Here is a 71,941-nt window from a genome sequence, read left to right as displayed (position 1 = left end):
TAGATTAGTTGAGGTGATGTATTTACTGCACTATTTCTGTGTCAATGGAGAAAACCAAGCTGTTGAAAAGAAGCTTATAAAACAAGATACCATCATTTATGGTGGTATTTATCTTATCCTAATCTTAGTCACATAACAGCTAAGCATCATGTCTAAGTTGTATAGGTTCCTTGTATAGTCAATGCAGAGAGACAAACACTTCCAGTAGGTAATGTATCCCATTTTGTTAAAGGCTCCTGAGATGTAACAAGAATCTCTTTCTGGATATGTCAACCTCTTTACATTCATTGCAGATAAAGTTTAAACAGTTACGTCTTTTTTTTTTTTTTTTTAATTATTTTATTTTATTTTTATAAACAGTTAAAGTTAAGCAAATTGTCTCTTACTCTTAAAGAGTATGCTATTTGGACTATAACAGTACTTGGTGTGTGTATGTGTGTTTGTGTGTGTGTCAAACAGAAAAAAAACATGTATATGAAGGCTGTAAAATATCAAAATATCTTCAGTGAGTGCAAAGTAGAGCAGTCAGCAGGATTTTGTCCAGCAGTCTTTCTTCTGGGTATCTTCCAATGAAGTGGACTATAAGAAGAAATAATGGCCCATGTTTGGTCCCAATCCTTACTCCTGATGAGACACTGAGGAAGGAACTTGCAAGCCAGTAAAGAAGAGGCATCATTACCTTCATTCAAATGAACTCAGAACTGATGCAGAGCTTTGCAGGTGAGAAAATCTTTAGGTGAGCTGGGGATGTCACCATTCTTTAGTCACAGAAGACAGCACTGAAAGGTAGGATTAACTCACTCTCATTTAGGGCAAATATCCTAAGGGGAAGATGAATGAGTTTTATTCTAAGTGGAATATCGGTAGGGAAAAGGCTTGCAGTCACCTGGCACACTTTGCCGTGGCACTTACACTAGCACCAGTGGTTATGAGTGCTTCCAAGGAAAAGAAGACCACACTTTAGTTGAAGTTATTCTTCATATATTTTATTGGGTAAACCTGTAGCAGTGAATATATTTAGACTGTTTACCAGTCTCACCAATCTCTGTTGCTATAGTCTGCAGTTACAGCTTTGAACAGATATTCTATTTCCTTTTGTCACACGCTTTTAATATTTGGCAAGGAGGATCTCTCTAGCTTCAGTGTCCTCCAGCAAAAGCCCATGACAGGGCTAAAAAAAAAAGGGGGATATTTAAATTGCTACTTCACTTCTCTTGGGTGTGGCTGCCAGGAAAGATTATCAGCCAAAGCCCATGGCCACATGGGTGGACTCCACCACTAATGCAGCAATACAAGTTGTGCTAAGAGTACCAGGAATCCCAGGGGAAGTTGCATCGTATGTGTGGTGGAGCAAACAGTAGGTGCTGTGCCTTCATATCATGGCTCCTCCATAAATCCTCCTTTGGAAAACATCATTCTTATGTTATCTATTTCTCCTGTTCTACCATCTGCAAAAGTCTTTTCATCTTACCTGCTGATCCTAGTTCAACAGAAGAATTAACCTGTACTGCAGATCCTGACAATTCAGGCTTTAAGTTGCTCTGATAATCTCTGCTGATGAAGTATTGGCATAATAAAATAATCACTTTTTTTTTTTTTTTTTTAAGGAGCTATCTACTGAATTGATCACACAGTAACACACAAATACAGAAATTAAAATTAAGTGAAAATAAACTTATAATGAATAATGCTCCCAATCTAAGCCAAACACTTCAATTCTAAAATTCTAAAAATATATATATACCAGATTCATAGCTATGGTGGGATATATGCCATACGTAGTTCGTCTTTTCCTGATGAAACTGTCATTTTTCCATGAGGATGGCTAGGTAAACAGCTGTCTGGGTGTTTGCAAAAAATAGTGTAAATGACATGTTTCCAGAGTTCTAATTGCTAATTTTAAAAGAAAGTGTAGTTCCAGCAAAGTAAAAATAACGATATGGGATCAAGCCTACATACAAGGCCTGCTTGCAGGACCAATGTTAATATACATACATACATACATACATATATATATACACATATAACAACAAACAAACAGGAAAAGAGGAAATTTTGAATTAAGCTTCCTACTAACTTCAGGGTGAGTTTAAAGGCAATATAATATATATCTACATTGTCCAGAGAGAGTTACTCAAATGCAGAGCTAAATCTGCTTATAAACTCAAGGAAATCTTTTGGCTGTTTGCTTGTATATCACTAGGGAAAAAGCAAACTGCAGAAAAAGTATCAGAATTACATTCTGAATTGGCTTTATTTCAATCTTTCATTAATTATGCATCCATTTATAAGACAAATTAACTGAATCCTCACTTATATTTTTAGTATGGCATTTTAATTAGATGAAAATGAGAATAAGTGGGAATAACTAATTAGAAAAAATCAGCATAATGGCAAAGATTCATTAAAAGAAAAGCACAAACATCCAAAGCAGTAAATCTTTAGCTAAATGTTAGCACCCAGACTATCTGATGTGAAGTATGCAAAATGACAGAATCAATTAGAAACTTGGACCAAAGCCGGTTTTTATCTTTTTGCCAGTTGGAAGGAGTAAACAATTAATTCAGAAATTTAAATCAGGAGATATTTTCACCTCTTGAAACTCAGAGACTGCAGAGAAAATTTACAGAGGACTGTGATTCATCTTCTTCCAGCTGCAGCCATTTTCCTTAGGAAAAAAAAAAAATGGAGGGGGAGGGGAGAAGCTTTCTTGCAAGAAAGGAAAGTAGAGCTAGCAAAAACATTTCTCAAAGAAATAATTTAGGTTTTACTGTGTAAGCAGGAAAAATAAATTTTGGTACAAGACAATTCTAAAGAAATGCAGTAAAATAACAGACATGATGTATAAATCATCCTTACTTTATTGCCTAATTCTACTTGTCTCATGTGAAAGAATAACGCTTTTGTTGTTTCTAATTGATATTCTGTGTTGGTATAGAACACAGTAATTTGGCTCTGCTGTTTCATTTGCAATGACAGAGGAAATAAGGCTGATTTTCAAGAAAAATAGATTTTAGACTTGTTCAGAGAAGCGTGAATAACTCACTAGAAACAAATTTGAAATCTGTTTAAATTAAAATGTGTATTTAATATATACTTCCTACATCAAATCAGTAATTTCTGAAACATTCTCATGTTATTATAATACCTAGAAAAGATGTGTAAGGAGCAAACATATACATGGACAGATGTTAAAAGTGAGAAATTATAGGGTATGGAAAGATATTTGTACAACAGTACTAGTATTATCCTGAGATGAGACAAAATGATAGTATATGGAGTGATGTCACATCACCTAGTTGAAAGATGAGAGAACACACAATTTTAGAACCAGATGTTTTTCTGGAAAATATTATAATTATTTCTTTTCTCCATTCTTTTCATGCTTTTCTTTTTTTTTAACTTAAGTTCACTTTCATTTCTTTTTAGATCACTTCCCAAACTCCAATACCTGGATGCTCCCAAGAACTCTGCTTCTGAGATTCTTCATATGCCATGATTTCATATACACTGATAACAATTCCATAAAGCAGGTGTCTAGTGCTTAAAGATTCCTGTGAAATACAGGTAATATACTCATGTCTATGCTAGGTACCTGATACACATACCGCCCTGTGAGAACTAATGCCATGATATTTACTGTAGCTGGCTAGTATCTGCTTATATTACACGGGAAACATAAATGTAAGTGCCACAGAAGTCCCCATGCTTGGAACAATAATGAAAATGAATAAAAACACTGCGGAACACACATGGGCAACTGTCGTAGGACATGACTTTCTAATCCACTGGCCCATATTTTGCCCAAGACCCCAAAATTGGGCCTTGGATTTTCTAAGCAACACAAGAGGAACAGATGTTGTGTTTTAAATTGATTTGAAAAGAATTAATTTTAGTCCCCAGAAAGTGCTATCAAACTAGAACCTCTGCGGACTTGCTCACTTCACAGGGAAAAGTGCCGAGCTTCCAAAATATCCTTGGCATCCGCTTAGAGCCATTTCCTGAAAAAAATGTGACACATGAACTTATTCAACTGGAGTCTCATTTAATTGTCATGTTTAGTTGTCATAATCTCTGTTAAAATAAAAGATTTGTCTCTCCTTCAGCCTCGCATACAGCTCTCTGTCCTCCTGCCACTGTGACTTGTGGTCCCAGCTGAGTTTGTTCTCTCCCTGCCTGCACCATGGCCTTTGTGAGGAGCTACCTGGAGCTTACCCACAGTGAGTACCAGGCTGAGGGAAACCATCTGGCAGCATCATACAGGAAGCCATGAGCCAAATTCCTCATGCCATCCAGGTAGTGAAGGGAGCTGCTGATCTCCTCAGCGACAGAGGCTGTGGCTCCTTGGGAATGACAATACCAGGCAGAGATGGCAAGGAGTGTCATTGACATAGTCATCAGGCCCAACGTGACCTCAATAGCCTAACTATCCTGCACCCTGGTGTATGTCTCACATTGTACCAAGATTTAAATGACAGACCAGGGCACTGGTTTTTGCCTTGGTATTTACCTCACTACAGGCTAACATGGATGGACATACTAACATAGCACACAGTCAAATGCAAACAATCATGAAACCTTGAAATCTTTATCATTTGAGAAGGAGGCAGAAGACAGTTGCAGAGCAGTGAATATAAAAAGTCTGCAACTCTTTCCTGGATTTATGCGGCTTTTTCTTCTAATTAATCTAATTGCAAAATCTCAGCCCTGGAGCCAGAAAACTTGCATTCCTCTCCTGGTTCTGTACCTTTAAACAAATAATTCAGTAATATTTTATTTTATGTTGTCAAAGCCAAGTGAGTACATTAGAATGAATATAGGCCCTGATCATGGGCTTTTACCATCCTTACACTAAAACCCCACACCAAAATTCTTTGGCTTAAGCTCATTTGCCAAACAAACAAACAAAAAATACCCGCTTGCAACAAGGTGTTTGATATCCTTGTTCTACAACTGTGAATGGTAACAATGTGAGCATGACACAGCTTCTAGCCTAATACTATATTTTTTTCTTACAATCCACAGGCTGACAGCTGCAAATAATGAATTTAACTTACATTTTCCTTTGTAGTTAGTACTGATGCCAGATATTTTGAGTGAATGATAGTGGAATTGCAAGCTCCTGTACATTTACACATGTCCACTAGATGATGCTATATAACTTTTCCATCTCCATTACTTTCACAAGTAACTGAAAAAAAAAAAAAAAAAAAAAAAAAAAAAAAAAAAAAAAAAAAGACTGAAATAGAACTTGGTTTTAATACACGGGTAAACATGCACATAAGCAAAATCTTAGCATTTGAGTAAAAAATATCTTCATTCCACTCCCAGTTAGCATTTGTTAACAGATGGATGCAATGAGAGGGTGCATCTGATTTTAGGGATCCTTGTGCCAGATCAGAAATATTGTAGCAATGTGATACATAACGATTTTTAACAAACATTTGACAGCAAAAGTTCTTTCAAAAATGTTAAAAAATTAAGTTTTCTCAGCATTTTTTTTCCCCCCTCTGGATCAGGTATCAGCTCCTGCAGTCAGGAAAAAAAAATCCTTAAACTGGCATAAACATCGCGTGCTTCAACTAAGTCAGCTTGCTTTAGTCCAGATGCAACTTGTACTGCCAGGGGTAATATGGTGGTGTACACTATCGGTATTAATAAATATTCTATTATTGCCAGAAAGGGACTAATGACCAAATTCACACTGCAACTTTTCTGTACTCTTGTCCTAAAGTGTGTCCCAAAGGCTCTATGCAGCCGCTGGTCTACAGCATGATTTGCACTTCCAGTTGAGCGCAACAGTGTATATAAAATATACAAATTAAATTATAAATATAAATATATTATATTATATATATTATATACATTGTATATAATATATATTACATGCATTATATATAATATACATATAATATATATATTTATAACATATTATATATAAAATATATATTTTTATGTAATATATAGAGAGAAATGTAAATATACATTTCTTTATAAATCAAGATAGGAGGATTTTGGCTACAGGAGAAGAGGACAGAGAAACGTTGCAGGGTAGAAGGTATGTGTGGTGTCTTTCACACATTCCACATCTTTGAATCACCATTTAATCACTATCCAGCTACTGAATCTGAGTCTCAGGATGGTTATAGATAGAGATACAGACAAGTTCCTCTCCACCTGAGTCTTTCAGCATTTTCAGAAATGCTGAAAGGAACAATCCCCAGTTTTGCTGTCTGGGAACTGGACTAGCAGCTGTCCCTGCCTCAGGGAGGTATTGATCTATGCAATTTCCAGAAATCCCTGCTCAGGGGACATTGCCTGCACACTAATGTGTTCATCAGGCAGTCATAAAAATTACTCTGCCGTCATAGATGGGCTCATTTCACATCACTGGTGAAGGTCTCCATTATCTGAAAGTCCTGAATCAGAGTAACTGAAAGGTTAATTGATGAGGGCACATGGACTTGAGCTATGATTTAGACTTGCTGGAAAAATATTTTGATTATTCTCCAATGCTTTGGTAGTTATTACAAGACATAGCTTTAAAAGGTTCTTCACCAAGATTTGCAAAATGCTTCCAAAAGACTTGGTGTCTGACCACAGTATTTATTTATTTATTTGTTTGTTTGTTTATTTATTTATTTGTTTGCTTGTGTGAGCACTACAGAAAAACAGTCTCATTTGCCTTCTAGACTTTTACAAGCCACTGCTCAAAAAAACTCCTTCCACTACATGGATGTACAACAAATTCATCATTTTCAGGAATGTGACTGAGCCAAACTTTATAAAGAACTTACTGAGTATTAGAGGTCTTGGGTGACCTTATTAGAGGTGACTTGCTCCATCATGTGTAAATATTTTTAGCCAATCTGCTCGTTTGCTTAAGGTTGAAAAACACTAATGCACTTGGATTACAGTTCCTTTGCTTGCATAACTTACCCAGTGAGTGCTCTCAAATGGCACCAAAAAAACATGTCAAGGATAGCAGCATCCTTACACCCTGCTTGTCATGTGCTGTTTCCAGGATGACCTGCTCTATCTTCCTTCTCCTGCTCCTTGCAGACCACTCCTCAAAGGAGACAGGAGTGAGTCTGCTCTTGCCCAGATCCCTCTGCCTCTGTTCAGTGTTACTCCTTTGTGACAAAGATGACAATCTCCGTAATACCTCCTTTTTCCCTTGCTGTTTTTACCCCAGCAAGGAACAGAGGGAGGTTGAAGAAGAATTCAGCTTCTAAATCCCCCGGCAAGAACTGAAGAAAACACACCTGGAGCAGGCAAGAGCTGTGCTGGGCTTTGCTAGCCCTTCTGCAAGGCTTGCATTTCTTTTCCTGTGCTCAGGCAGGCTCATCACCATGGCTCCAACCTTGCTGTGTAAGGTTTGTTCACCAAGGTGTTGGAGAGCTGGGTGACAATGGTTAGCTCTTGATTGGCAGAGCAAGGATGGATGGAGCAAATAACACAAGAGCCCTCCACTTCTAAACAACAATGGCATCTGACAGATGGCTTCATTCTTCTCTTGCTGTACCAAAGAAAACAATCATGCATTAATACTAATAACTAAAATATAATATTAATAAAAGTATTTGTTAACATAACTGGTATTTTACAGTTAAATGACAGAAAGTGTTTCCAATGTTTAGTCATTAAAACAGCAATATCTATATGCATTTTTCTGTTTCTTTACACGTAAGAAAATAGTTGTGCCAGTACAAGAAATACTTTGCATATGATGAAAGTCTTATGGTATTTCATTAATTCAAGACCTAGTAATCACAGTGTTCTTTCACAGTTTTATGTCAGGTCTGATATGAGGAAATCAAAATATTCCGTATTTTTAACCAGACTCTAGCACCCTGTTCTGTCACATAAGCATCAGCCTATGGTGAATGGCTGCTGCTGTGCATTCGTTACAAGAGCCCACAGAAATTCTTTTATTGTCCTCATACAAAGAGTGTGCTTGTTCTTCCAGGATATCCAGGGAGAAAGGAGGAATTGTATGAGCTACTGATCTCTTTGGAAGTGGATTTGATATTAATTTAAGATGGTACTTGCTTGATTGTACACCAGACAGAACTTCTCATAGGCACTGCTGCTGTCAAATTTTTCACAAACATGAAAACATGTATTTTGTTCTCATCAACTTTCCAACTCTGCTGGTTCTTGCTGGCTATCTTCCCTTTCCACATCATGAATCTACAAGTGCTTGCTCTGCTATTTCCTCTTTTTGTTTGGGCTAGAGGAAGGTTTCTCTGTGAGACTCCTTGCTCAGGTTTTCCATGATCACCTGGATACCTGCTCATTTTTTTTTTTTTTTGGTGTGAACTTCTTGGCTTTTAACAACTTTTGAGAAATTTCTCTTTTGCTTACCTGAGGTCATCATGGTTGTTAACTACTTCTAATGTGTTTAGTCACAAAATATGTAATGTCTTTAATTCAGATGTGCATGTTTTTTGTATGTATAGAAGTGATAAATAAATAAATAAATAAATAAAGGAAAGTGAACAAATGAGTTGTAAGCCTTAATCCTGAACTAAAATCAAGACAGAGATGAAATAAAGTAAATATTTTTAGTGTCTAAAAACCAATACTGGGTAGAGTTCAGCAGAACATAATGGAGCAATCTTGTTTGAGGTAATCACCTCAAAAGAAAAGATGCACGTTCTGAGATTAGATACAGCAGAGCAGCTGGGAAGGATTCTGCTGTTGTTGTAAAGAGAAGAGGGATCTGTAGCAATAAGAGTACTTGAATTTTAGCATTATCACTACTAAAGCACAGGGTTTTGTAATGCTCTCCTTGAGCATGAGAGCAATACTGGTCTCTGTCAATTGAACCTGATCATAAATAAGATGATAAGAGTGTAGCAGAGGAACAGAAGCTGTTACCTGTTGTGCAGATTGGAGAAGTTCTGATGTACGATGCCCTCACTGTCAGCAACACTTTTCTACCTGTGGTGTATTAAACTCACATTCTCATCAAGACTATTTTAATATACAGATGAACTTTTGCACTTAATCCCTCTACGCACCTTCAGCTTCCCATAAGAGGAAATACAGCTTCCCTGAACTTATGGCCATCATATTCTGTTTCTTCAGTATTACTTCAATAGCAGTACACACCTGCCTTAGAGTTTTCTTTGTGTGCATTAAAGTGCTTTATGCAGAGATCAACACCCTCCTTTGTGCATGTGGGGAAACTATTATATTTTGCCAGTATGCCAAGAATGATGCTAGCAGGAACTTTCCTTACTCTGTGAAGTCATAAAATGAGGCTGCTCCATAACTCCTCAATTTCTCTTTTTTTGCCGGAGTGCAACATTGTTTTTGATATATCTCTGTTGCCTTAGACAGAGAGTACCCAATGTGCAAACAAATATAACTGCTTTATTATAGTTATGAAATTCTCACATATGCCCTAGAAAATGCAGACGAAAGGCTATAAAAATAAATGTAATCAAATTAGATTCATGCTTCAGTGATTAGACTCCCAATGGCTCACAAAACATCCTACAATGAGAGAGACCATTGCTGTAGTGGTAGCTGAAGAAGCCAATTATCCTTGCTGAAAGAGGGAGATTCTGGGTTCAAGAGAAGTTTCCACGTGTCTTTTTTTTTTTTTTTGGGGGGGGGGGGGGTGGGCGCTTTAATGATAGTGAAGCTTTCAGCACTAGAGTTTTCAGTATTTCAAGCTATTAAAAGTATGATAAACTGAAAGATAGTATTGTGCTTTGACTCAGGTGGCTTTTTTTGTTGTTGGTATTATGGATTGGTGGGAAGTACATGTAAAAGAAAAGTGCGTAAAAATACTTTTAAAAAAAAAAACAAACAAGCAAAAAAATCAATTTAGTCTGAGAGCAAGGAATTAACTTCCCTAAATTAACCTGTTTTTCATAGGTCTTTCAAGGATTAGATCTCAAGGGTAGGAAGGAAAGAGATGGTAGCAAATATTATGATGACTTTAGGAGCCTGTGACACTCAAAGTTGTGTCATACACCCAGCAGGAGAGCAGAAGGCATTTCTCTGCTCTGTGCAAAAGCCTCAGCAGTCCCAAGTGAGTATGGAGGCCTCTTGTTTCCAGTAGCTATAGTATTTCATCTCTAAAAAAAATCTTCGTAATAAAATTTGGAACATCTGCTTTACCGTGTTAAGTGAGTTTTATTTTGCTTTTTCTTTTTTGCTTTTTTTTTTTCTGTCATACAAAAAATGCAAATATAGCAAAGACAATTGCTGCTTTAATAAAGTTTGTTTCTAAACATATTTTGGGAATTTATAGTACAATTCATTACTATGATTTGTAGAGTTTCCTAGGTTATATGAAGCATTTCAAGTGAACAGAATATTGCTTTTTTTTTTAGTCATGGGAGAAATAATCAGTGACATGAAAAGATGTATTAACTTTATGGCAGCTTATTTAGTTAAAAAAATATAAATAAAATCTGTTAATATTCAAATCATTGTGAACAAACCTGTGTCAGCTAACCAGAGACCTTAAGTAAAATGGCCAACGAAACCTAAAGTCTTGGCCTGGCCTTTTTAATGACAGTGTGAGATTTGCTATTGACCTCAGTGGACCCAGAATTTAATCCCAGAGGATTTTAAGGGAACGTCGAAGATCCTTGTAATACAAGGTTTGGTTGCTTCCTACACGTGCCTCTTTTACAATTACAGGGCAGACTGGAACATGGGGCTAGAGGGTGTGTTTGGAAAGAGCGCATTATAGGATCTGAGCAAGCATGAGTTTGCAGAAGCATAGGTTTCTGTGCTTTCCTTGGACATCAGCAATGGACCTTGGAGTTATTAATGGCTAAATTAATAATAAAATAAAATAAAATAATATTAATTAATTAATAACTTGTAGTTATTACTGGCTTTGTTAAGACAGATACCAACCTAAACCCCCCAGTTCAGGCTTGGAGAGGGGGAGAGAAAGGTCCCCTCAGCATCCTTTTCAACCCATTGCCCAAGCATTGCCTTATCCTTAAGGGTATACTTTAATCATGGTCTCCAGTACCTTGGATCAATAAACGATTATCTCGGATCTGTCCCACAGTGCTGTGACTCCCTGTGGGCAGCTGTGCAGGTTTAGGCACCGCTGTGCCAATGTGACACAGAGCCTCGTGGCTAGGCGCCGATCTCACCTGCCCTTCCCCTATGCCACTGAACCGGGTTGCTAATTCTCCACTAAAAGAATTACACCAGAGTAAACGCGCTGCATTGAGTAACATCACCCTCTTGGGACTCAGAATAATAAATGTCAGGCTACCGGTGCCTTGTCTCTCTGCACTTCTGCTACAGGGGGTAAAAGTGGAGAAGAAAAGCAGACCCCTGCAGCTTGTCCCATAGTGACAATCTCTCTCTTATTCCCATTTCCAGATCATCTGAGACTATCAAAGCACCTGCAAAGGTAATGCACTGACTGTGATTTCCCTGGCTGCTCTTTGGAAAGGCTCCTTCCTCGCTTCGTCCTCCTCTCCCTACCCCCACATGGGCACGATCGCACTGAAAACATGCCAAAGGCTGTGGAAGAGGGGCTGCTGGATGGGTGACAAGCGGGTGAAGTCACCATAGAAACTGCGACTCTGGCCTCATTCACACATGAAACTGCTCTCCGGCAGCCCAGAGAGAGAGCAGAAGCCATTGTAGGCATGATCTATCCCTAGTTCAAAGCCTTGTGAAGCAATAATAGTGTACACGAGGAAGGATATTTGGGTCAAATTGTTTTCTCAATAGCCATTCTCACATGCAGTCCTTGAATCAAAAGTCATGCACCAATCTTCTTATATGTGCTTGTCGAAACACCCACAGAGCTTTTCCTATGCAGGCAGTGTTTATGTGTACCAGGTGGAGAACCTGATATCCTGATTTTACTGTTTTGATGTGTGCCAGCAGTTGTTCCATTTCTCAACAACCAACAGGGCATTATGTAAGAAGCTTGGATATGATCCAGGATGTAAATAACAACATAATACTCATGATAGAAGGTCCAATAAATTGGTAAACAAAGGAACTGATTCACTATTGACTTATTAATTTTTAGCTTGTGTAAGTACAGTGATTTTTCCCTAGCCTTTGAAAGTATAATTTAACTAATAAACTCTCCAGCTCTGTTCATCATATTCCAAAGCCGTTAAGACATAGGAATTAAAAACTTACTTTCAAAACAACTTATGCTAAGCTCTTAAAGGCATTTAGACATAAAGAACACAAAAAAATTTGCCAACATTTTTCAAAAGTTCTAGTCCAAGAGTTATCTCCAAAAATGGCATTAAGCTCAAAAATGTCTTAGATACATGCAAAAAGCTATTGATCCTGAAATACAAGTTATAGTGAATAATTACCAGAGAGAATAAAGATGAAAGAAGAGACAGATTATCAGTCAGAAGATGACAATAAGGCAGAGAGCAATTCGGGAGGCACCAAAGGTGGAAGGGAAACAATCGTCTAAGACCAGATCTTGGTAAAACTGTGTCCAGTTTTGCACCTGGAAGCTTACATGTGTAGTAATGCGATGCCACCTGGAAGTCAAAATAACAAGATACAGTTCCAGCCTGAATAATTATACACAATCATATGTAATCAAAATGAGCATTCTGAATAAACAAAATGGAGATAAAAAATATATTAACATTAAGTGATGAATAAATACAAAACAAAGCATAAACAAAATAACAAAATGCAGGCTGTTTCATCACCTGTTCCCTCACTTCAGCCTCTGTCTTCTCAAGGTCGGGGTCTAAGTCCCCTCATACTCGTAGGGAATTGGGCACCACAGCACCTTTAAGGTTGTGCAGCTTCATTTTACACCTATGTGACTGATGTAATGACTAACTACTGGAATAAAATAATGAGGAAAACTCACCCACCCATGGCACAATCCTGCTTCTTCCAAACTCTCTTTAGGCATAGAAGAAGGAGCCTGTAAATGCTCCTGGGTGCAGTAACTGTTGTGGTTACTTTAAGCTGTAGAGCGTGATGGGGTAAGAAGCTGTGCAACCTGTTGGAGCACGTTGTTATGAGGACCTTAGGCATTAGGATGAGTAACAAAACCCTAACACGGAACATAGAGCAGCTCTATACGATGCACCCATTGTGGCTGGGTGTGCACAAGCAGGCAGACAGGTCCACACTGCCTCCCTCAAGGGATGAAGTGGGCAGACCCCAGAGCACAGTCTGCTCATGAGTTACTACTCTGTAACTGTAAACAGATGAGTACTCATCTGTTTAGCTCTAGAGAACAGCTCTGAGGTTGTCTTCAGTCGTTTGCCTTTATATTTGAAAGCTCTCTCTAGAAATGGCTACTTGAGCCTACTGGTAATATGTTCAAAAAAAAAAAAAAAGTGTTTTTTTCTCTAGCAGTCACTGAGCATTTTATATATAATGCAATAAGACAAGGTGCAAGACTGATTAACTCAAAGAAATTCCATATTTTGTCTTTCTTTCCTACAGTTTTAGCTATAACATCTTCTGTACAGTTCCTCTCCTAGTAGCCTCATTAAGTAATCAATGAGTTTTAGGTAGGAATGTAATATATAGCCTATACAGATGCATGCATACATGGTAGGATTTATATAATTTTGGGATAATCCTAGCCTCTGAATATGAAAACAAAACAAAACAAAACAAAACAAACAAACAAAAACAAACACAAAAACAAACAAACAAAAAAAGACCCATAGGAAAGTAACAGGAAACAGTGATACAGAAAGACTGTTATGTGTTTTGTTGTTGTTGTTTGCTTGTTTTTTTCCAGTATAAATAATATCTTAAGTTCCAAATTCACAAATTATTTAAAAAAAAAAAATCATTCTGGTAGCAGAAAGTATAGCAAGTCCAGGAGAGGCAGAGGGAGCCTGCAAGAGGTCATTTTTTCATTAGGAATGGTTGAGATGCCCTGGCCTTTTTCAAGGCATGCTCAGTTCTGTCATTATTTCCAAACAATAGGCACAATTGATTTCTTTAAGAATAAAAGGCAGGACATAAGATTTCCTGTGGCCTTCAGAAAGCCTGAATGAAATGTTGGACAACAAAAATAGAATTGAGCCTTTATTTTATGACTACAACTATTGAGTTCTAATAAGCAACAGGCCTAATTTTACCCAGTTTTATTCCCCAGTGACAAAGCCAAAGAATCCTCTAATCTTAATTTCATTTTTTGTACCCGGTCACCCCTATGAGGCTAAGAAACTGCCCAGGTGTTGTGAAGAATCCTCTAATCTTAATTTCCTTTTCTGTACCTGGTCACCCCTGTGAGGCTGAGAAACTGCCCAGGTGTTTAAAGGCAAGGACTGAACAGACCAAGACCTCTATGACACAGCACATGACAAGCAGACTCCCTGACCTGGGAAATTAGAGATCCATTAGAATTGTGAAGGCTGAAGGCAGTGGATCAGATCCAAGAGTTTCCTTTACATAGTGGCAAAAGCAGCACAACATCCTTTTCTCATTGGGGTGAAGTGTTGGGGAGGTGCAGATGGCATCGCTGTCCCCATGTTGGGCTCTGTGGGTATGAGGATGTGGACGAACAGAAGGTGCAGCCTCAATGTGCCATGCTGTAGCAGCCTCTGGCTGAGGAGCAGTCACTACAGAGGAGGAAAAAAGAAGAGAGATGTGAAAACCAGGATCACCATTATCTTACAGAATAATATGGCCAATAGTGTATGCCAAAATAAATAACCCAGTTCGAACAAACTAGTTGGTGCTACCAGCACATTCCTATTTCATGAGTAGTATGAACTTAAATGTTATTTGTTTTTCAGTTTTACTTTTTTTTTTCCCAGTGTTATTCCTCTTTAACACAAAGCTTTTTATTATTTTTTTCTCCAGTATCATGATTTTATGCTGTGCAATTCTGCTATGCAATATATCTGGAAAGCTTTTCCATTTCCAAATAAATAGGAAAAGAGACCAGTGATAAAGTATTAATTGTTTATTCTCAAATCACTGCTTGATACAATAGACATCAGGGCCATTTAGTCAACATATTAGACATTGGTGAATTGAAGTCTCAAACCTTCAATTTTCCATGGAAAGAGAAAAAAGACTGTGGTCTGATGTATAATTAGTCATGTCCAGCACATCTCCTTGGGCAGGGAGACAAGCTGACAGCTGGGGCAGCACCATGCAGCTTGCACAGCACACTCCAGTAGCTCTTCTTTCTGCCCCCACATAGCCCAGGACCTTCCCAAGAGAGCAGATAAGGTGAGTATGTGTTGTGGCCTTAGTACAGCAGCTGAGTGCCACCCAGGGAGCCTCCTGGAAAAACATCCTCTCAAACCAGCTTCTGAAATCTGCTGGTAAAGTATTCTTTACTGAAAGATTGGAGGTCATGCTTTTAGGGTGTTATGTAAGGTGATTCTCATCTTCGCCCTAGGAAAAAAAAAAAGAAAAAAAAAAAACAAAAACACGTATATTGCTTAGACTGAAACTCTGCTTGGAAATTCTGCGTCTCCTTTCTCCCTCTTCCCTTTTCAATCCAGTGCCTTTACTTCTCTTGTACAACTACATATAACTAACTACAGTTGCAGGCTGGATTTAGAAATCTTTCTGTATGTGAACAAGCAGTAATGGATACTAGAAAATAAGGTATTCACAGTTTTAATTTGGGGTCAAAATACTTTTAGCCATTAAAGGCAAAAAAAAAAAAATAAATTATTGAAAAAGTCATACATTTGTTCTACAAGGGTGCAGCAGATTACCAAAGCTCTGCATGACAAGAAATCTGAGGCAAAACAGTGAAAAAGAAATGAAGAAAATAACAGAAGGATGAAAAGAGAGAAACAAAAGTAAAGAGTGATATATCTATACATAACAGTTTAATAATTTTCTTATGGAGTCAAACCAAAGACCTATTTAGCTCACTGGTAGGTGTCTGTCTGTGGCTGACAGTGGATGCTAGAGATGAACACAAAACAAGATAATGTTATTACTCCCAGACAGTTTCCCAAATAAAAAAAGTGGCATTGCAGAGGTTTTCTTGAACTATGTGTTTTGCCTTAGTTGCCTTCAGTTGATTTTCCTTCCTTGCCTTTGTTCGATCACTTTCCAAAGCCATGTAGACCATTAAATTCACATCACACCACGGCAGGGAGTTCCAGAGCTTAACCACAAGAACCATCTTCTTTATCATTTTGGAACTCATCATCTGCTTGTTTCTTTCATTTGGTTTTGCATCTCATCCTTTATGGGAAGAGACTGTGAATAGCACAAAAAATAACACAAAATGAAGTAATGCTTTTTAGCCTCCTTACTAAGGGTAGCAGGGACCTGAGTCATATTTCTCCTCAGTCACCCCTCTTCTAGCCTGAAGAAGCCATTGCACAGAGCCACTTCAGAACCTGGTTGCCACTCTCTGCACCTTCTACCAGGGCTGTGATGAGCTGGGGGACCAGAACGACACTTGAAAATCAGAATGTATCTGTATCCTGGAATTATGACAGAGCAATAAAGATGTCTCCTGTTTTGTTCTGTCTCTTCCTAAGCAATTCCTAATATTTGACTTTCAGTGTTTTGCCTGACACTGACATTTGTGCTAATGTATTTCACCTCATGACACTGTTTCATTCCTGAAAGGTAGTAGTCACCTGAAAGCCCCTTGTTTTCTATGTAAAATTTAGATCTTTCTTTCTGTGTATTATTTCCATCCACAAGTCTTTAGAGAACCTGAAAAAATATGTATATATAAATTTAATTTTTATTGTATTAGCATTTCTGTAATAGTTTTTTCCAAGCTAGACTTATTCTTGAAAAGGACCTGCTGGTCATGTAAAAGGCCTACAGAATCTATCAGAAAATTTCCTAATGGAAATACACCTTTTATAAGCAAAAGTGTGTATTGCATGGATTACACCTGTGCTCCCCTTTCTCTTCCTCCCCCACTCAAATAAATTATATGAACAGAATCATTTTTGTACCCATGTCAATTTTTATAACTGTGTCAGCACTGAGGTTTCAGCTAAAATAGAAATTTTGAGAAGGAAGTCAACAATCCCAAATGAAACAGGCAATTTTTTTCTACCATAAGTCATAGTACCTTATCTTTACTATCAGATGAAGATAACCTGATGACCTGCTTTTCAGTTGGACACTAACATGAGACAATAAGGATCTCTATCTTTCCAACAGCACAATGCAACTTGTAGTAGGCAGCATGGGATGTTATAACCCCCCATTTTTGTTTTAATACAGAAAGTCTATCCAGACAATACAGAGGGAACAGAAAGGATGCTAAAGGACGTTCAGTGCTTACAGGCAGGAATTGCTACGCTTTCCCTTATTGTGATGGCTTTATTGCCTTAATTCTGTATATTCGGGACACAAGGAGTCCACAACCTATCTTCTACCAGAATCTATCCACCACTTCCTTAGGAAAACTACAGCACATTGGGTGTATTTCTCAGCTCCAATTACAGAAATATTTTGTATTTTTATTCCTCATGTTTCAACCAATCATTCTGTTTAGTTGGTATGACTGCAGTCAATATTTAGGATGAGTTTCAAAACCCGTATCCTTCAGCATTAATCTTTCATTTCTCATTTTCTGATTGTACTCAACTCATCACATTTTCCTATGTCCACTTCATTCAGTTCAGGACTGGAGGACGTGTAGACAGGGGAAGTATCTTCCCGCATCCATACAAATGTACATATATATACATATATATACACACAGGCATATCTTTATATTGAGACACGTGTGCCATACATGTGCATATGCACAAACATTTATGTACATATGTATGTGCAATGTCTTTGTGTATATATACTGTGCATTACGACGTATGGATGTATGAATAAGCACACGGGTGGGGCCGTGGGGTGGAAACACGCCCTGTGCGCCCACGCTGCCCTGCTCAGAGGCAGGGGAAAGGAGGGAAAACCCCTTTGAAAGCCCCTTTTCTGTTCCTTTTTGTCATCGGGAAAGGTTTTCAGCTCGACAAGCCACCTAAGGTGCCCCAGAGCAAAGCCAAATTCAGCTGACGGTGCACCAAGCAGGTGGAGCTCCCCCAGGGTAATCAGGTGGCTGCCTCCGGGTTTTGCCCACGCCATGAATAAAGAGTCACTGGTAGGTTAGTCCAATATTCACGCGAAGAAATAACGCCCGGGGGTTATCTTCAATAGACCACCGTGCTTTGCCTTTGTTTCCACCTTTCCCGGCTCGTAGCAGGCTTTTGTCAAAGGGACGCGGTGCGGATCCGCTGCCCTGCGAGCGCAGATAAAGGCGGCGAACAAAGGAAAGCCTCTCTCTTATCGTCCTGCTGCTGATGCACAAGGCGCCCGGCATCCCGCCCGCTCCAAGCCGGCTCCCCTGGAGGAGCCGCTAAATAATTGATCAGGATCGATCGCCGGGGTGGATCGGGAAGGGAAGCCGGGCGCGTCCTTCCCCCATTTGCGCCGTAATCCGGTGGCACCATGTGCAGATAGATAAGGAAGGGGACGCAACTCAGCCTTCAGGCCTGGGCGGGGTCCTCGCCGTCTCATCTTTTCTTTTCTCTTCCCTCCGCTGCTCTCCTCCCTCTCCCCGGCCCTGGTGAGGTCAGCTCATGAATATTGCTTCATTTTCCTGAGCGGCTCCGGCAGCGCTGGGGACCTCGTGTGCGGTGCCCGGTTCCCCGTGCATGCATTTCGCCAGCCGGGCAGCAGGCAGGGCGGTGGTGAGTAACCCGTCTGCTTTACCCTCACGCCTTTCTTCCTTTTTCTTTTTCTTTTTCTTTCTTTTTATTTTATTTTATTTTTTCTTTTTTAAAGGTGGGGGTAGGGGGGATGTTACTCCAGATTCAGATTCAACAAAAGCGCCGGGCGTAGAGGGGGAGCTGCGAGAAGCCTCCCACGCCTCTAAAACCCGGACAAAAGGCAGGCGTGCCCCGCCACCTGCCACCCGCAGGAGGGACAGGGGCCGGGGGACAAGGGCCAGGGGCTGGGGACATCCCCACGCTGCCGGGTGGAGCCGCTGGACTCTCCCCCTTTGTTGCCGGCGGGTGTTTCTGCGCTTTTTCCACCTGCAGAGACGCAGCGTCCTGGCGCCACGTGGGCTTGCCACTGGAGGGGAGATGGGGTCGCGGAGTTTTGTGAGGGTTTTCGGAGGTTTCGGACCCGGGCTCAAAGGAGGCTTGCGTTGTGGGGAAAAAAAATAAATCAGAAAAACAGTAGGGAAGAGTCAGAGTTAAGAGGAGGATGCAGGATCTAGGCTGAGCCCTGACTTCCTGCAATTTTTTTTAGGTTTCGGTTTAAAGAGTGGCATTTTGGACCTGTCCAGCTCTGAAAAGCAGCAGTTTGGGAATTGTATTTATGATTGCTAGAGAAGCAAAGCAAATCAGTGTTGTGGTGCAAGTATAAGTTTTGGTAGGTTTACACTCCCTTACATGCTCCCTTTTTGCTTATTAATGCCTGGAAAAATCCTGCCAAATTATGTTCTTTTGAGCATTAATTTTCAATGGGTTGGTTAAAATCAGGGTGATAATGACAGTGCATTTGAGAGGAAACCTTGTACTCCTGCCAGTGAGTGCAGAGTAAACACAGTGTCATTGTCTGGTGTGTTGCAGGGAATAAACCAATTGTCAGGGCAGGGCATAATGTCTACATTGACTTTGACCAGTTGGCTTTCTTTACTCTGTACTTTGCGATGGGACAGTTGGGAATCACAAGGCCACGTTAGGAATGCTGTCATTTCAGTTTTGGCCCACATTTTCCCTTTAAGGATGGCTGAATAAAGGCTATGCGAAAACAGTTTATGGATCATAGCTATTATTTTTAGAATGCCTTACGGCACATCTTTGCAGCACGGTATGGCACCTAGCAGCCTATTTCAGTCATCTGCTGTGACCATGAAAACTCTACTAGGGTCAGGCCCTAGGGGGAAAATTGCCACCTGAGCACCCGCAGGTGAATACAGTGCCACATCTAGTGCTGGGCCAGGGTGCACTCCTTCCTTAATCCCTATGTTTTGGAAATGCGCTGGAGGGATTTTGCCCCGGTGCTGCTTCAGTGTAACGGGTAACAAGCCCGAATCGCTCCTTAGGTCTTGACAATGCTTCTGGGAGACAAACTGATGCAAAGATGGGTGTAGAAGTTGTTTCAGTGTCCCTTTTGCTCTCGATTTGTGCCTTGGAGGCCTCCCTTGAAGGGGCCCTGTCAAGGCTGAAGGGGGAGGCCCCGGGGGAGGCAGGTGCAGCAGCAGCGGGCACACGGCGGGGCAGGGCCGGGGCCCCCTCCCGGTCTCCCCCTGCCCCCCCCGACCGTCCTCCCCGCTTCTCCTCCCGCAGCCGGCCGGCCGGAGGAGGCGGAGGACGCCGCCGGCGATGGACTCTCCCCGCAGATAGCCGCCGCCATGAGCCAGCCGCCCGCAGGGGGCGCCGCCGCCGAGCCTCGCCTGCACCCGGAGGGCAGCAGCGGCAGGAAGCAGCCGCGAGCCTCCTCCCCGGCCAGGGCCCGCGACGCCCCCCCACGACCCCCGCCCGCCGCCGCCCGCGCCCCGCCAGCCGCCGCCGCCGCCGCCGCGGCCGCCGCCTCCTCCTCCAAGGCCGGCTCCGGGGCTCCGCGGCCGCCGCCGGGACAGGCGGCGAGGGGCGGCCGGGGCCGCGCCGCCGAGCGGCCGGGGCGAGGCGCGGCGCCGCCGGGCGCTGTCCAGCCCGGAGCCGGTGCTGAAGCCTCGCCCGCCGCCGAGCCCGCCGAGGAGGCGCCCCCTGCGGGCGGCGGCGCGGGGGAGCGGGAGCGGGAGCGGGAGCGGGAGGGGGCGGCGGCGCCGCAGCCGCAGCCGCCGCCGCCGCCGCCGCCCAGGCAGTGGCGGGGGAAAGCGGGGCGGTCCCCGCTGAAGGGCGCGGGGGAGGCGGCCCCGGCGCCTCCATCTTCGTCGGGCGCCGCCAAGGGCCGCGGGGCGGCGGGCGGCGGCGGCGGGTTCTGGAGGGAGGGATGCCTGCAAAGTGAGCTCATCCAGTTCCACCTCAGGAAGGGGCTGGCGGCGGCCGCCCAGATGCAAACCAAGGGCAGCAACCACGGCAGCGGCGGCCCCGGCCCCGGCGCCGCCTCCGCCTCCGCCTCCCCGGCGGCCGCCGCCTCGGCCGAGCCTCCCCCGGCATCCTCCGCCTCCTCGCCCTCTGCCATGGCGGCGGCGGCCGGGGCCGAGGGGCTGCGGCAGGGCGAGGCGGGCGGCGGCGGCCGGAGCGGCACCCCCGAGGGCTCCCTGAGCCCGCAGCTGCAGGACGAGATGCAGGAGGAGATGGAGAAGCTGCGGGAGGAGAACGAGAGCCTCAAGGTGAGGGGCCGGGGGCTGCGGGCTGGGAGGTGGCGGGGGGTGGGAGGTGGGAGCTCCCGGTGGGGTCGCTGAGACCCTGGTGGGCTCGCAGCCGCGCTTCGCTGCTTCGTTGCGGTGCTCCTGATGAGCTCGGCAGCGCTTAGGCGGTGTCCCCGCAGGGATGAGGGCCGGTCCCCATGCTCCGTGTTGGCCGGCTCCCCCCGTGCTTGCTGGCATTTGTGTTTTTGACCCACCTGTTGCGTCCCCACCCCTTCTCACCCCGGTGCCAGAACGAGATAGATGAGCTGAGGACCGAGATGGACGAGATGAGGGACAGCTTCTTCGAGGAGGACGCTTGTCAGCTTCAAGAGATGCGCCACGAGCTGGAGCGAGCCAACAAGAACTGCCGGATCCTCCAGTACCGGCTGCGCAAGGCCGAGCGCAAGAGGCTCCGCTACGCGCAGACCGGCGAGATCGACGGCGAGCTCCTGCGCAGCATGGAGCAGGACCTCAAGGTACGGGCGTGAGCAGGTGTCGAGGAGAGAGGGAGCGCCAGGGACGGAGACACGGACGTGCTCTCAGTCCTCATGACTCAGGCGTTTCCATCCCTTCTGTTGTACAACGCGCACCCTACACGGCACGTAGGATTGCAGCGGCCAAGCCTACTGTAGTAATGTAAGCCCTTCAGTGAGTGGCCCAGTGGTGAGGCTTCGTGGGTAGGCTGTTCTCAGCTTTGGTCCAATCATTTTTCGTGAAGGTAATGTGCAATAGGTGACTCAAATACAAATTGGGATCTAGAGTTTTGGATCTTTTTATGATGAACATAAACTGTGTCCTACCACTGCAAAATTAAAACAACCTCACTGAACGGTCCCACTGACTTTTAGGGGATTGCAGTACTCCTTCTTAAAGATTTCAGAGGACTGTTATATTAAATACATGAAATCCTGACTTGGTGGGTGTCAGTGGAAAAACTCTTACCTTCAACAAAGCCTGGATTTTCCACATCCACCTGGAACCGTAGATGCAGCCCATCAGATTTCAGTGTGTCATCAGCTGTATTTAATCCATAGCATCTGAATGAACCACAGCCCATTGCAGAGGACAAGTTTCAGCCTTTGTTTAAAGACTGACATTAGTAAATAATGCATCATCTCCATTCTAGATTTCTCCAATTACAGGGAAAAAAAGTTTCTTGTGCTAGTTGGAATTTGTTTTATATTTGCTTCCATACTGTAGATTTTGTTAAGGCTGTTACTGAATCAGCACTTCTAAACCTTCTTCAGTTGATGGGTCTCCCAGTTATTTCTCATGGAAATGCAGACCTCTGCTATAGCAAATTGGACCTTGTTGACCACGCTACTGCCTGGGACTAGTTACCTATGTTGAATTCTGTGGACTGCAGTTAGAAATGATAATTCAATACATGGTCATGAACAGGTCAATTTCAAACTTCTTTCTGATAAACACAATGGATTGAGAGTCTGTTATTCCCAGCCCTGTTTTTAGGAGTTGGATCACCTTTTCTGAAAAGTTTCCAGCTTATCATCATTTTTACTAAAACGTAGATACCAGGCCAAGGCATGTTCCAATAATTTTCTTGCTCATGCCATTAATAATGCTAATATCCTTCTTGGTACTTCTATTTAATAATCCTTTTCCGTGCACATTAAAAAAACGCATCTGCTGTTTTGGCCATGACAGTTCTGTAAGTAGCTGCTCACGTGGCTATAGACAAACTTGTGCCTTCCTGGTCAGAAACAAAACTAGTGAAATGTTTTTTTTGATGCACCCTACTCAGGGCTTAGGTAGAATTTCTAATCAAAACAAGGGGCATTTTGCATGCTCAAAATGATGTGAACAGTTGTGCTGCACACCTTGCAGGCAGAATTTGAATGGGAACCTCCCTGTCCCAAGTGAACGTTGTGATTCCAGCTTCTAGAGTTGATTTATTTGTTGGCTCAATGCTACTTTGTATTTGCAAGTGATTTAAACAGAGGGCTGGGAGGGAAGTTGACTCTGTAGTTAGGTGCTCACCTGCCACATAGGAGGTACCAGCTAAGGCCTCAGGTTGAAGAAAGGACTCACTTCAGTTACGACTTCTCTTGTGTCTTTCCTAATAACCATGCAACTTACTACTTGGGAAAGAATAATGATTTTATGGAGCCTTCCCACATGATTGTGTCCTGCTTTGGGGTAGGGATGTTTGTCAAGTTCCATATTTCTGCCAAACTGAATTTCTGGTTCTTGCTAGCCATATTTGTAACTCCTGTGCAGTTCTTTGTAGTGATCCCAAATCTGCTTCTGAAGAATTTCTATCCAAAATAATGTTCTCCATTTTACAAGGGTGATACAAGAGGGAACGTGGTTCTTCAGAGGTACGGTCTTGCATACAGCTGTGTTAAAATGCATCTTGAATAAGTAAGCCCCTATTCCCAGGTGATCTTGAATACTCTGTAGGATTTACCTGCATTAATTACCTCTCCACTAAATTTTGTTACAAAACATCACTACCAGTAAGGATTTTGTTATTTCATTGTATTTACTGATTCAGAGTGTAACTGCGGGCTGCACACAGATTCTGATAGGTTGCTGTTAAAAATATGTCCCCAATGATTTTCCATTTACTTTGGTTGGACAACTAGATGAGCAGTTTAATACTGACGATGGGAAAATCCATCAAAATACAGCCCTTTGGTGTGATTCTCAGCTCATTCTGCAGTCTCTTTGGAGTATGCTTATAATTGAAATTCCCCTCCACCCTCTCTTTCTGTTGGGCATTATGTGTCTTGAGTGTGTGTGCAGTGGGGGAGGTTATTGAATAGTCTTGTGCTACACTGCAGTGTTGTATCAGTAATTCACACACACTGTGTTTCTTGTCAGGGGAGGCTGACTCACTAGCTGCTGCTGTTTTCTGGTAGATCGGATTCTTCTAGACTGCTTGCTTACAATTATTACTTTTTCTTTAGAGCTTTAGTATGTCAAATAGAGTTCTTTGACATACCGTAGTGAATAACCCTGACGCGAGCTCTCTGAGCTCCCCTAAATAGTTTTAGGAAAGGTAAATTTTACTTTCTGATGTTTTAAAAAAGCATGAATTTGCCTTTTCAAATTATATGTCTAAATCACCATCATAGCAGGAATTAGTGTACATTTAAATATTTTTAGTGTATGATTATAATTTCTGCTGGTTTCATCAAATAGAATGCAAATAGCTTGAATGGCAAAATTCTTTTTACCTTACCTAAGGAAAAGGAATTAGATATTGTCATGTTCCTTTTAGCTCTTCCTGTGAAAATGCAATTTAGAAACAAAAAAATCAAAAACAACTACAAAAAACCACCTCATGTTTATTTCAATTTAAAAATATTGGATTACATTTGGATAAATACAAGGTCAGTAAGGATATTGCTTTTTCATATTTTACTCTTTAAATTAACCAGTAGCACTAAATGCCAAATAGTTAGATTATCTGTCCATGAAGGAGAGAGAAACTGAAAGGGTAGAAATAAAGGTTCATCCATTTGTGGTTCTATGCAATGGACAGGTACAGTAGGCCTGGAGAAGGTGGGCTCTGCTTTTAAACTGATGCTTCCACATGTCAAGTGTTTGAAGGGCATATCCCTTAGTGCATTGAAAAGCAGGGGGCTGGCAGTGGTAGAAAGAAAACAGATACTCCAGGAATAATGAAGATACGGTTTCATTTTGATGTAACAGAACCTAAGAAATGGTTACCAGTGGCTCCAGTGAAGTCCATAGGAAGAACATGCCAGCTTTTTGCAGGAATTGAATTTTGAATTGTTTAAAATTCTATCTGTGTATGCCATTGTCTACATGTTTCCTTACATGCTGCTGAAAACATCAGAATTGACCTGTAAATGGTTGCTTAGACACTAAGCACTTCAGCACTAATTCTTTTGTAATTCTTTTTTTTTTTTTTTTCTTCTTCTTTTTGAAATACCACTTCATTTAGGTTGCAAAAGATGTATCAGTGAGACTTCATCATGAGTTAGAAAACGTGGAAGAAAAACGTACAATAACAGAAGATGAAAATGAAAAATTAAGGCAGCAGCTTATAGAAGTTGAAACTGCAAAACAAGCACTACAGAATGAACTGGAAAAAATGAAAGAGGTTAGTGTTTCTATTTACTTCTACACAATGTATTTGAAGTTCTCAAATTCTTACTGTTAAACTTATTTTTCTTCCTGTAACTTGTTTTGGGGGCAAAAAATATGACAGACAAAAGTTGGAAGTAGCAAAGAGTGCTGAGATACAGATTGGTGACTGGCAAGCAGAGAATGAACTAAAATATTCAGTGATTTCTAGAAGAAATGGAAAGCAAACTGTGTCTTTGTTTTTCCCAGACTGGGAGGGAAATGTAGAACATAGCTGTAACTATGTAGCTATAATAAATGTAGAACATAGATGTAACAGAGTTCAGAAGCTTTGAGACTTGGTACTTAAGTTAAGACGTGTGGATAGAATGTTGAAAGGAGTCAGAGGCATCTGACTTTGCAAATGATGTTCCCCCCACGTTGTTACAAAGACCAGTATTTTCCCTTTGCAAGGGACTGGCAGGCACACTAAGACAGGGAATTGAGACACATCTCCATGTTGTTCAGGCATGCTCTTCTGGAGTACTGGGGAGTGGGGGACTCCACCTGGCCTTTCAGTCTTAGCATAATTTTATTTTACATCTAATTCATCTACAAAATTACTCCATTTGCCATTATATAGATGCAAGATACCATCCCATTAAGTAAGCAGAAAATTGTATTACAGCGGTAATAGCTTGGCTGACAGAGATAATAAAGCATGTGGTAAAAGGAGAAACTGTTGAATAAGAATGAATTCTTGGAACAGATTTTAGAAACAATTCTCATGTTCAATGTTTAAAATTCAATGAATGACACTGATTTTCACATTTAGTAATATTCCCTAACAGAAATGCCAATATCTACTTTGATCTTACATGAAGCAGAAGAGATGTATTTGAGATGTTAAGAAAGAGAGGAGATTCTCAGTTGTATGATAAGTTACAGTATTTTTAAGAATTGCAAATGCTTACTCTAAGTGATGTAGTATTAAAAATATTCATATGTTTCCTTTACAGGAACTGAATTTCAACCATGTTAGTAGAGGATAAACAGGTGGTTATTTTTTGTCACCTTCTGCTGCTTTTCCAGATAATTGCAGATTTGAAAAGGACATGAAATCTGAGCCTTATTTAGCTTCCTCTCCTCTCTGAGATTTCCTTTTTCTGTTTTTACTCTGGTCTATGCCGTAAAATACCACTCAGTTTCTGGGACCATCTTCTTTATGACAGCATGGACTTTCTGTAATTGTCCTTACAATTTGATGTTAAGCTTGACTTTACTCCAAGTTTTCAATGTTTGTTGTCCTTCAGACTCTACTTTCCTGTATATTCCTATTTCTGAATCCTTTCCTCCTGCCCTGTGATGGGTTGTTCCACAGGTAGCTAGTTTGCTTTTTCCTTGTTTCTTCTTATGGGTCTTTGCACTACAGTGAAACATAGTGGCAATTTAATACCTTGCATTCTTTGGGAGCTGTGTAGCTGCAGGACATTAACCCAATAATTAGGCTTCCTCATCTCTTTCATCAGTGGTCTTTTTCTCCTTATCCTGTCTCTTCCCTCTGGCCCACTAGGCTGAACTGTGGCTCTTCTGTTCTCATATTCCACTTCTTTTTTAGCTTAGGTATTTGCGTCTTTATGTCTTTGCTCTTGGAAGCCATCAAAGGAAGGATACTTCAGGCTCCAGAACAAAAAATGTATTTAAGTTAGGGGCTCTTCTACATGATACTATTTTCCTGAAGCTGAAGCAGATGAATGATTTCCTTTGGCACAGAATGGGGGCACTGAGCCAGAGCTGAGAAATGCATTAAGACTCTACACCAGAGTAGAGATGGAGCTGATGAAGAGTCAGAAATACATCCTTATACTGAGCTTGGGAGAGCTGCCATGCCCAGTTATTATGTGTGTCATCAGAATTATGCAGGAGTTTTCATTTATATATTTCACACAGACTGCTGAGTTTCAGTGAGCAGAGGAGGCTACTTGTCGGGCTAAGACTTCCAGCACAGGATGGGAGATACTGGAGAACGGTTGAGGAGATGCAAGTCAGAGAAAAGCAAGTTTGAAGCAAAGGCAAATTATTATGCACTTTACAAACATGCCATGTCTTTGGGAACCAACGGAAGAAGGCAGATGAAGAACACTAATGCTTAACAATTTGAAATTTAGAATCTGTGAAAAAGCTATGAAAATATTAACATGAAACAAACGTGAGGACAACCCATAGTAGTCCAAAGTGAATTAGATTTTTTTCTGTGACAAAAGCTTTTTCTTATTCTTCAGCAATTGGAGCTTTTGTATGTCACTGTCAGATAGTCACAACATTAATCTGTTTGCATGTGAGTTACTTCCTGTGGTTTCACAGTATTACAACCCACTCTTATTTCGGTACACCTATTATAACCAATGAAATCTTGTCAAGTAAGTTCTAATCAGCATAAATAGGAATGCAGAGTCAAGGCCTTTTGTCTGGATTGTGTTCTTCACTTTACTGTGCTTTGAATTAATGACAGAAGTAACTCTAAAGTCAATGAAGCTTTTTGATTTTACAGCATAGTAGCAGTGCTCAGAGTATATATATCTGATTTCTATACTTTTATGTTACCTAGCGTACTGCAGAAACACAGACTTAATTTTGTGCACCAGCTGATAAAGCTTCCCAGTCTTCTCAAAATCTATTTATTTATAACTGCCATGGGAAATTTGTTCTCCTTTTATGATGAATGGTGTGAGGTAGCAAAGAAAGGTTAAAAGACTTAATAGAAAATGTTGGAGGCAGAAACAGCATTTTTTGTCAGTTGGTCTCCAGAGTGTGACCAGAGTCAAAGTTTCCTGTGTAGATTCTATATTGTTTTAATACACAAGACTTGACCACAAACATGTCTATAATATAAATGCTAGCAGATGTGTTTGTGTAGACAAAGCTAGGGTGTAGAGACAGATCCAGAGTTCTCCACTGAACATTTTGGGGTGAATATAGACTTGTGAATGTATTTTTACAGAGAGATAGGAAATAGTTGCAATTTCCTTTCCTGGTTTGGAGCTTTTGGAAATATATATATATATGCATATAATATATATATATCATGACAAACAGAAGTTGATGACTGCAGCAGAAGCTTGCAAGCATCCAAGGTTTGGAAGGTGCTCCAGTAAGGCATATGTTTTCTATCAGTTACTCTTACTTGCAGACCCCAGCCTGCAGGTATTTCATTTTGCAGTGTTATTCCTGCATGCATCCACATGGAAACACAAGATTTTTAATCTAGGTTGTCAATTTTCATAATTTATTTCTGGGAACCGCTGTTGATTTCCTCTTTGTTGTTTGATATTAATAATTCTAATGCTTTTTATTTATTTATTTATTTTGAAGCTAAGAACAAACTAGAGACATAAAATGTTTCCTGAAATAAAGAGAAAGCAACTGTAGCTAGACGCAATTTTTAAATGTTAAAAAAAAAAAAAAAAAAAAAAAAAAGCTAATGGCTTGCATTCCTTAGCATATTCATTAATTTGTTTTTAGTTCTTACACTCATTTTAGATATGCAGTAAGAAAAGTAAGTAGTATTCAAATTGGCAACGATACTCTACTGACAGAAGCTTAATAATTCAAAGTATGGTAAGCATTTGTTGAAGCCTAATTAACACTTACAGACCTTTTAATGGTGAAATATGAACACAAAATAAGAATTCATTCCTTTGCTATAGCTATATAGGAAATGCCCAGTTAGCCATGTTTTAGAAGGTTTGTCATGAGAGAAACAAAGTAGGGGGAGAGTATGACAGATGTACTGGACCCTGGGCTTCATAAATCCTCATTGCAATGCAGATATGTAATTGCAGAAGGCACAGTGTTTTTTTCAGAGACATATGTCTTTATGGATAGAAATAGATTATTATGGATAGAAATAGATGCTCCAAGCTGGGCAGATGCAAGATAGCTCAGTTCTTACAGCCACGTTACAGTAATGTCATCAAGCTGACAATTTCTTCTTCTGAGCTCTGGTTATTAGCTCAGGTAGCGAGCTTGCAATAACCATTGCTACGTGGCATGAACCAGAGACATCTTGTGCCCAGTCAATTCAGAATGCAGGCAGAGGAGTTTGCATCTCTCTGCATGGATCTGTGTTTTCCTGGAGTGGTGCCTGTCTTATCAGTCTGTTTCGTATGTTGCATGAAGATGGAAGACAGCAGCGTGATCTGGGGAGCTGGGTACAGGGCTTGCAAGGAGGAATTTGAATTCTGTTCCTGATTTTGATACAAACTGGCTGTGGGACCACAGGAAAGTAGTTATATATTTCTGCTTACTCTTGCAACATTTGTTCTGCCCTGTTTATGTAACCTGTGGGCACAGATTAGATCTCCATACATCACTGAGTGCTCAGGCTGAGCAGAAATCAGGACAGTAGCTGGAGATTTCGCAACAAAAGCTGCTGTCAATGAAAGAAAAAAGGGAAAAACAAAAACAAACAAACAAAAAAACAACAACCCACCACTACAAAAAACAAAACTGGAGAGCTGTGAATAGAACTAGTAAGGGATATTCTCGTCCCAGTACCTTTGATCACTAATATCAGCCACTATGTCTCCTTGATAAAAATCTCTCATTTTTTTTTCTCTCTAAGTCTCTTCTTCTGTCATCTAACAACAACCACGGATTTCTCTTAACTCTTCACTTTTGCATCTGGATTGAGGGCAGTGGAAGATCATTCACTCTACTGTGAAACACAACTGTATCAATTATATCAGCAACTATGAGCACAAGAGAAAATGTTTCTGGTTGTAATGCCTGACTTCAGCCTTTCTTAGACCAATATGGAGCAATAGTAGCAGGAGTAATTAGGCATTGTCTTCTGGAGTTGGAACATAATCTGTCAGCTTGAGTAAACGTACAGATTAACAGCTAGGGAGGGAGAGTATGTGATAGTTTATAAATACAGATTTTTCTGCAGTTTAAACTGGTAAACTCCAAGAAATAATTACCTGGTGATCTATGGGAATGGAAGATTTTAGAAGGGATACTATTGGGTCAGTCATGATTGGATGAATTGCAAAAGCACAAAGTGTATATTATATATTGACACAAAAACATTCCAGAACAGAGGCATACAGGAACCCCTCAAAAGAACAGTTGCTAGAATAACTTAATACAAGCAAACCAGGATATTCTGTTCTTGGAGAGAGTATCACTTTGCTGAAGTGTTCTAAAATACTACCGGTGTTAATGTCTTCAACACATTGCAGAAATCACGTCTTCTAGTTTTGTAAAAAAGCTTTCATCTATTTCATCTTATTCATCAGATGGTCTGTAGGAGATACCCAAAAAGATGTTACCCATGCTTCTCTGTCCTTTGATCCTTACCCATAGCTTGTAGCTAGCCCATCACCCATAACAGTGCAATGCATTTGAACTTTGCATAAAGTAGAACCCTTTTCCCTCAGCATTCAAGATCATGTCAATCTATGGCAGCACTCCAGGCATGTGAGCTATCCTGTCCTGTCTCCCATGTTATCTGAGCAAGGTCATAGCTCTGTAACTGGGTGTGGATTTCTAGCTTGTGTTTCTTTCCCATGCTGCATGTGTACAAGTCACAGGAGATAGTAACCTGGTTGTGCTGCTTTGACAGGGAATGTTTGAGTATTCTGTATCATGTTGCCCTCCAGTAACCTCCTAATTGCACCCCCATGCTTCCATTTCAACTTTGATGTCTTTTCAAACAGCTACAATGGAGGGAGCAGGGACAAGGTAGAGAGAGAGAGATGAGATGAGATGTTATTACACCTGCTGATGGAGCTGATCAGCTGCATAGGATCACTGTAGTAAACCAGTATTCTTCAAAGAGTAATTTACTTGCTCCTGGCACCAGATGGCAGCAGGGTAGGATTTAATAAGTCTTGCACAAGCCCAGTTCCTCCCTGGGTTTTTTGGAGGACCCAAATGTCAGGTCTCGGCAGCACTGCTACTAGAGGTCCCTTTAAGCAGAGTGCTTTAGTGATCTGGAATCTGTTTGTTGCCTCATGAAAATTCAAGTTGCTTTGGTGAACAGCAGCATGATTATGAGATTTCTTTAAAAAAAAAAAAAAAAAAAAAAAAAAAGATTAGAAACAAATCTCTGCCTTGGTTTATGCATGAAAAAGCAAACAAAATCCTGTCTCCAAACCTGGCTCAGTTATTCTCTTAAGTGTCACATCCCTGCAGATGCAGAATCCCCGTTTACTTTAGTCAGACTTGCTTATGATTTGCTTCTATTACATTTGGTATCCTGCCTAAATATTTGTTCCTTTACAAACTGTACTCAGCAGGGAATACTATTCATAATCTGTGAGGGTGTGATTCTGACTTCTTTGCTCAGAGCACACTGTGATCAGTTCCACTGATTTCACAGTGAGCAGTATAAGCAGAGTTTACTGCAGTTTAGTTTTCTGAGCATGTGAAAAGAATAATAATGAAGAAATACATTAATTTCTGTTACAAAATCTGTATTAATAATTCTCTAAAAATGTCATGCCATAAGGGGAAAAGAAAAAAAAAAGTATATTTGCAAAGCAGTTTACACTCAGACCTCATAAAATTACATTTTAATTATGTGCTAGCCATCAGCAATTCATGAGATGTGTGCTTATCAGAACTGAAAATAAGCAGCCTGATTGTCAATAATAATAAACTTCAAAACATATATAATAAATAGTGGAAGATTTCAAAAGAGTAAAGCTGGAAAGATAACTCATTGTGAAGAGGTTTTGTGAGGAAAGATGCCTAGAAGGGTTTTTTTTTGGAGAGTCATTGAAGCTAATGTGCTGCTTTGTGGATTCTTATTAAATCAGCATAAAGCTTGCAAGGACATGCAAAAGGAGTGGGTGATTTGCTTGCTAATGGGAAAGCATTAATAAAAGTGGCATCTGTAGTCAAAAAGAATATATATAGCATATGTATAAAACAGAAAAGAATTTAGCCATCACAAAATGAAGTTAAGTTTGAGCAACATTTTTGAATCTGTAAACATGTTACTATTGCTCTGCCTTCATGGAGGCAAAGGAGTTCCATCCTTTTGGCAGGATATTACTTCATTTGCCTTTTTTCTCTGTGATGGATATGAGCAGCCTTAGATTTGCAAGTTCTCCAGTCAAAAATGTTATTATTGATGTTACAGGTAAAATCAGTGTCCCTCTTTATTAAGCTCTAATAAAATAAAATAAAATAAAATAAAATAAAATAAAATAAAATAAAATAAAATAGGTAATAAATGTGTGGTGACTGTGGCTTGGGTAACTGGTTATGAGAGAAAATGGTTTGTGAGCGTGAACTCACAAAGGTGAAGGCTGGAAAAGATACATCTCTGTTACTTACAGACCTTAGGGCATGACTTTCTTGAGATCTGAAGGGGAGGAAAGGGCTTTTTTATCTCTACCTCAGTAGGCAATGTTGCTAATGACTTCAGAAAGGTCCTCAAAGTACCATACTATGTTAACAAATGAAGGAAGGTTTGGGAAATCCAGTATTCCTTGGTTTACCTTCAGTCATTTTGTAATCTCATGCTGACACTGTGCTGCTTGTAAGCTTGAGAAGTTTACTTATTTTCTAGGAAAAGACATAAAGTTTTATGGGACTTTGCAATGGTCCTCAATTACAAATGACAAGTTTTTAGTTTTGCATTTCCCAGTTTCTTTTTTTTTTTTTAACTTAGGTGGACAATTAAATGTCCAAATATATAATTTAAACATAAAGGTAGCAACTTGACTGCTCGAATGAAAGATGCTCAATAACTTAAAGTCCAAGTGTAAAAATGAGCTCCCTGCTCTAGCTGGCATGTCAACAACCGTCATACTACCTTCCACAGTTGTATCCATAGTTGTGTGCACAGACAGTACATAATTCTTGCTGGTTCTTTTGTTGTTAATTGCTTATTTTTAAAAAAGGTTATTATGCTTTTTAAATTCCAACTGCAATTTTATTTTTATCTGTTGTCTTTTTGGCAGGTGTCTGGATTTATTTATTTATTTTTAATTGTAAGACACTATGTGTGATTTGCTCAGTTTATTAAGGAAAGAAATTGGGTAATAGAGAGGCCAAATTCAAACTCTTTATAATGCTACAGAAGCATGAAGGGGACTATAGAGGTAGACCAGGATTCTCTAGATTAGGAGGAAATCCAGATGACTTTGCAAAAGTACTTTCTATCAGCTGGAATGGAGGCAGAACAGAGACATTTTTGAGTGCCAAACCAGAGGTCTAGAGGCATGTTGTAGTACAGAATCAATATACACCAAGTATCATAGTCTTACTGGAAGTCTCACCAAAGCTTTGATGAATAACAGTAATAAATAATTTCTGCCTTTTATACCACTGTGTTCAGTCCACTGCTTAAGTGCACTAGTCCCTTCAAGAAACACCTGGTAAAACAGAGCATTTGCACTGTGTTAATAAAGGTCAAAGCTGAGGTTGCTTCAGACTGAAGGGAATATTACAATGGCTCTGTTTTTGTTCAACACATGTACTCACTGCTGTCTTCAGGGCTTTTTTTCCTCATGGTCTTAAATTGAGTTCCTCAGCCACCCCACATTAAACAATTTTCCGTGTTACGTTCTTTGGTGCCAATGGCAAGTCATTTCTCCCTGCCTTAGGAAAGTAAGCAGAAAGTAGCACTGTGGAGGTAAGCACTGCTCTGTGTTTTGGCTGAACTCAGCTGCCAGCGTGAGGAATAAGAACCTTGTCATGTCATAATACAGATGGCTGTTGTGAAGCATGTCATGGGCCCTCAGGGAGTAATATCAGTGCAGTTTCCAGTGTAAAAACGGGTGAAGGAGACTGGCAAGCCCTCAAATGGGAAAATGGACAAAAGAGCCATATGCAGCAAAACTCTCACAGATATTGCAGAATTTACTATTCAATATGTTGCTCATTACTTTTTCAAAATGGTGGTTCTGTGATGGTTCAAATGTCACTTCTGTCTTCTAGAAGGACAAGAAGGAGAATGTGGGGAAATACAGGCTGGCCAGCCTCACCTGGATCCCTGGGAAGGCAATGGAGAAATAATTCTGGAAGCTATTTCCAGACATACTAAATGCAAGAAGGTGACTGGGAATAGTCAGCATGGATTTACAAAGAGGGAATCATGCTTGACAAAACTGATAGCTATCTATGAAGAGATGACTGGCTCAGTGGATGAGGGTAGAGCACTGAATGTTGTTTATCTGAAATTCAGTAAGGCTTTCAACAGTCTTTCATAATGTTCTAGACAAGCTGAGGAAGCATGAGCTAGATAACTGGACAGTGAGGTTGATTGCAAACTGGCTGATGAACTGCTAGGCTCAAACAATTGTAATCAGCAGCTCAAAGTCCATCTGGAAGCTGGTGTATAGCGGCATACCTCTAACAGCACGGGCCAACTGCTCTCAATGACTGGGAGCCAGGAAACAAATGCAATAACACAGCTGGCAGGGCAGGAGCCCCACCACCCAGTGACCACTTCAACAGTGCCTGAGCATGGAGAGAAGAACAGGCCTGAGGAAAGCAGCTGTCATCAGCTGAGGCCAGATCATCTGTCAAGTTTGTGGTGACAAGGAAAGTCTGAAATTAGTTGGGGAAGTCAATCCACACGTCGGCATCAGGTCCAGTGATGAAGAAAGAGCAAGGTCAACCTAGAAATTCAGGCCACAGGTCAAGGTTAAGATCGACAGGGTCTGCAACTGAGCAGAGTGACAAAGCTGCAGATGAGTACAGCTATCACATAGCTCAGGCAGGGTTGTGAGGCACAGGTTTAGGTGGAGCTCCTGGACCCATGTGGTGTGGATGGAAGCCCCATGTGAAGCTCATCAGGGTAATCAAGGTTATTAACATGCTCAGGCCTCTAGCAGTACCCCAGGGGACTGGATCAATAGAATCCATGGCTGAGCACAACTGTGGTGAGCTGGAAGCCAGTGACCCTCTGACACTGCTCAAGAAGGGACTGAAGCCCTTGTGCTGAACTGAAATGGGGCCCATGGGCAGAGTGCATGAGTGAAGGTGGTCAGAGCCACTAAGGCAGACCTTTGGGTGCCATGAGGGCCCTGGATGGAGAAGAATAATGGGGTGTGTGCATGCATATGAATCATATCAATATATATAAATACCTAATGGGAGGGTAGGAAAAAAGTGGAGTCAGATTCATTTCTTTGGTGCCCAGTGACAGGCAATAGGCACAAATTGCAGTGCTGCCAATTCTGTTTAAGCATAAGAAAACATTTTTGCTGTGAAGGTGATCAAACACTAGAACACGTTGGTTGTAGAGGAAGGAGTCTTCATCCTTCAAGATACGCAAGACCCCACAGGACATGGCATTGGGACGCCTGCTTTATTTGACTCTGCTCTGAGCACAGGGATTAGATTAGATCTCCAGAAGTTGATTTCAACCTTAACTATTTCGTGATTCTTTGATTTTTTTTTCTCACTTCTGTTGTCTGTAATTGGCAATAAAAAGCATAATCTAACATCTCATTTTGCAGCAGAGCGTACAGGGGTAGAAAAGGTCAGTTCTGGAAGAGAGGAGAGGAAATGGTTTCCAGGTTATTTCTGTTAAACAGGGAGACTTGGGAGTCTGTAAAATTGTCTTCTCAGGCAGAACACAGCCAGTGAACAGGAGATCAGATGCAGGTACATCAAGGGCATTTTCCCTGCTGCTCTGATGTGCCCACAGAGCAACTAGTTTGTTCTGTGCAATATAGCACTGTGTGTGTGTGCAGAGTATTAAACCTTCCATCAGACAGATACCTCACATGCATTAAGGGGAGTGATGTATGACAAATGAAGTATAACAAAGAAAGTACCAGCAGTGGGGAATACTGCCCAATGAATAGCTGCTGTGGCTGGGCTGTACAACAGTAAAGACTGTGATTGTGCAATGTGATTCTTCATTGATTACCAGTGTGCTAGTTGTGCTCTGTCTCTTAACAGTCCTGTAAATGTACTACAGTTAGAAGAGCAGAACGGCATGTTTTGAGCCATCTTCTATTAGGCTCTTACATTTGCATATGTTTATAACAATGGTTTGTGGTGTATAGAGGCGAGTCACTTAACAGGAAGAGCATCCAGGTATAGGGTGTGCTGGGCGCTGTGATCTGCCACACTGCCCTTCTGAAGTGTACTAGACAGGAACAAGAACACCAAGCTTATGATATTTGTTCACTGCAACCTGGAGGTTTATTCTTACTGCAGTGTTTGTAAGATCAAGAAATGCAACCCTCTGGCATTTTAAGATCCAGGTCTTGATAATGCTCCACAGTTATGATTTGCAAACATTGCATTTATTAATCTGAAGTAAAGGGCAGTGGATTAAGCTTTGATAGGTGCAGGTAATTTTTTTGAAGTGTTTGTTTCTGCTGAGATGTTTTGGCATATTATATATTTTTTCTTCCTATTGCTCACATTAACAATAGCACATTGAGATGTGTAGAGTGAGTGGATATCAATTCTGTTTTGCTTTGTCTGATCCTAGTTGTATGATTGTGTTAATTGAATTTGACTGTCTCAGCCGTGAGTTCAGGTTAGGATAATAACCAAGCTCTTTGCTTAGGTCACAGATGAATACTTGCACTTACAGTATATTTGCCATGCATCTGTTTCCATCAGTGTTGTGTATAATGAGAGGCTTCTATGTCCCTGTAAAGCATGACTGATGATGACATCAAAGTGGCCTAATTACCAAGAGTGTTTTATATTACAGGCTTGGCTGAATTATTTCAATTTTTACAGATGCTTGCAGTTTAGAGCTTTGATTAAGTGACTAATTAGAAGCACCAGTAACAGTGCCCCTGAAAGAGTTTTGAACTGGAATGTTGCCTTGATGATACACAGACACAAATACACTCATAAGGTTCATTTTCCTTGTGGCGTGCTTCTCCAAGTAGTGTTGCTGAGTTCCCAGACTTTGGTAGAGTTTCATACAGTTGAAGTTGAGGCCAGAACTGTGTAATATGATCAGCCAGTCTGGCCTCTTGAATACCATGGGTCACAGAATGTCTCAAGACATTTTATTTAAACAATACCTACTTTTCAGAAAAAGTTGCTGGTCTTCTGTGAACATTGACAGCTACAAACAGCCTACCACAACTCTTCCTGAACTGTTCTAATAATGGGTAAAATTTTGCACCTCTCTTCTCATCTGAACTAGCTGAAGGCCAGTTACCAGCCTGCTACTGTGCTACATTCCAGCATGAGAATGATGAGTCTAGCATCAATGCTGTGTTTGTTCATTTTAATCTGCATGCTTAGGGTTGATATCATTTAGGCATCTAAAAATAAAGCTGTTAACCTAAGATAGGAATTTGGCCTCCATCGAAGAAGAAAGATGGGCACTGCTTGAAAGTGGTTCATTGCACTGGTCTGAGGGTGGCACAACTGTGGAAAGGAACATCCGTCTCTAGAGACTTCACAGGGAACCTCAGTTTTGACATCTACTTCCTAGGACTAATTAAGCCATTTGGTCACCATGGTGGTTTCACTGCCCTCTCACACTCCCTCAAAAGAACAGGAGGAGAAAACATGATGAAAAAGGCTCATGGGTTGAGATAGGGACAGGGAGATCACTCACCAGTTACTGTCACAGACAAAATAAAACTCAGCATAATGGAATTAATGTAATTTATTTCCTGTTGATAACAAACTAGAGCAGTGAGAAATAAAAACACCTCCCCCCATCCACCCTCTTCCACCTCCTCTTGCCCCAAGCAGCCCAGGGAACAGGGAATGGGGGCTGTGGTCAGTCCCTAACGCTTCATCTCTGCTGCTCCTTCGTGGTCCCTCTCTGCCCCTGCTCTCCATGGGGTCCCTCCCATGGATGCCGTCCTTCCTGAACTGAGCCTGCAGGGGCTGCTCACAGGCAGCAGCTCTTCAAGCACTGCTCCCACACGGCTCCATACCATGGGGTCCATCCCCCAGGAGCAAACTGCTCCAGCACGGGTCCCCCATGGGTGGGTGGCAGCTCCCCCCAAACCCCCTGCTCCTGCGGGGGCTCCTCTCTACAGGCTGCAGCATGGAGATCTGCTCCACATGGGACCCATGGGTTGCAGGGGGACAGCCTGCTCCACCAGGGGCTCCTCCACAGGCCACAGGGGAACTGTTGGTGTGGTGCCTGGAGCACCTCCTGCCCTCCTGCTGCACTCACCTTGGGCTCTGCAGGGCTGCTTCTCTCACATTTTTCTCACTGCTTTCTCCCAGCTGCTGTTGCACAGCCTTTTTATTATAATTTTTATTTTTATTTTTTCCCCTTCCTTAAATCTGCTCTCCCAGAGGCCCACCCAGTGACACTCCCTGGCTCAGCTCTGGCCAGCAGCAGGTCTCTTTTGGATCCGTCTGGAGCTGGCTCTGATCTGACATGGGGCAACTGCTAGGCTCTCTCTCAGCCCCCCTGCTACAAAAACCTTGATTTATAAGCTTTATACAGTCACAAAAGTACACTTGAACATCACTTCAGCTGATTATCCTCTTTGACCCTGTAGTCTTTTTCAGAGATGTAGCTTTTCAGGTTTCTTCTGTATTGTCTAGGCTGTTTTCCTATTGTCTTAGCATAGCTTTCATTCTGTTTTCACATGTGTATTATCACACTTAGTCATGTTTAAACATAAGTTATTTCATTGCACCTAGGTAGTATGAGTGACTCTCCTTTTTAACATTTTTCCAACCTTCATCTGCAGTTTAAATCCACGATTATTTTATGTTTTTCCCAGGCAGGAGTGAAAAATGTTAATTAGCGTAGGACCAAGAATTGATTCCTGTGAGACCCCATTAGGACTGCTGTGGTGTTAATTTGCAGGTGATTTGCTGGCTCAGTGACATTTATGATAAATGCAGAAGAGTGGATGTTTGCTCATGACGGCTAGTTAAAAATGCATCCCAGTGATCAAATATTTATAATGAGCTGAAGACTTCATTTTAGAATGAAATTTCCTCATTCCTGGCAAAGGGAACCTTTAAATAAGAATCTTACAGCACATCTACATGCAGATTTTATGTCAGCCTATGATCTACAGCCCCTTCCCTTTCTGGGAATGAGCATCTTTAAAAATCTAAGCAAGTCACTGGTCCCCTGCTCTAGCCAATGCTGCAGTAATCTATTTCTCTCATCTCCATCTTTGTCTGGTAGAAATACTGGGAAAAGCACTGGGTGCAGGCTTGTGAGTGTAATATACCAGACAGAGAGCATAAGATACGAGATAGAGTGAGAAAAGTGGGTGAGAGGATGTCCAAACTGCAAAAAAGTCTTCCCTCCATTTTAAACTCTAGACTCCTTGGTTCATTTTTGTGATGTGTGTTCTTGACATGAGTTGCTCAACAAAACATAGATTTAATTTGTGGCAGTGATACACTGGCATAACTTCAGAGCACTGCAGTCCGGTCCTCAGTTTTCAATCATCTAAATTCCTAAACACCTTTAAAACTTCCCCTCATGTCATATTATATATAGAAAATATTTCTCAGCCAATTTGCAGAATGTACTATAAAACTTCCCCAAGGAAATAAAGACAAAAAAGAGATGAAGAGAAAAAGAAGACCCCTCTTTCTAGTGAGAAGATAGAGTGGTGATTGCTGACATGTGAGAAATGGATTTCTTTCCTCTGTTAACAGAAAATCTCCTTCTCACTGTGAAGACCTCTAGACCAAGTGTAGATTTCAGAATTTTTCCTAACTGAATCCATCTCAAATTTTTGCATCCTCTCTACTGTAATTTTTTTTTTTTTTTTTTTTTTTTTTTTTTTGGTGAGTTGTTCCTGTGACCAGAAGTGCTGTCTCTGGTGCACAGACTTGTAGGGAGAGCTGCAAAGCTCCTTTCTCTGTTGTGTGCCTGGAAACCTAAATGAGTTCGTATACATGTGCATGTTGTTGATGCCACCATTCCTTGTGAATCCAGCTGAGTGACTTTAAGAGCTGACTGTGCATGCTCTTCAGTATAAAATGAACTTGAAACCACTGTACACCTGTGGTCAGCCCCCAGCTATGCAGAGCTAGCTTCTGTATACATCTCTACTGAGCAGTGTATGTAAAACTTTATTTTGATTTGGTAAAATCTGAGATGTATTTTACTGATAACTTCCACGTCCATGTCTGTGATTTATGATTATTGCTGTTGTTGTATGGTGGTTTTTTGAGCTGTGTTGGTATACTGTCTGTCATACTGGCAGTCCCAGATAACAGCTGGGGTGCATTGTACTGGGCACTGTGCAAACCCTGACAAAAAGACTGACTCTTTTCTCTCAGAAAACATAAATAATGAAGCTGACAAATAAACAGCAATTTAGACAAGCACTAGTAAACAGATTTAACTAGCATCACTCTGCAACAAAATACCTTATTCCAGCGTTTTCACTTCAGAGGATTCATGTTCTGAGATTTACTCTTGCATTTCAGGATTAGGGAGCTGAGTGTTAGCTGACGCTGATTTCTGCATCCATAATGAAGCCTAGTTGGATAGTGCTGGGGAACTAAGCATGTCTAGCTCATTCATCATTTAAAAGGTTCAAATGGCAGGAGGCATCTTCCTCTTCAGGAATTTTCTTTCACTCTTTTCAGATATACTGGTAGATGAGGGAGTGTACGATCACAGAAAAATGAAGTATCAGAATCAGTTGGCTATTTGACCTGGTCATATGGAGAGCTTTGAAAAGGCAGCTTTCATCTTCTACTGCTCAGGATTTTTTTCAAATAGGAAAACAGAGGAAGCAGGTGTCATGGAAGCAAATGTGCTGCTTTGTTTTATTCATTGCAAAGAATGTTTTTATCTGGTTGCATCACAGAGTTATCATTATTATAGGAAGAAGTTTTAGTATAATTGTATTATAATATAATTACATTATAGGAAGAAGTTCTTTATTATGAGTGTGGTGAGGCCCTGGCACAGGTTGCCCAGAGAAGCTGTGGATGCCCCATCCCTAGAGGTGTTCAAGGCCAGGCTGGATGGGGCTTTGGGCAACCTGGTCTGGTGGGAGGTATCCCTGCCCATGGCAGCAGGGTTGTAATTAGATGGTCTTTAAGGTCGCTTCCAATCCAAACCATTCTATTATTCTATGATTATTTACTGTAGTAATGTGTTTTTCATACAAAATGTAAAGGATTTCTCTAGGTAAAATTCAAGCGTGTGTCTTTTTCCCTCTTTATATTTTTTCTTTTTTCTTTTAATTTACAAACGAATAATGGCAAATGATCTGAAAATGATAACTGAAGTAATTCATAAATGAAAATGAAATAATTCAAACATTGCAGAATAGCTGTTCTCTTCTAAAATATGAAGATATTCAAAAAATTACATAATATATATTTTTCTCTCATTGATCTCATTTCATATTGTTCTTCAGCAGTGTTTTCAAATACACCAGTTTTAATATGAAGAGAACATTTTTAGAGCTATTAGGGGTATGCTTAGAACCACAGCTCGGTGTTTGGTTCATGGAGTTGGGTGCTGTGCTTCTTTGCATTTCCCATATCCTCTGCATTTTCTTTCTTGCCTTAATTTTGCAGGCAAGTAATACTGAAATACTTGGGGCTGCTGCCCGTGAAACAGTGTGGAAGGAGTAGAGGGTGTGTGTGATTCTACATACTGGTACCAATGACAGACAAAGCCAGTGTCTTGAGTTTGTTACTGGTAAACAGCCACAGATTGGCTGGCATTTTAAGGAGTCCGTATGTGAAAAAGGTTGATAGAGTTGCAGAATAAAGGAGACGTTTTAAAAAACAAAGATTGCTTTCAGGAGACAGCGTATTTTCAGTTTGACAGCATGGAGAGTGTCCAGTTATTTTTTACTACATAATCTGATATGTTGAATTAGACTCAGTGGCAGTAAACTGAAAAATCTGTCTTGTGTCTGCTTTGATCCAGATCCATGAGCTAACCGACCATACTTGCCTGAAGGGAAAGTACAGTGAGAGTCTTAGGGCAAATTTCCATTTCCCTGATCACGGTCACTCAGTACCAGCGGCAAGTTTGTGCTGCCCCAAAGTTGTTCAATATTCAGTGACTTTTCATAGAATCACATAATGATTTGGGTTGGAAGGGACCTTAAAGACCATCCAGTTCCAACCCCCTGCCATGGGCAGGGACACCTCCCACCAGATGAGGCAGATCAAAGGCTGTAAAGATGTTGCTTCATGACTATAAAGACGGTGTTAGGTTTGCTCTGATTTTTGAAAGCTTTGTTGATCTGTCACAGCAGTTAGGAGGCAGCTAACTGTGAGTGTGTACAGTGCAACTGTGTGGGAATGAGAAAGGCCAGTTGCAGCTGTGGAGGTTCAGACGCTGTACATCCTTTGCCTTGTCCTGCTCTGTGAGGAGGGATAAGGGCTGGCTGGGGAGCCCTGTGCACCCATATAACCCTTTATGTGTTGGGAATTCCTCCTGTGGTTGATTTTTGATTTTTTATATATTGATTTTTTATATATTATATATATATTATATATATATATATAAATATATATATATTTATATATATATTTTTATATATTGATCATTTACCCTCGGATCAGGCTTGAAATAATCAACCTAAGTGTCTTGAAATCTTGTATGTTTTATTCAGGGCTTCTTTATAAATTGCAGGGAGATTTACTGTAGTCTAGAGTCAGGCAGTGATAACTGAGTTCATTTTACAGCTTTGCTACTTGGAGTGTGATGCTGTTATTTCATTGCATTGTATTTTTATAGAGTAGATTTCAGGTCTTTTTGTATCCGTGAAGCACTCAGCATCGCAGGTGGTTAGGATTGCACATTTGGATTGCAGCTTAAGGCTGGCAAGAGAAGGATTTTGCCATCTGGTCTTGAGAAGTGCTTAGCATCTCCAGCAAGACATTGGAATAACTCCAGTGAGGGGTCACTGGAGAACTGGTGCTGCTGAACATCACAACAGAATTGCCCATTGCATGTGATCCGGTGTGCATATAATGCAGACATTGTCTGTGGGCTTATCTAGGCTGTGGCAATTCCTCAGCGTTGCCAGGACACTGATGCAGCCTTATGTGTGCTCACAACAGCGAATGCTGGGATAGTCAGCTCAAACCTGGGTGTACTTCCTTCCTCCAGAGGTAAGCAGAGCTTGTACAATACAGGCATATATGCCCTACTTGCAGCTCTTATTATCCCTAGCACTGTTGAAATATTTCAATACTACTTGAGCAGTTTAGCAAACTCCCCATTGTAGATATCACAGTATGATAGGCATTTTTTGTTTATTCGTTTCTCCTGCAGATGGGTAGCTTGGTTCGAGGTTATTAAAACAATAAAGCTGTCTGGCTAGCATACTGATCAGATAGTACAAAGGCAGTCTTGTGTTTGTTACTTTTATTTTTCTATTTTTAAAATTCATCATCATTAAATAGACTGAACTGAATGTAATTTTAAAAAAATGGAAGAAAAATTTTCTGAGCCCTGAAATTACCCTTTGCAACAAATTCTCAAAACCAGTTCTAAAATTTGAGTTTTGTTTTGTTTTGTTTTGTTTTGTTTTGTTTTTCTTTAGTTGAGAAACAGTAGAGGTGACCTCTAAGGGTAATTACAATATGCTTTGCGGTACACTGTGACATGGGAAAAGGCTCAGCAAGTGGAGAGTTATATTAAAAGAGGATCAAACACAAAGCTTTTTGAACAAACAACTTTTGAACTCTGAATAAATCTCTCAATATTGATTATTTATAGCAGGATATACTGCTTGATATGTGGCATTCTTCATTCAGTATGGGTATTGCCTCAGTGTCCTAACATGATGTTTATGGGGCACTGTGATTTTGAAGATGCCATCTGTCAGCTGCGGTGTGTAAATGAGATCTTAACCTCTGGTGAACAGAAATTGTGTCCTGGTGTTTTTCACAAGAAAAGAGATTATATAAATTCCTGCTGGGTCTAACCTACTTACCCAAATCATCCGGCCCATTGAATTGTGTATGTTCTTCATTGCTTTCTGCTATGAAATTATGTTAATACACACCATAATTTCATTGGTGAATATTATAAGCTTTGTGCATGGTTTGTTGTAATTCAAGTAGAGCAGAGTAGAAAGTCATGCCTAGTCATTAAATAGCCACAACTATTGTTGTAGTTAAAATGGAACTATCCTGACAATATCAAAAGGGACTTTAACATAAAAAAAATTAACAAAATAACAAAACAAAACAAAACAAACAAACAAACAAAAAACATAAAAGAGAGAAAGGAGAAACACAAGTTTTTAGTTTTATGTCAAGTCCATAAAAATACTTTCGGCCTCTAGGATTATTTTTTTTTTTTGGTCATCTGAAACTTTTGAAACTTTTTCATATATCTCATATCTTCCAAAAAGTTGTAGGGTACACAAGAAGATGTAGTTCAGCATTTCAGAACCTCATTATGTGTGGAGAGATGCTGAGCTTGGCAAGAAGGAATTTATGTAATCAAGGAGAAATATAGCTTAACTATCCCTTAGTTACTTTATCAGTGGGTGGCATTGGCAAGAATCTGGTGCAAGCCAAAGTTTGCAGTGATAACTCTTCTGGAAAGGGGCTTTTTATAGTGGTATAACTAATGGCAATGAACAGGAGGAAGATGTATCTCTGAAAGTTTAACTCTTTATAGATATGCAATTCAGAAAGAAAAACAACAAAAAGCCTTCCACATGCACATATCAGTTCTGTAATAGGATAACTACTGGGTGACCCTGGAGAAGAATCATTTGTAGACTCAATCCCTAAGTAGTTAGCTTTATTTTTAAAGGAAGGGGTGAATTAATTTAACTATTCTTGTGTCTTTTCTAGATTCTTCTAGAATCCTGTGATTAGTATCTCAGCTAGATACCTATGCATCATCTTTGGCTTTATTGTCTTATCTGCTGAGAGCACTGAGCATTCCTTCAAGAGACTAAAAAATTTTGATTCTGATTCTTAGTGAATCCATCTGTGAATTTTAGTTCTTCTAAATCTGATCTTATTTTAATTCTTGCATAACTCTATAGGGATTTTGAGCAAAAAGCCTTATAAGAAACTACCTCTTAAGGTTGCTTAGATTTACATTTGAGTCACTTCTATGGCATTGACTTTTCCTTTGGAGTGAGCAGTCCATGGAGCTTAACATTCATTAGGAAGGTGATCTGTAGAAGAAGGAGAAAAATTGGTACTAGCAGGCGAATACAGCAAAGGATTGTAATGTACAGCATACTTGCCCATTGTACTCTGCTCCTTGAGGATTATGAACAGATTTGAATTCCCACCATATAGAACTGGATGGCTTTTAGACACAGCTGCTTTCTCCCTGGCTGCCGCAGGGAAATGCATGTTTCTCGATTCCCAGTGGCACAAAGGGTCCTTTTACCAGAGAATAATCTCGGAGGGAGTTGGTGACAGTTGTATTCCTGTCCTGCTGCAGGGCCTACATTTTACCTGGGGAGCATAAAAACTGGGAACAGCTGCAAGTGGGATGTTATGTATTAACATATTTTCTCAGGCACTTTCCTCTCTCCTGCTGTTTTCTTGATGATCTGTATTGAGTGTTGACAGTGGGATGGTTGCAGTTGTTTTCCACTGCTACCGCTTGCCTGCTAATGAACTTTTTATTGTTAGCAATTATGAGATTTTTTCCAGTAGGTTTTGAACCCAGTGCATCCTGCTATAAAAGCAGGAATTTCTTTCCTGTTCACTTTGGCTACATAGCACAGGTGAAGATACCATAGGAACATGTTCATATGGTGGTACACAGATGTGTTTGTGTGGTGCTGGTCACAAGCTAATTCACTTTGTGTAAGACTTTGTAGTCTGAGCAGCTTTAAGTCACATTTATTGAATACATTCAGAGAACAGAACGACCCCAGTGACCAGATCTATGTGTTTGTCTGCACAGAGTTTGTCTACAGTGTATGCCTGTGAGATGAGTGATGGTAGTCCACTGCAAGCTTGAAGCCTGTGGGTGGGACACAGAGAAAGATGTGCTTGTAGATACATGCCCAGGTCAGCTGGTGGGATGTCACTGACATTGATTATGTGGTTTGGCTGTGTGGTTTGCATCGTGTCAAGGATTAAAAGAAATTACTGCTTTTATGTTTGCATTTGTCTCACTGTTTAAAAAGAATGACTAAATTATATACATCTTCAGTGAAATATTCAGTGCCTCTCATTGTGTTGTTGCAGCAATCACTGAAAAGAAGAGGGAGCAAAGACCTACAAAAATCAGAAAAAAAGTCACAGCAGACACCAACAGAGGTATGTTAAAATATCAGTACTCTGGATCCTCATGTTTAGGCTTCAGGGACACTCTAGAAATGATGTATATGATGTATAAACACTTCAGCTGCTTGCTTTCTCTGGTGTTTTCTTTATATGTATATATGCTGCCAAATGGCGAACTTTTACCCCATACCTACAGTCATCTTGCATGGTGTCAGGGACCACCTAAATGAACCACTGGTGCTGCAACAGAACCCACCAGCTTACATGTGCTCTGTATACTTTAGGCAAAATAAGTAAACAGACCACCATTGGAACAAGATTATAGACTCTTTGTACACAAAGTTCAGGATTTTTGAGTGGTGTAAAGTCTGTTGCAGCATTGCAAGTCTCGAAAATACAAGGTGCCCCCAATTGTATTTTCTGGAGACTGTGCAGATTTTCATTGCAAGTAAAATAGGCTTTCTCCCTCTTTTAAATTTAAATATTTATTTCTCCTTCTTTTGCCAAATCAATGAAAAACAATGATCATGGGAAATCCTTTGTTTATAAAACCATGTACCTGTGATTGGTGATCTTGTAATTTAAGACCATCCACTGGAGGTCTCCTCTTTTACATCAAATTTCTTCAAATATTTTTTTTCCTTTTTTTTTTTTCCTAAGGAGGACAATGAAGACCTGAAATGCCAGCTACAGTTTGTCAAAGAAGAAGCAGCTTTGATGAGGAAGAAAATGGCCAAGATTGATAAGGAGAAGGACAGATTTGAACATGAGCTGCAAAAATACAGATCATTTTATGGGGATTTGGACAGTCCCTTGCCAAAAGGTGAAGCAGGTGGGCCACCTACCACAAGAGAAGCTGAACTTAAGCTTCGATTGAGACTTGTGGAAGAGGAAGCTAACATTCTTGGGAGGAAAATAGTGGAGCTAGAAGTAGAAAATAGAGGACTGAAAGCAGAGCTTGATGATTTAAGAGGAGACGATTTCTCAGGGACCTCTAATCCGCTCCTGGGAGAACAGAGTGAATCTCTGTCAGAATTGCGACAGCATTTGCAGCTAGTAGAAGATGAAACAGAATTGCTGAGGAGAAATTTAGCTGATGTGGAAGAACAAAACAAGCGCATAACCGCTGAGTTGAACAAATACAAGTACAAGTCTGGGGCCCATGAGAGCTCCAGGCACCATGATAATGCCAAGACAGAAGCACTGCAGGAGGAGCTAAAAGCTGCACGAATGCAGATCAATGAGCTGAGTGGCAAAGTCATGCAACTCCAGTATGAGAACAGAGTTCTCATGTCCAACATGCAGCGCTATGATTTAGCCTCTCATCTTGGCATCCGTGGCAGCCCCAGAGACAGTGATGCAGAAAGTGATGCAGGAAAAAAGGAGAGCGATGATGATTCCCGCCCCCCTCACCGCAAAAGGGAAGGGCCCATTGGTGGGGAAAGTGACTCTGAAGAGGTACGAAACATCCGATGCCTGACACCCACGAGGTCTTTTTATCCAACACCATCTGGATGGCAGAAAAGCTTCACTGATAGGCAGCAGATGAAGGACATTCGCTGTGAAGCTGAGCGACTGGGCAAGACAATAGATCGCTTAATTTCTGACACAAGCACCATCATAACAGAGGCAAGAATTTATGTAGCTAATGGGGACCTGTTTGGACTGATGGATGAGGAAGACGATGGCAGCAGAATACGTGAGCATGAGCTTCTCTACCGGATCAATGCGCAGATGAAGGCGTTCAGGAAAGAGCTCCAGACTTTCATCGACAGACTTGAAGTTCCAAAGTCTTCAGATGATCGAAGTGCAGACGAACCTTTGTCAGTGAGTCAGGTAGACTTTTACTTATTACGGCCTACAGGTAAAAAGGCTTGGCCAAATGAATTAAGCCTAAAATTTGACGTATGGCATATTAAAATTCTTACACTAAACTGTGGACAAAAGTCTCTATTTCTTATATTACTTAAAATCCTCATTTGGCCATATGAAACCTTGTTCTACCAAGGGGCCTACTCATGAACAGTGAATAAATCATGTCTGCATGAATTTAAAAGAATTATACTCTAGGTATAATAGAGAATATATTGTACTGTAGGAGGTGAAAGATTTTACTCCTTCTTCTGGCTTTGCAGATGCATTTGCCAGAGTTGTGCCTTCTAAAGCAGTGTATGATAGCATTTTTGGCACATAAATGAGCATGGTTATTTTCTTGGTGGTTGGGTCCCTGTTAAATTAATAAAAACAAAATGTATTAATTTTAAACAGGAGGAAGCATACAGTTTCCAAAATTATAAAGACTATGACAAACCACGGAGAAAAATAAACCATGAAAAATTATAAAGTCACAGAGCCGCACAGTAGCATGTAAATATTGGAATTGCTGTAACTCGTTGTATCTTTTGTTGAAAGGCTGTGGGTCACTGCTTACATGAAACAGTGACTAGCGTCTTTTCTGCAGTTCTTTTTTATTCTTCTCTCATCCTCTAAGGAAAGAGCCAACGAGCATCCTGCATGTGATGTGCAGAGTTGTTCCAAAGAGGTTTTGGGGAGCAAATTCCTTGCTGACTCAAGATCTTCTGCCATGAAAAATGAAAATTACCTACCCTTATCTTATATTGCAATCCTATAGTTGGCAAATGCTGTTATTGCTCACGGTATTATCCAGATGTTTTAGTAAGTCTCTTGCTATGTTAATTTACTTGTGTTGTCCTGCTAGTTTACAGTCAAAGTAGTTACCAGGTGAAGCTGAAAGCTATTATTTCTTATCCCTATGCTGACTAATTAGTCTTTTGTTTCCTTGTATCAGAAAGTCACAGACGCAGTGAGTTTGAAGCTAATCATTTACTATACATGTACTGCATGAAATCAAACAGAAAAGACATTTGGCATGCTCACTTTCTGATCTAGCAATACCTCTGAGCTTGTAGAGCTCCCATTAACTTAGAGGCAGAGCACTGCATGGGTTCATACAAATTTAAAGCAATCTAATTGGTATTTTCTCTGAACAAATAACAGTAATAATTAAATTTGGCATTTCAACGTTAGACCATGCAGAACTCCTACTGATGTCAATGGGAGATGGGCACTTGGTCCCTCCACAAGCATAGTCTGATTCACTATTTATTTTGTTAAAACTTTGGACTTGCTATTCCATTAATTGACTGTTCTCTTTGTCTTTGTATTTACTTTCCCAGATGTTCCAGCCTATCATTTTACTTATTCTCATCCTTGTATTATTTTCATCCCTTTCATACACAACAATATTTAAACTTGTCTTCCTTTTTACACTGTTTTTTGTACTGTAAGCCATTCATCATTTACTGTTCATTGTAGTATTATTTTCAGTTTGTTTATTTTGTCCACCCTCCAAGATAAGACGTGCAAGAGACATAGTTTCTGTAATAGCCACTGCTGTAAAAACACTGAAGACTACTTGTTTGCCAAACCTAAACCAAACCCCCAAAAAACTGAAAAAAGCACCCTGAAAATCACCCAGTTGAATAGAAAGACTGCTCATCACAGTGTTCCAGGTAAGCAAACATAAAAGAATATTTTTCACTTTGCCTACTTTTTCTCATTTTTGAATGAAATATTCTTGAGTGTCTGGAACCAATTTAATATTCATTAATTTGTACCAAATCAGAAGCAAAATAGAAATATGCAGAGTGGGTGTGAAGAGTCTGTTCCTTTTGTCTTCCCACTCTCAGAAAAAGAATTTGTATTCTAGCCACCTATGAATAGTGAAACCACTTTTGATGTGTGTTCTGAAATTGTATTTCACAGTCTGTATATATTTTGCCTGGTTTTGATGATAATACTTTTCAGCACCGTATTAAGTGTATTAGACACCATGGAGGGACAAAATGAGAATGGAGATTGGACACTCTGATGTGGAAATGTGACAAGGAGCTGGAACCCTGAGAATGAGATACAAAAGGAGGAGGTATCAGAGCAGGCAAGGATTCTTCTGAGAGATGTAGGCTGGCTGCATTCTCTGCTCTAGAAAGGTGGTCACAATACAGTCTGAACTAAAGACGGTGAAGTCACCTTCTCTGATGCCAATTATCTTTTCCTAGCAACCTACTGCATTAGATAACATTTTCTTGTGTGCTCTGTAGCTACTAGGGCCCTGGGTTCTCTCCCTCCAGTTTGGGCATGAAGGAACATTGTAACTCTTGGCCTGCTGAGTGACCCTTGTTTAACCACGTGGATGGTGGTGAGCAATCATAGATCAGGGAGGCCTGTGTGCATCATCAGCCACTGAATATTTCTGTCTTGCCTACAAGAGGCTGCACAGAGAGCAGAGGCCACACATGATCTTCCTATAACACTGAACATAGGCAGTTACTACAAACACAAGATCTTCCACTGTGAAAACCTCATTTGAAGTGCCCCAATGGAGCTCAGTTTTATCTATTTTTTTCAACCTGTGTTGAAACCAGAGTCACACAATTTTGAATTCTCCAAAATTGATCATTTACAAGTGAGTGTATTAATGAAAGTCTCGTGCAGATGCCATGATAAAGGATCTAGTGAATAAAGCAGCTGCTTTTACAGCTGACAATAAGGACTTCCTTTCCATGCCAGCACTCTGTTCACTTAATGTGTTCCTGTGTGAGAAGAGTTCACCTCCATGCCTCTCTCCAACTAATCAGAATCCTGCCAAGGGCTGTATCCCACTACCTGAAATAGCAGAGACAATGTCTTTAGAGAAACCCCTTATAGGTAAGCTGAGGTTGGACAACAGAATTTATTTTAGAAGAACAAAAAAGATAGTAAACTTACTACTTTCAGTATTAAACAAAACTCTTAGTGTTCTCCGTATTTGTCTAGCTCTACGTATTTGTCTAGCGCTACTGTGTACTCTATGCATGTGTAGTAACACTGATCAGTTAAATCACTTAATCTTAATATAATACAAATACTTACTCCTATCAGGGGATATTGTTGTTTGTATTTATTTTGTAGTTATCAAGATATGGGTAAAAGAAATGATAGTCAACATATAAGTAGAGATTAATTGATCTGGTGTCCTGTTTAAAGAGAAAGTCAGGCCCAGGAGAGTTTGAAACTTTGAAGAGTTTCTAAGATGCTCAGTTGCCTAAAAGTTAAGTTACATATATTAGAAACTATTACCAGATATGGTCAGTCACAACTTACCTTCACAGTGAATTTCTGTAACCTTAAAGATAGTTCTCAAATCACTGAGCCTTTTTGCTGCTTTTGTCACAGTCAGATTTTGCAGCAACTGTTTGAAAAATTCTGTGTTGTTTTTTTTTGTTGTTGTTTTTTTTGTTTGTTTGTTTTTTTCCTCATGGCTTTGCCATTTGGATATTAAAATATAATAGTTCTAGGCTTCAACTTGTCATATTAAATCTTAGAGCAAGACTGACTTTTTGAGTTTCTTTTTGTTTTACTGTTGCCCTTGAGAGAAGAATAGATTTATTTTTTTCTTAAATGTTAGAGGCTCAGTTCCATAAAGGATGACAAATCATGCTTAAACCTGATCTGAAGTTCTGGGCTTTCAGGTTTTAACCTACACTTGTTTATGCCTTTCTCAGCCTTATATGTAGTCAAGATGATTAGAGAGATCTTGCTTTACACTGAGTGGATTGGTAAGGATACTACTGTAAAGTAGTAGGAAAGGTTAATACACTGAATTTATACATTGGATATGTCTTGGAAATAACTTGGAAAAGATTTGTGTCTTTCTTGGAAATCAGAAAAGTAACCATGAATCTATTGAGTCAAGAGGCCAAGAAGTCCTCTGCATAGAACTGGCAATTATATCTCCACTGATTAGTCATGGTGATTTTTGTTTCATGTAGTTTTAGATTTCCTTTATGTGAGTTGAACTCCTCATCCTAATTATGTCAAGCATCAAGAAAGCCAGTCAATGTTGAGACTTCTGGGGGCATTTAGGGAGCTGTTGTACAGGCTACAATCTGAAATTAAAGGATCCTGAAGCATCCAAAATCATTTTAGAAGGTCCCCACAGTCTTTGAATCTGTGATGAGCAAGAACAGTGAGGACCTCCGCAAACCTCAGTGCAGAGAAGGAACTACAGAGAAGGAGCTGGGGTTATTTAGCCTAGAGAAAAGGAGGCTCAAGGAGACCTTATCCTGCTCTACAACTACCTCAGACAAGGTTGTAGTGGGGTGGACATTAGTCTCTCTTCCCAAGCAGCAAGTGATAGGACAAGAGGAAATGGCCTTAAGTTGTGCTAGGGGAGGTTTAGGTTGGATATTAGGAAAAAAAAAGTCCACTGGAAGGGTTGTGGAACAGGCAGCCCAGGGAAGTGGTTGTGTCACTATCCCTGGAGATTTTCAAAAGACATGTAAGATGTGTTGCTTAGGGACATGGTTTAATGGTAAACTTGTCAGTGCTAGGTTAACAGTTAGACTTGGTGATCTTGGAGGTCTTTTCCAACCCAAATAATTCTATAATTCTATGAAATAAAAGGCATCCTTCATGTGCTGCATTCAGCTTGAAGGGAGTGATCAGAGCTGCTTAACTTTCACACTGGGTATTGCAGAGAAATTCACAGACCTCCATTTTTCACTATTTCAGAAGCCTCTGAGAAAGCTGATAAAATGAGTACAGACCCATAGCCAGAAGATAACATCTAGCCAATAAAATAAGAGTTCTGTATTTTGCTAAATGGAAATAGCTTGGTCTCACAAAGAAATGTGACAGTTATACTTGCCAAGAAAGGCTGCAGATTTTCTCCTCTCAGTTATTGGCCTGGTGGGCAAAGTTCACCTCAGAGGTGAGCAGATAAATGCAGTTGAACACGTTTGCATCCTCTAGCAGGAGTGCGTGGGAGTCAGACAGAGAAGAGCCAGACAGCACACTGCTGATTCATTAACTTGTCTGCCGCACAGCATCTCATTCTGAAGAGCAGTAATAAGAAGAATATAAGATTTCGCTTTTATGTGGCAACAAGCCAGATATGCCACATTACCTATCAGTTCAAATCTGTTATACCTATAGAGATTCACAAATCCCCTTCTGTAAGCAAAGTGCTTCTTAGAACATGCTGCAATAGCAGAACATGGTGGGTATCGCAGACTAAAGAAATGTTTATTGTTGCTCTCTAAAACCCATGATGAGAGAAGGTTAAATTAACCCAAATTTATATGTTTCTTCAAGTGAAAGGAAGGTGCTTCCACAATAAAAGGCATAGATTCTCCATAAGTAGGATTAATATTTTGAAGTCTTCTTTTATAGCATAAAACTCAGATGTTAAGGAAGTGAACATGCATCATAAAGCTAACCAACCTTTTTATGAAGTATGTTTCCTCTCACAGATCACCACTGCAGTTACCCTGTGCAAGTTATCCCAAGTCGTTTTATCAGCTGATGAAATGCAGTTCCTCTGAAGCACAATGTAGGAGTTGCACAAGTATGCAGTCCTACAAAACTGTGAGATACAATATCTACTGCTGCTAATAGGGCTATTAAAACAAATTTGGTAATGCATTATGCTAGGGTGTAAATGTTGGAAATCTGATTTAAAAGTGCACGAAGAAGCTGTACAACATTTTACTGAAGGGGATGAAATTAAGCAACATGTTTTAAATGGGCACTGGAGTTTTATTCTGTGGATAGAACTAATGCAAAGCTGAATTTCGGCTGGATGCTGGGATTAATATTCTATTCTTGCAAAACACTTAACTAAATTTCAGCCTCAGGATTGCCTTATTTCTGCATTTCTCTGAAATATTAAATTTCTGTATCCTGCATTCCCAGGGAATTCATTCCACATTCTTTCAGAAAGAAGAGATCTTGCATATGTAGATCTAATTCTGATATTTTAACATTTGTATAAATTGGAAGTAAATCAGATGACTTTCTGTGTCACTTAGAATATAGATGCATTTTTTACTTCACTGCAAACAGCAAAATACAATTAATTTTCTTTCCTATTGAGAGTCAGCTCTGGATACCCTGAGAAAATACCTCTATAAATATTTTCTTTATTCTTACTGCAGAATTCCCATGATACTAGAAAGATCGTCTTCTCCAGGATCAGTGATATTTCTTTCAACCAAAAATATCTGTGCCTGAAGCTCCAGTTAGAGAGAGAATAAGTGTCTGCTGACACATATCACCAGTGCTTCAGAATCAAAACCAGAAGAGAGCAGGTGCTATAGTGCAGAAATATGCCTGGCAGTCGGAAAAAAAGAAAATTGCCAAAAACATGGCTGTAAATATGTGTTATAAAAAGAGATGAACTGCACATGAACTTTGGGTGTTGTTTACAAAAACAAGCAGAGCTTTAGGATATTAGATGTCCTTCCCCTTAATCACCCCAGAATTTGATAGGTGAGTAGGAGACTTCTAAAGGCATCGGTATCAGGGGCCCAGCTCTCATTGGCTTACATTTCTGTCTCTGATTTAATGCCGAGGGAAGTGATATTCAAACCCAACTTTTGCCATTACACATGCGGTTGCCTATGGGGAAAATTACAGTGGCTCTATTTAAAGTAAACATCTAAAGTATCTGCCACCGATTTCCAATGTACCCTTGGAGAACTGGCATGACATAACACTTTGTTGGCTCTGTTTCTCCGTTAAGACAGATGCGATTGCAGAAGCGCACAATGGTTAGAGGAGGCAGAATTTGTGTTGCTTTCTGCCCGTTTCCTGAGATATATCCACAGCTGAGATGTATTTGCCAAAATTATTGAGGTGTAAATTGTAATGTTCCAGGGATCTGGTGTAGTGATTGGGTTGACTGCAGTGGCAGCAGTGCTGTTCTTTCCTCCTCTTACCCACTTGATGCTGACAGAACAACATGGGTGCACTGTCACCAAGCTAGTACTAAAGGTGCTCTGAAATGGTCTTGGGCACAGGCTGTTATCCACAGCACACACTACCCGAGTATGTAATCAGATTATAGCCCATGCTGAACTTGCACTCCTTTGTCTTCAGCCTTGTACAATGAAGAGAAATTTAGCAGAGGAGCTGATTAAAATGCCCTTGCACTTGTTCTGTTGAAGTGCTAACTTCTAACACAAGCTGAGCTGATACCAGGCATGGACAAAGTGCACTTTGCCTATGGAAGGCATGTGTCAGAATTAATCAACCTAAAATTTCCTTCCTGCTTATTTTGCCTGTACCAGAGCCCAGAAAGCCACATTTGCCACTTTTTCTGGTGATATTGAAGGATGGACAGTTTGTGTTGGATGACTTTTCCCCTAGAGCAAAAGCCATTACTGCTACACTTAGGGTTGTGAGGAGCGCTGAGCCCAGGTTTTAATAGCTCACTTTTTTTTGTTGTTGTTGTTGTTGTTGTTGTTTTTTTTATCCCAACTTTGCTCTTCTTTTCCCATATTAGAAGTTTAACATGGCCATTTGACCCATGCACAGAAACATTTAGTTTTCCCTACCCAGCCTCGAGCTGTTTCTGAACTGTCCTTCCAGTGTGATGTGTAGGTCAGGAAATTTTCTTTCTCCAAATATCATCCTGCAAAATAGTGTGAGTGAAATAGAGTTTGTGGCTATCCAGGACAGCAGTAATGCCTGGCTTCCATGGGGGTTTAACTTCAGGGAGCCCAGGATATGAGGGAGCAGAGCTCCTTCATGGTCCTCATGAGTGAAGCCCTCTGTCTTCTTAGTGAAAGCCAAGCACCTACACCCTCATGCAGATCCCACCATCTCAGCAAAGGTTGGATGTGAAGCTGCAGTGTCACCTGGAGAGCCCCATTCAACTGAGTGGGGTCCAGCTCTACATGAGCCCCTCAGTCTCACACATTTCTAATTCCTCTCACTGTCAGAAATGCAGGATTTTGCCTGAGTGAAAACTCAAGGCTGTGATTTAGTCCATTGTTTCCCTTGCTTTTGCTGTTCTGTATTTCCAGGACTTGTCATAGCAAGATAAGGGACGTTGAGTTAGCAATATTAAATACACAAGGATAATAGCCAATACTGATGGGAAATATACAGAAAGAAAAGAGAAAAAAAAAAAAAAAAGGGAAAAAAAATCCCTTCATATTGTCTCTATTTGCAGGGGTGCAGCTGTGCTGGCTGCAGGGAGGAGCAGCACTGTGGCACCCAGCCTCCAGCTGTGTGCTCTGTTCTGCCCCCAGGCATTCGGCGTTGCTGCCAGCCATGGCAGCTGGCCTGCTTGGAAATAACCTCCCCAACAAGTCACACTTTTGCCTTATGAACGGGAAAACTGCAATTCCTCAGCAGTTGGAGGCTGAGGATTTTCTTCAGGAACATTCAGTCTCATACTTGGGGATCTTTGTTTGGTTTTAGATTGTCTGTAAAATTTTCACAAATGGCCCAAGTCCCATTATTTATGTTACATGGGGACAGAATAAGCACCCAAGTAATGTGTTTTCTGAGACTTACAGCTAGACCATATAAGGAGACAAAATGTGTTTTCACTGAAACCTGCTTTGGTATTTACTTTAAAATGCACCCAGAGCTAAAATCTGTATGTTGTGTGTAGATTTTATCACACATGCATCTTATTGTCCTGAGGAGGAAGGTGCTGACTAAGCAAGGAGGTGAGAATCATATCATGTCCTCTGTCTCCCAGATCCTCCTGTCATCAGCTGCCCTGCCCACAAAAATATACATCACCCCTGCTTGGTGCATTTGAAGACAAACATCTGATGGGTCAGTTTGCCCAGAGTTTTATGCTCCCTTAGTCAGGTACGTGGTAGCACCTTTCAGGGCCCACATGGGAACAAATGGTCCCTGAAATGTGAGTTTTCTGGCTGTGGCTGTTCCCAATCACTGCCCACAGACATGAGTACCCAGTGGGTCAGCAGTACGTGTGCACAGCCCTGCCTGGGGTCTCCCTGGCTGTGCCACAGGAGAGCAGTGTGACACACACATCATGTGGCACAGCCTTGCTGCCTGCACGAGGCATGGTGGTGAGCAGAGATGCAAGGAGCCAGCCAGAGCTCCTCGTGCTCAGAGTGGCTTCAGGGTCTCCTGCAAACTCTCACCTGCTGGGTCATTTCTGTCACACTCCCCTTCCCCTTCCCATGTCCCTTCCTGTGCTGACAATTGCTGTGGGCACTCCCAGTGCTTTACGTCCAGGCTGAGGTGCTTTTGGACCATCCTTGCTAGCCTTATCCCAGGGATGAATTTCCCTGTGCAAAGGAGATTCCGTTGGCTTTCAAGCACTTTGCTGAAATAAAAAGTATCCTAACAGACCAGGGAATCTGATCCAGAAAGCTTATAAAGTAGCAGGAATATTTGGGCATATCCCAAAGAAACCATTGTCACCGTTCCCAGAATGCGGGACAGTAGGATTACACAATGCCCAGTAATTCTGCACTTTGTAAGTGATAGTATATGAACGCAGAAAAAGATTTTAGGGAGGAGTCTTTTGCTTTTAGCTCTTTAAGATAGCTATTAGACAGCTAAACTGCTTCTTTAAACAAACTCCCTTTACAAAGCGCTTTATGAGGGTCAAGTTGCAAAGCTCAAAATGATTGCACTAAAAAATATAACCCTGGAAACTGGGTCTGGGAGACAGAAGAATCTTCCTTCACGACATGGACGCTAATAAAAGAAACCTAAAATTGCCTATTGTCATAGCTGTAATGTTAGCACTGGCTGCTTTGGCAAGCTTTAAAGACTGGACTGCACTATAAAACCTAAAAATGTCCTGGACTTGGAGTTGTTTACACAAAATATGAGGAGATATAAAGTTACAGAGCTGGGGGTTGGAAGAGATGGCTTTAAAGCCATCCTCCGTGCGCTGACGTCACGTGGAAGCCAGCTGCTGGGATGATGCTGAGCGGAACTGTTTTTCAGTTTGCAAAAGTTGTGGAGTTATTCAAAGAGAGTTGCAAATGCTGTCCCAAGTGAAAGGTTAGCTTAGCTTTCTTGTTTCTTTTCAAGATCAAGATCTGCAGAACTGGATCTCAGCTAGCTACGCGCTTCATTGCTTTCACTGCTGTTTAGAAATGGACTGAAAAACTTCTGAAGGATTTCTTATTCCATGAAAGGTATGGTTATGATTTATTTGAAATCGGTAGGTTTGAACGGCTTTGAACTGTTAATATAATTTTAAAAAATGCAAATTGCTAATGTAACAAACAGTTATTTAAACATCTCTCTGATGTTTCTATTTATATGTTATATGGTGTTTTATGTATGGTGCACATGTTTTTTATTCTTAGATAAAGACTCGGCATTAGTTTAGTCGGTTTCTTTAGTGCAAACACAGATATATCAACAGAACAGGGATGACAGGTATCATATGAGCACTGGAGTTTCTTTTTCCTTCTTTCTCTTTTTCTTTTTCTGTTTTCTCATTTTCTTTCTCCTCCTTCCTTCCCCTTGCCCCTTTCTCCCTCTCTCTCTTTCTCTCTCTCAAATGTAGTTTCTTTCCAAGTATAAAGTGCACAGTATCATGGCACCTGACTCACTTTTATAATTGAACAAATAAATTACTTTATAGTTTCTTTAGTCATCCAAAATATCAAAATATAGTACCTTGTAGGAAATATCTTTTTTTTTTTTTTTTTTTTTTTTTTATTTGAAAAATCAGTGGAAGTTTTGTGTATCTGAATGGTCATGAACATCCAGTTAATCTCTGTTGAAAAATAACGTCTCCTCAGCTGATGTCACTGCAGATTATTTTAAGAAGTTAGTAAAATTTGATTTCAAACTGTTGTGCATCTTTAACTGGTAGATAAAAAAGACACAGATAGTAACAGTAATGCCAAATAATAACTTAAAACATTTTTGTTTTGTTTGAAAGGAGGGAGGGCTAAAGGAAAAGTTAAGAGAAAACACAGATGATGCAGACAAAATTGATTATTTGTTTGAAGCTGATTGCTGCAATGAGCTTCTGACCTTGTCTAGGACATGCAGAATGTGCCAATACTGCAACAGCACAGATACTGCTCTGATCCACACAGCAGATGAAAAAGTGTAATTTTTCATCCCTTTACGTTGCTTAAGCCATATGCAATATCCCTCGGGACATCTGGGTACACCATACAGAGAGAGAGTATACTACCTGAACTACACATGGGTTTCTATTGCTAGTAGGGAGTAAAACAAACAAACAAAGAAACAAAACAAAACAAACAAACAATAAAAACCAAGAAAAAAAACAAACAAACAACAAAAACAACAACAACAACAACAACAAACAAAACAAAAAATAAAATAAAATAAAATAAAAACAGGAATAGAGCCACAGAAACAGGAGTTAAAACTCTCAGAGGAAATTACAATAGCAGTAAAATAGCTGTTTTCTTCTCAGAGTTTATGTCAAGAGGATATCAGAGAAACATAAGCAATACAAGGTTTTTGTGGATCTTAGAGCTACAAGTAACGATCTGTAACTTTTGTTACTAGCCTCTTCACCTCTTCCAAGACTTGATTGCATTTTGATCATCTCAGGTTCTTTTTATAATTACAGTCTCATATGAAACAGCTTGTAAATTGTTAAGATGAATGCAAACATAACAAAAGTAGTTCCCAGCACAAAGAAACCACCAGGGGCTTTTTTGATGATATATGCATGCTTGAAAGGAGTACATATGTATTCTTATATATATATATATATATATGATGTGATATGATGTCTTGTGTTTCTTACTACTAATATGCTGCCAATTGAAGCATGGCCATTGCTACTTACAGTACACTGACAAAATCACCACTTCTGCAAGTTATAGACAGATTCTTTCTGCCTCTCTAGTTCATGACTTTACAGTGCTTGCACATTTCTGTTTCTTCCTGACACATATTTAACGGGCTCCAGCGGAGCAGAGTAAGTAGAGAGGTGACTTTTGTTTATTTCTCTGAGGTGTCTTGAGAAATAAAGGCATAAATGTAGCAAAATAAATAAATAAATAAAATCTACTAAAAATTATGACCTTTGAAGTAATGAAGTGAGGAAGAATTGAAACAGTTGTAAAGTTATTTAGAAATAAGTGCTTAGATTGCAACAGATCTTAAGGTTTTTTTGTAAGTTGTTTTAAGATTTTTTTTTGTTGCTTTGTTATTGTAAGTTCTTTTTTGTAAATTGTTTTTGGTCAACACTTAGTGAAGTTTGGCACAAAGCTTTGGCCTGGAGAGCTGCAGTCTCTATAGCCTGGCCACCTTCCCTAAGGAGCCACAACCAAGCCAGTGCTTGACCTCTTTCATGATGAGAATGCTGTGTTGTCTTTGAGCAGCTCTTAATTTCAGGAAGTTTTATGTGTTTGTAAAACTGCCCCACACATTTTTAGGCAGGTGGAAGAAGAAGGGCCTGAAATCTGTTCATAAATAGTTGAGGGACAGATTGCCATTTCAGAGCTCCTTGTCAGGGGTGGGCCAAAGACTGAAAGAGTAAGCTCCAGTACCAGGTTATGTGGTGGCATGGTTACATTGCTATGAAACAGACTAGCAGAGATGTTTGGAGAATAGCTAGCTTACTCTCTCAGTCCTCAGTCCCAGCCTGTTTGAGGGTTAATGGTTCTATAACCCCGGGGTTAGGTTTGGGCCCAAGATGGCCTGGTCTGGTGGAAGATGCTGTAGGAGGCCTTCCTGTGACACAAAACAAATGGGGCTCAGTGGAGCTCTCTGCTCACTTGCTAATGAAAGAAGCTGACTCCAAGTTTGGCATCAGCTTACCAGTCAGCTGAAATAATGCAGACACTGGTAAGCACTGATTATATAGTAGCCACAGCTGAATCAACAAGACTTGCCCAATAAAATACAGGATGAAGAAGAACTGTGTGAAGCTTGAGGGTGAATTTTCACTACATCAAAGAAAATGTGGGTGGTAAAATGGGCTGTTCCTGTGAGCTGAGAGTCACTGACTGTCAGTCAGGGAAATGAACAAATTCCAGTAACATAAACTGGGGCTTACCTACCTCTAGTTAACTCTCTGATAAGCCATTTGCCTGCCTGTACACTTGGTTTCTGGTTGGAGACCAAGGCAATGCACAGGCATTTTGTGATTAAAGTCACAAAAAACTCCAGGTCCACCTAAATAACACAACAGCATGCCTTGAGAGCCAAAGTTAACAACTGAAGCATCAGTGTGCATGTACCAGCCATTACGCCACAGAATTCACTGTAACTGAATGAATGAGCATTACTTTGGCCTAGCTGGCATAGTAAGTGTGCTGACAGTAGTGGAGTTTCTACTGTAAGCCTAACAAAGCACGAGGAATATCAGGCCCAGAAAATCTGTAACTGTTTTGCTCCAATGTCAAATGAGAAGATCCAAAATATTTCCTTTAAAATATGTGTTTGGTAGTTCTATTAATATTTTTTCATTCACACATACAAGGAAACCAAAGAGTTCTGAAGAGGATTTAGAAACTGAATCACAAATGAGTGAAATATTCTGAGCAAGGTTTTGAAATAAATTTGAGTTAGTGCTCTCAGAGAACAGTTTCCAGTTTTCTCTGCTAGTCCTAAAACTAACACTTATAGATGTAGATTTGTGAATACAAAATACGTGAAATCTTTATAGATTAATGCTTTATGCTATGTGTGTTTGTTACCTGCTACTTGCTTTTCTCTTGACTTTTTCTTTGTGTGTTCTAAAGCATTCATATAGCCATGAGAACTTTCTTCTCATGTCTCGTTTACAGTCTTAACTCCTAAAAGAATGTCATAGTCTTTTCCATGCTAAATGCATGTGTAAAAGGAGTGAGACAGCAAACATGATACCTTCACACCTGCAGTTGTCTTTTGAACAAATGTAAATATAGCTTTCACCCTCAAGGGCAGACCTCACAGGATCCCAAGGTCCTGAAGTGCCGTTCAGTATCACATAGACTCGAATTTCTTTGAAAGCATGTTTATAGTGAGTAGTAACATCAAAGATGTGAATTGGCCATGGTACACAGCCTGTTGTGGGAGACACTGGTGAATCTTGTGATGCTGGCTGTGCATCCCTCCTCTTCTCAGACTGGGCCTGTCTACCCCTAGGTTAGTGTCCTGTAACGCTTAGTTTTTCATCTTCCAGTCATACTGCAGATATATATAATGCAATCTTGTACTGCTCTCTCCTGCAAGCTTATTTCCATTAATTATTTGGTTGTGGAATTTTTGCTCTTTTTTTTTTTTTTTCTTTTTTTTTTCTGGAAGCTAGATTCAAAGACAAATAAGACTTATTCTGATAAACTTTCAGGAAACATTCAGGGAAGAAAGAAAAAAGCAGAGCTATCTTGTTGCTGTTACACAGACTGTAACCATGGACCTGCGTAAACAACTGGAGAATACAGAGAGGAACTGGAATAAGGAGAAGATGGAGCTGCTGGAGAGATTTGACAATGAAAGGAAGGAATGGGAATGTCAATGGAAGGTCATGCAGAAGAAAATTGAAGAGGTACTTCTAAACAAAACTCTGAGCACTGGCATTTTTTCTTGAGTCTTTTCAGTGACTAGAGGTCACTTTGATTTATTTTTCTCTGAGTTATATCCTATCTCCTATCTGTCACTGGGATTTTGTTATAGCTGATGGTAGGATACAGAGCCTGGTGTTAATCAGCATTTGCCATTGTTCGTTTAATATTCACAAATACGATGTAGGAGGTTAAATGTAACTCTGTCAAGTTTGCTGTATTGTTGGCTATATATACCGCTGCCAGTTCTGGCCATGAGCCACAGTGCTCATTTTATACATGTTCAGACACGCTGAGCAGATCTGCACGTATGGGGTTTAGGAAAATGCATATTTAGTAACAAAAAAATCTAGGTATTGTAATTCTCTGGCAAAAAAAAAGGGGGGGGGAAGGGAGTTACATGGCACAAGTCTGTTAGAATAAATGGTAATGTTAAAAAAGTAAGTCATACATCAAACGCCGTATGATGCAGAACTTTTCTGGCTAGAACCTGCTCCATTTATGGACAGCATTTAGTAGAGAAAATGGCTACAATAAATAGTATGAAAGCCCTGACACCACTTGTGTTTACACATACTAACAAATACTCGCTCTGTGCCATTTGTAAGGCATCTCCTTCCAGAAATAGTTTAGGTAATTTTTTGTTACTCTTTTATCTCCAAATTGTCACTTCAACAGAACCCTCTGACACACTGAAATGCATAAATGGAATCTGCTTTAGCAACATACAGAGACAAGTTTTTTCATCACTGAGCTTTCCACATTTTTCATGCTAATATACGCATGGAGTAGTTTTGCTTGCTCTCTGCCAACACCTCCCTGTGGCTGAGCAGCACAGGAATGTATGGCAGAGACTGCTTAGTATGAGAAGGAAAACGAATTGCAGCCATATACTGCCCTCAGCATACAACATAACTCCATAATGTCAGCTCTCCCATATATTACCTACAGTTTTTACATACCTTGGTGTGACAGTCTCTGCTGCATTTTGTCCTTTGCGTTAAGACATTTCTTTGCTGTCTTACCTGATTTTACCACCAAAGTGAGGGGGCTACAAAAGTTAGTTGTGTGATCCGTGTATATTGAAAATAAGCTTGTTAGGTTTATGAACGGTTTTCAAATGACAGTAATGTGTTGTGAAAAGGTATTCTGATTATTAGTAGTCCTGACAATGTCAGTGAAGGCCATGTTTGTTCAATGTTTTTTATTAGCATATGGATTATAAAAGTATGACAGAGAAAAAGAGAATGAAGGGAATCGATGATGCAAATAGCTGAGTATTACAGGACCAGACAAAACTAGAGATGATACCCCAAGTTTATTGGTATCCAAAAGTCCCTTCTTAAGCTATGTCTGTAACTAGCTACCCTTGATTTCAGTTGCGTAGTGTTTCTTCACTAAAAGCCACAAGGGTGGAGAAAAGGGGAGATGCCTTTTAAATGCCATCATCTGTAGAGGGTTTTCCTCAACAAAACTTGTGCTACCTTATCAACTTGTAATTTCATTTGGTAGTTTTCTCTAGCCCACTAAATACTAACTTGGTTCATGGATTCCTCCAGGAAGACCTATGTGATTTAGGAGATGATATTGCTAAGTTACGAGGTAGTATCCTTCTTTCTTATTGCTGTGCTGAACCCATATGGAGCCCTCATTTCTAGGAAATTACAAAGTTTAGTCCTCAGGTTTCATGAGCAGCTGGGCTTTGTTAGTGAATTTGAGAGTTTAGGATGAGGTCAAGTGTCAAGTCTCTGAACATGAGAATACTTCAGATCCACAGCACTAACCATGAAATGTCCACATGTTCTTCACGTTGTCATTCTTTTTCACCGTCTTTCCAAAAGCCATTGGGTTGGCCTTATACACTGTGAAAGAGCAGGCAGATGGCTGTCCAGAGGTGCTTGCTTTATGCTTTCTTCATAAAAGCAGGTTAAGAATGAATGTTTATAAAGAGCCATGGGATACTTGGCACAAGAAGTGATACTGTAAGCAGAAGAGGTTTTTATGATGTTGCTATTTTTTCTACTTTATAATTTGTCAAAGTTCCCTGGTTTTGATGTGCTGGGTAACAGGAACTAACACCTTTTCATTTACTAATAAAGCTACTGGGTCTTAGCAGACATTGTGAAAGAAAATAAAGGGGTGACAGCATTTGCCAAATATGCCATTCTGGACTTATCACTGAGTCATAGAGAAGAGTGCTGTGATTTAATAGAAAGTTGTATTGTTTTTTTCAGCTTTACCAGGAGGTAAAACTTAGAAGGGAGAACAACATGAACGTCCATGATAATAAGGCCATTCAGAGCAAGATGCTGCAGCTGTCCATGCATTCCCCCACTTCAGAAGAGAGTGACACAGTGGAGCTGAACTATCAACACAATGTGGTAAATGACAGGATGGAAAAAGGGAGTTTGCTCAGTAAAATAGGACCCGAAGGTAAAGAAGCCAGAGCCAAGAGCAAAAACAATATTCTGCTAATGGACAATTTGGCTTTTGAGAACCATGAGGAACCTGAAGACAGTATCAGCATCAGAACTTCCAAGAAAAATGCCAAGAATTATATTGGTGATCTCAATGTAGTAAGTAAAGTCTACCATGTTTCAATTATAAGGGTGAGGAAAATACTGAGAGCTTTGGCCTGCCAGGGTTAACCTGAAGAACTGATCTTCCAGATTTTATTTTTGCAGACATTTTATTTCCTCTACTTCCTCCTCAGTTTGCCATTGTTGTGTGTCTTACCACTGTTTAAATGTGCTAACAGCATGCACTTTACATCAATTCCTAACCGGGGGGCATATTAATATCTTTTGCTTTGCTAATTCCCTTTGCTGTGAATCTTAAATTCAAATCACCACAAGTTTCAAAATAATTCCGGAGATACCATTTAAAGGCTTATGTTAAAAGACTATTCTTATATTTACAAAGGCTCTTAAAGAACTTGCCAGAGTTAGTGAAGAATTATGCAGCTATCAAGAGGAAATTCGAAAGAAGTCTAACCACAGAAGGTAAAAACATACTTGGACTCTTTATCTTAGAGGAAGAAAATTAATAATAAAGTTGTGTTCCTGTTCACTTTGAAGGGAGGTTTGCTCTTGAATTTATTAGCAGCTGAGCAGTTTCTATCCTCTCAGTCTCTCAGTGCATAAAACTTTCAAATTAAATTTGCTGAAATATAATAAAAGACCATGTTTTACTAGAAGAATTTAGTTTATCTATAGAACCTACAAAACGAGATAAGTATGAGATAAGTATGAGATGACATTGTACGTGTTTTTCTAACGGATTTATAGAGGTTTGGGAAAATGAACAGATATTTCTCTTTGCCCTGGTGCTGTTTCCATGCAATTCTGTACAATTTTGTATGGGTATGGTTGGGAGGTTTCTTAAACACAGATTTAGCCTTAAATATTGGAGATATGTCAGGGAATTATAATCCAAGACTGCGAAGAAAGCAAGAGAAGGAAGAACGATCATACATTTGTATGAATGGAAAGATAGTAAACCACACCCTGAAAAGTACAGTAAATGAATATTCCACCATCTATTAAAAATTCAATGCTCATGGTCTCTTTTAGCAAGCTAAACACCAGACTTTCTCTTGAGTAGTGCATAAATGCTCAGAAGGTAAGACTGTACCCATGATCTGACATGGTGTGACACATCATGAAAGAGATGGAGATGGGCTATGTCTAATCTATGACTAATCTATGACTGCTGAGCTCCCTAGGAAATCTGCACATGGCAAGCTCACATGCACCCAAAGATGAGAGGGACTCCTTACACTCTCCTATGCAACCATACAGTCAATGTGCTGCCTGTCACTAAGTTTTTATTGCCACTATCCTTGCTATAGGACAGTTAAGGGAACAACTAGTCATCTGACTATCTATCACTAAAAACTCTGAAAAATAATTTTAGTGTCAAGAGAATGGAACACAAAATTCCCTGGGTTGAGCTTTCTTCAAATTCTTCATGTATTTTTCAAATATGTTGTATGTATCAGCTGCAGCAAAACCACTCCCAAATCCTTTTAAGTAGCCAGCATTAAAACACCTGCTCTCAGAGAGAATGGATCCATGCTGAGGTCCCCTGGGGGAAAACCCTTATTGCTCATCCCTAAAATACCTCTTCTTTTATGTCCAGAATGAAGTCACTTCCTTTCCTGGGGGAATTTGAAGAAACCCAAAACACAGTTATTCTGCCTGAGATGAACCATGTGGCCAGCAGTGAATCACAGACTTCAGCTGCTTTTGAAACAGAGGAGCATAATAATAGGAAGAATCTGATGAGCTCCAGCAAGGGTTTGAAGGACATGTCCTATGGTGGTCTTATTGGTGATGGAGGAGCAGACTTCAGACCTTGGCAAAAGAAAGAAGCTCCACCAGTTCCTCCACGGAGCACTTCTCGACACCTAGCAAATTCACTTTCTGCAGTAGTACAGCTTTCTGAAGCACCCATGAGAGATCCAGGCATCAAAAGCACTTGCAAAGTTCAGGACTGTAGGAGTGGAAGGAAACTGATGAATCCATTGCCTATAAAACAAAATGAAACTGCAGTGACAAATGAAGGGCAGACTGTGAAAGGTCCTGTGGTGGTAACTGCTGCAATACCTGTAACCAAAAATGAGTGCAATGTACCAACAAGTTTCTGCCACAACACGTGGGCATATGATGCTGGCAAAGACAGTAAAAGTGAGTCCTCCCCACTGTCATCCCAGAAAAGTTGCTCAGATGGAAATATGGCCCAAAGCAACAAGATGCACCAGAAACAAAATCCCAAATCTCATAGCAGTCTTTTTTACAGTAATGACTTTTATGCCCCTGCTACCCTGCACAGTGATCTTTTGGGAGACTGTAGGTATACTTTGGGAAAGGCCCCAAGAAATGAAACTTTAGCAGCAAAGATTGATGAGTTTAACCGGACTGTATTCCACACAGATAAACGTAGCAATGCTTTGCAAGAAAACCTGGTGATTCAAACAGTGTCAGAAGATCACAAACCCTGCAGCCCACCTTGTGACTCTGCTATTAGCAGGACAGAAACTGTAGATACATCTCATGTTTCAAATCCTGAATTGTCTGCACAAAAGGAAAAAGAAACCAGCAACCCCAGCAAAGCTGTCAGATCAGCAGGGCAACAAAAGCAAGTAAATGGACTTCCAAGTACTAGCAGTTATAGACACATGCTTCATGAGCATGACTGGAGACCAAGTAATTTATCCGGTCGCCCGCGTTCAGCTGACTCAAGGTCAAACTATGGTGTTGTTGAAAAGCTTTTGAAAAACTATGAAAAATCCACAGTGACTTCTCCATGTAATGAAAAACACTGCAAAGATAAGTGGACACGGGCAAACACTGAATCCACCGATGGCGGTTGTGAGATGTTGAGTCAGTATTTAGAAATGCTTCAGATTGAGCAAGGAAAGCAAGAATTTCCGAGGAATTCAGCCAGGCATATTGGGCAGCAACTCAAGCAAGGAAAGGAGAGACAGAAGTTACCAGAGGTAAGGTTCATAAGAATGGCAAGAGCAAAATAGTTCAGTTTCGTACCGAGCTTCAGATTCTAATGTGAGGCAAGCTAACCTGGCAGTGTAAATAATTACATAAAAATAGATTATTTAGGCCAGGATCTGGATGAATCAGGAGGATTTTCATTGAAGATAATAGAGTTTTAGGCAGAAGCATTTAAGTAAGCATGACCAGTGAAGATGTGTGCCAGATTCTCCTCTCTGCTGCTGCTACATAAAACTAGATTTTAACTGCAGTGCAGTTATTCAAGGACTGAACTAATGAAAATTGCAATCAGATTTTAACTCACTCCCCTTTTCCTTTAGCTGGCTAGATATTTCATAAGACTTTCCAAAAGTCTTAAGCACACAGTAATGTCAAAATCCTAGAGGAGACAGGATTCTTCTGTCCTGGGTGCTGCTTGTTTCAGGATTTTCTTGTAACTGCCTTTGAAAATGGGTGCTGTAGCTTCCTTAAAGCTTCCAGTAATAAAGTGACCTCCTCTTACTCATGTCTCAGTTCCAGGCTTGTCCTATATATTCAAGAATAGGCTCACAGGAACAGAAGAGTATGGCATAACTAATTAATTTATATTTGGCAGAAATGTATTTGCAAAAGTTTAGAAGTATCGCTTTTGCCAACATTCTTTCTTAATGAGAAAAGAAACAGATGTGTTTGTGTTGATTTTTTTTTAATTTTTTTATTTTTTTTAAATATACTATAAGTTACAGGTTTTATAAAAGGCCACAAAGAAAGAAAAATCAGTTTTTCTGAAGAGCTCCTTGGCCAAAGAACATAAATAGACATGCCCCTTAGCATCTCAGAAAAGAGAAGGCAAATGTGTTCAGAGCCGAGAAACTTAAATGGGTTTAGACTGTCAGCTGGTATGCCTTAAACTGTCACAAATTCACAGACTTCAGTGGAGCCATGTGAATTTAAACAGCTGAGAATCTGACCATATAGATTTTCTACTGCTTGTCTTTATGTCAGCCTCTTGCAGCATCTTGTTTAGTAGAAACACCTTTGCTACAGCATAGAGGAAAACCTCTGATTTCTTTTTTATCCAGTGAAAGTTTGATAGGAAAATGAAATTTCATCAATAAGTATGTAGGGAAGAAATAATGATCAGATAATGGCTGAATTTATGTTGATATCAGCCAAGAATAACTTTACTAAGCCAATTGGATCATTTTATCCACTCACTTTATGTTGCTCACACTTTATATGGCTGTTTATGTTGTATAAAGTGTGGGATACTGCCTGATTAGGGGGTACCATTCTAAGTCCAGCAGCATTCATGCCACAGAGGTGTAAGGAACTACACGTGGCATGAGGCATGGAGGAATTTGGTTTATTTTCATTATTTCAGATTCACATCACTGTAGTTAATATCAAAGTCTGTTGTTTTTCTGGTGTATATAAGGCTCTGCGTGCAGACATGACACTTCATTAATAAATAAGCATTCTGAATTATTTACCAAGAGTAAACAGCTTCATGCTGTGCTAATGGAAAAAGAGTTCTCAGCAAGATGTGACTGCTGAAAAAGGATTTATCAGAAAGTGCTTGAAAGTCCATAGACCACACTCCAGTAATGTAAGATGGCATTCTAACTTCTATGTGTAGAACAGTATACAGAGTTCATTCACAAATCTTCTAAAAAGGAAAAGAAATAAACAGGGAATGTTCAGTTCTGTCTTGCATTAACATTTTGTCCCTTTCCTTGCATCTGACACTTGTCTCCACATTTTTTAAACTGCCATTGATGCAAGAAGCCCTATACATAGAAGTAGCTGTTCTTTTGCATTCTGTTCATTGCTGCGTTCCTTTAATAGCTTCAGACCACCTGCTCTGCGGTCACCCTAAATGTCTTCCTACATTCCTATTGCATTCCACAAAAGACTTTTGTGCCCTAACGTGTTAAAGCAAGGAGCTGCCTTTGTGTTCCAGATATCTGTGCCAGCTAAATGTTCAAGTGGGAAGGGTTTCTCCCGACCAGCCCGACCAGCAAATCGACGTTTACCTTCCAGATGGGCATCGAGATCACCGTCAGCACCACCTGCTATGAGAAGGACGGCATACAACTGCTCTGTCTCCTTTCGTTCAGAGACTTCAGTAGTCTGAACCCAGAGATGGGTTGGGTGGTGTTGCGAAAGCTCTGCACCTCATTGTAACTGTGTTTGACATGTTACAGTGACCAGTTCTACCCTATCCTATCTTGTCCAAGAATGACCCCATCACATGCCGGACAAAACATTTTGAATCTTAGGTCGTCATCATGGTCTTCAGTGTTTTTATTAAGATGGAACAACTATATCCCTGGTTTTCTCTTTTTTTATTATTTTTTTTTTTAGTACTAGCTCACAAAGAATTTATTTTGAGTGGCATCTTCCTTAATTTGCCAATCAATTTTGAGTTGGAACAATGTATAGTGCTGTATATTCTGACTCTTCTGCAAACAGCAGAACGTAAAGCTGTATGCATGATCATGTGTTTGTAGGTGCATGTGTTGGACTAGGAAGTATACAGGTCTGTATTTAGAAGAGAAAAACTGTGCTAGTGTTGACATTGAAACTACAACCTATATGCTGACATATATATATATATACTTTGTGTTTATTTTAAAAAGTTTGAAATATACAGTCCTGATGACATTTATATTTTGTATATCTTTTACATAGGTTCACAGGTGTAGTATTTAATGTACAAAAACTAAATATGCATTTTTGTGACTGATTGCAGCGATAATGCCTTGCACAATATGTATCTGAAGCAGACTAGCTCGACTGATTTGTCAGTCATGCTTCATGGCATCCTCGTTCAGTTTCCTAACCCTTATGATACTAGGTCAAAATACCCAGACATATTTTTTCTGAATTAAAATATTATATGATTTGTAATACATTAACCTTTTTCAGCACCAGAGACATTCCTGAAATGACCGAATCCCTTTAAAAAGCTTAAATGCGCCATTATATATATAGCATACTGTAAACACTTCGGTAGTTTCAACTAGCGTAACATACAATTTATGAAGGGAAGATAAGGGTTGTATATGCTCAATTCTGTGAAACTTATTTTTCCTTCTAGCGCTATACTTTGAGGTTTGGCAAAGTCACAGAACAATGGACTTGTTTACTCTCACTCAAGGCAGGAGAACAAGGACCGTTGTTGTTCCCAGTGCTGCAGGCACACTCCTTTTTTACTCTCCTCCTAGACTAGAGTGCCTGAGCCACTTGCTAATGTACCGCTCCCTGACTGACTCGTGGCAGTCAGTTACAAAGTTTACGTGCACTCTGGCAACAAGCTGCATCTAGTACGGAAATACTGCATCAAGATATCATCACAGTGGTGCCAGAAATCCCAGGCAAATGGCATTGGAAGTGTGTTTTTGCTATCACCTGACTCGGCATTATGGGCCATTGCGATGATGTGTACAGAGCCTGGCTTGTTCCTCCGCACAGTGTGAAAGAAACACAGATACTACCCAGACTCTTGCTGAAAAGACGGTGTCCCTCATCCTGGAATTTTTGCACCCTTTTCAAGGCTGTTGCTGGATGCGTAGTGTGGTAAAGATGATAAATGTCGCCTTTAAACAACATGTCTAGGTTAAAAGGAGTAAAGAGGTGCTTCAACATCAGCC

General features: G+C 40.3%; 2 protein-coding genes and 1 long non-coding RNA gene across 4 annotated transcripts in view; all 3 read left to right on the top strand.

Annotated features, from left to right (window-relative positions):
- Positions 1-3,436: 3,436 nt before the first annotated feature.
- Positions 3,437-7,253, top strand: LOC309876810. The gene is made up of 3 exons (XR_014317254.1): positions 3,437-3,567; positions 4,107-4,220; positions 7,196-7,253. It is a non-coding gene; the product is annotated as an uncharacterized lncRNA (long non-coding RNA).
- A 10,899-nt stretch (positions 7,254-18,152) lies between these two features.
- Positions 18,153-48,572, top strand: MTCL3 (MTCL family member 3). The gene is made up of 6 exons (XM_082755599.1): positions 18,153-18,647; positions 20,256-21,244; positions 21,514-21,738; positions 25,197-25,355; positions 46,424-46,495; positions 47,123-48,572. Exons 2-6 carry the CDS (start codon positions 20,321-20,323, stop codon positions 48,482-48,484), a joined length of 2,742 nt encoding a protein of 913 aa, XP_082611725.1. The 5' UTR covers positions 18,153-18,647; positions 20,256-20,320; the 3' UTR covers positions 48,485-48,572.
- A 1,354-nt stretch (positions 48,573-49,926) lies between these two features.
- Positions 49,927-71,941, top strand: part of KIAA0408 — a 23,253-nt gene continuing 1,238 nt past the window's right edge. Inside the window, exons 1-7 of one of the 2 annotated variants that reach the window (XM_082755601.1) lie at positions 49,927-49,995; positions 58,337-58,443; positions 62,583-62,780; positions 65,031-65,372; positions 65,719-65,798; positions 66,937-68,296; positions 70,249-71,941. The exon at positions 70,249-71,941 is cut by the window's right edge and continues 1,238 nt beyond it. In XM_082755601.1, coding sequence (XP_082611727.1) covers positions 62,646-62,780; positions 65,031-65,372; positions 65,719-65,798; positions 66,937-68,296; positions 70,249-70,422 — 2,091 coding nt within the window. In that variant the 5' untranslated portion in view covers positions 49,927-49,995; positions 58,337-58,443; positions 62,583-62,645 and the 3' untranslated portion in view covers positions 70,423-71,941. Of the gene's footprint in view, positions 49,996-58,269; positions 58,444-62,582; positions 62,781-65,030; positions 65,373-65,718; positions 65,799-66,936; positions 68,297-70,248 lie in introns of those variants that run through there. The other variant, XM_082755600.1, reaches the window with a different exon arrangement.

The sequence above is a fragment of the Aythya marila genome (assembly GCF_965140915.1).
Source record: "Aythya marila genome assembly, chromosome: 3".
NCBI lineage: Eukaryota > Metazoa > Chordata > Aves > Anseriformes > Anatidae > Aythya > Aythya marila.
Note: the sequence above shows the minus strand (reverse complement) of the source record. Positions and strands in the feature narration are given on the sequence as shown.

What these genes read in the sequence shown, in the direction of transcription:
- MTCL3 (XM_082755599.1), top strand. Translation starts at nt 20,321, where the DNA reads ATGAGCCAGCCGCCCGCAGGGGGCGCCGCCGCCGAGCCTCGCCTGCAC. An exon ending in AGGAGAACGAGAGCCTCAAG is followed by an intron (nt 21,245 to 21,513) that starts GTGAGGGGCCGG and finishes CCCCGGTGCCAG; the next exon opens with AACGAGATAGATGAGCTGAG. An exon ending in CACAGCAGACACCAACAGAG is followed by an intron (nt 46,496 to 47,122) that starts GTATGTTAAAAT and finishes TTTTTTCCTAAG; the next exon opens with GAGGACAATGAAGACCTGAA.